The 72,089-nt window shown below is 37.5% G+C and overlaps 1 protein-coding gene across 5 annotated transcripts; it reads left to right on the top strand.

The window, feature by feature from the left end:
- The first annotated feature begins 16,286 nt into the window (after positions 1 to 16,286).
- CGNL1 (cingulin like 1) lies at positions 16,287 to 71,488 on the top strand. 5 transcript variants are annotated; one of them, XM_030955141.1, is made up of 19 exons: positions 16,287 to 16,392; positions 30,728 to 32,327; positions 32,821 to 32,915; positions 33,839 to 33,932; positions 34,832 to 34,933; positions 35,310 to 35,458; positions 35,948 to 36,083; positions 37,861 to 38,073; positions 52,378 to 52,584; positions 52,893 to 52,997; positions 56,192 to 56,344; positions 56,976 to 57,146; positions 58,249 to 58,410; positions 59,221 to 59,310; positions 64,994 to 65,077; positions 66,261 to 66,385; positions 66,932 to 67,040; positions 67,909 to 68,072; positions 68,645 to 71,488. In XM_030955141.1, the coding sequence occupies exons 2-19, from the start codon at positions 30,747 to 30,749 to the stop codon at positions 68,784 to 68,786; spliced, it is 3,882 nt and encodes a 1,293-aa protein (XP_030811001.1). In that variant the 5' UTR covers positions 16,287 to 16,392; positions 30,728 to 30,746; the 3' UTR covers positions 68,787 to 71,488. The 5 variants fall into 5 exon arrangements, with proteins under 5 accessions (XP_030811001.1, XP_030810997.1, XP_030811000.1 ...); XM_030955137.1 differs by having other exon boundaries at positions 68,642 to 71,488; XM_030955140.1 differs by lacking the exon at positions 16,287 to 16,392 and adding an exon at positions 26,901 to 26,923 and having other exon boundaries at positions 68,642 to 71,488.
- Positions 71,489 to 72,089: the final 601 nt, after the last annotated feature.

Raw genomic sequence — 72,089 nt, 5'->3', positions numbered from 1 at the left:
CTTTGAATTTGATTTCAAAAACTTCTAGATTTCAGTTACAAAAACTAGGATTTCCTTTAACAGCAACATGTGTCAAAAATACAGGAGTGTTCCACCTCTGCTATTAATTTTTCTAAGACCAACAGTTCCATAGAAAATATTGAGAGAAGGCTGAAGCCATCTCAAACTGGCGAAGTGTTGCATGTTTCTGGGCTTCAGTGCAGAGGTGAAAGAGGTGAAAACTTCTGACATCTTAGAATTTGGTGGCTCCTGTTGATTTCAGGGAAACAACATCTTACAATGACTAAAGCAGTGAGATTCTTCTGTTGAATAAAACATTTCCAGAGACAAAATAAAATAAATAATAAGAAGGAAAAAAGTTAGGAGATGGCTCTTGGAAAGATTTACAATGCACAAGAGAAAGCTAACTGACAAAAGAGATACTGCTCAAAGGCATTCTCATGGACAAAATATGTGCTTACTTTTCAAAGCCAAGGAAACTTCAAGTACTTAAGGGTGGGGGTGTGTGCATGTGTGGAGATCTTAACCTGTTGCATGTTAGCAAAGTATGGTGAGAAAACAACAGTCAGTGGCTTTAGAACTGGAAAAACTAAGGCCAGTACCTAAGCAGTCTCTAGTCTGTTAAAGTTCATTTGTTAGTTTAAAGATGAAATTGCAAGGACTTTTTCAGAGTTGGAGAAATTTGAAGTCAGAAGAGACTGGGGGGAAGAGGAGGGGAGCATTAGATGGGGAAAAAACAGTCTTTTGAAGTTTTGTATGCAAGGCAAGATCTGGATTTGTGCCTTTAAAGCAAACCTTCCTGATGTTACAAATTCAAAAAAAACTCATTGTGGCCAAAAGCCACATGGCATGCACTTATCTTTGGGAGGAAGGGGGAGGGAGAACAGTTCACAAGCAGGAAATGGCTTCCAGGTGTCTCACTACTCCAGTGCACAACTTGATCACTACAAACCAGTGGTGCCAGGTTTAGTAGTCCCAGCTGTCTTGCTTCTTCTCAGGGATTTGGACTAATCATGCATTATCACAGCCTTTCTGCTGGTGACACAGCATAAGCCTGGCTCTGGAGCTATGCTTGAACAGCTTACAGGCTGTGGGTGATTGAAAAAGTTACAGGTAGTCCTTTCAATCGAGCGTGAGCATGTGGAAATAAGCAGGGTACGCATCCCTCAGTCTGCGTAGGCACTCAGGCCCATGTGTGCAGAAATTCAAACCACATCTGCTCCTGGAACTGGACAACAAAATCAGTTACTCTGCTGCTTGCTGTGTTGTGGGAGGAAGTAACTGAATGTGGCACTCTCTTTCCATCACTGAGCTCTCTACAGCTGGCAAAGGGGGAGGAAAAGATATATTTAATTTCTTCTACCTCCATGTTGGTTTCAGTTTTTTTCCCTCCCTTCTTTCAACAGCAGAAACACTTCTTTGTTGGTATTATTCTTTCATTGTACAAATGTGGTAGGAGGAGCTTCACAAAGCTTCACCCCACCTTGTTAGTTTAGAATATAACAAAAAATTAATTAGCTTATATCTAACAGAAAGAAAAGCTAGTTTTAAGGAGTATTGTTTAACATTCTTTTGGCCTTTTCCTCAGACAGAAGTTTGAAGTTGTAGCATTAAGCTGACAGAAGAGTGCTGCTATCCATTCTACTTTATTATTTACATCACTAGGAGATCATGGTGAGCAGAGCAGTGTCCTTTTATTTGGCAATGCACTGTTTTTCCCAGCTGGGTAATTCTACTGTTTTCTGGTCAACCAAAATAAATTTAATATTCAACAGGGAAAGTGACATCTTGAGGAGGAAAAAGGAATAATAAAGAAAGCTAACAGTAATTTTATTTTGATTGAGTATATTGTGTCACAAAATAGTGATAATTTACTTGGCTATAGAAGCAATGAATGTCTGCATTCTCAGTTCTGGTGAAAGCTTCTCCACTGCTTCCCCAAGAGATACTGTTTTCACTGTGGTATCTGGAGGACCATTTTGAACAAAACTCTTGAAGTTTGCATTCACATATAAATTTTTTGTGACTATTTCCCTTTTAAAGATGAGTGAAAATATAGCAAGCACTTCCTTGGTGTGGAAAAGTCTGTACATAATTTTTCTCAAGTACAAGAGCACTTTCCCCAAGCCAGTGGAAAAATAGATTAGTGAAAAGCTTAATGAATTAAATAATTTTAGCCAAAAGCAGTCTGAAGTGCAGGACTTAGCACCGTATTTTCATGGCAGTGCAAAAGGTGGGATGGATGGCATGACAGCAGCCAGCAGCAGCCACCCTCTGCCTGTAGCAGTGCCCTGGCAGTTGTCACAAGCCTGTATTGTGGCTTATGAACCCCCTGTAACGTGACACGTTGCATTATATGGGGCACATAAGGAGCCAAGCCACCACCTTCTCTCCTCCTTTTTGTTTTCTGGCCGTACCAAACACCCAACATAAATGCTCCTGCATCATGGTGTGCTGGCTCTATCAGCACTCAATATCCAGCTGATGATTTCATGAAGCCCTGAGATATTTCCACAGAGGTGTAGGGTCATGCTGTTGTTTTTCTTGTCCCACTATTTAATATTGTAAGTTTTAAACTCTATTTCTCAGTGTGTGAGAAACCCTAAAAAGCTTTAAGCTGTAATCCACAAATTCTATTGTCAAAACAGGAAAACCCTGTATATCCAAGGTTTTATTACCCATTTTTTGTCTAACTGCCTAGTTTCTTCCCAGATTAGTCTGTTTCAAAATTAAGCAGACTACTCCTGCACCAGATGTCCAGATGCTCCTCGGGAGAGCAGAGTTGTTTTTCAATTGGCTCACTGTCTTTTAATGAGGCAGGGGACTTGTGACCTCAGTGCATTGTGGCTGATAAATGGTAGGATGTACCCACACATACTCACAGAAAACCTGCAAACACAAATGAGTTGTTGGTAATCTCTAGATTTTCCTAGGGAAAGGCAATCTTGTGGGCAAACACTTAAGCAGAAAGCTAATGCTTAATAATATGTGATTTTAAACTGCCAGTGCACAAGCCTGTCAACATTTATTTCCAGGTTCTCTGATCCTTTTTATTAGTTTCCTGTCTTGTTTTCATCTTAACCAAGCCACAGAAAGGAATGATTTTCTTTTGTTAACAAATATTCAATTCTTTTCTTCAAATCTGCTTGCATTTTTCAAGGGTCTGAACAGGTTAAAAATGTTGTTTGTGCTGCTCGAAAGTAATGTGTGCTCTTAAACAAAAAGTTATGTAACTTTTACAAAATAATATCACATGCTAGGCCATTATGCTAAAATCTGATCAGATAAGTAAGCTTTGCCTTCATTAAGGGTTTTAATCTTGACTATACTCAGGGCAGCTTCTAAACAACAGCTTTGGAGTTTTCTCTAAAAGATCTTTCATGCTCTAGTCTGGAATTTTTTAAGTCACTAACACAATGTTTTTAGAAATCAAAAGCAACAGTTTTCCCCCTTTGTTTCTAAAAGTAACAGGGTGATGACAGAAAAACTTCCCTTTGGCTATAAACTGGGTGTTATAAATACCCAAAAGCTAAATCCTAGTCTGGATTGTTTTTTTAAAAGAAAAAATATTTTATTTTAATTTCTTTCTCCAAGACCTCTTTTCTGAGATGCATTTGAGCCTTAGATCTCTGCTTGCATTGCCACAAAACTGATGAAAGTCTGAGATCTCAATCAAAGGCTTAACAAAACAATAATCCTCTATTGCCCTAATTCTTCTCGGAAACATCTCTCTCTGACAAGAACAGTCCCTAAGCTTTTACATCTTTTTTTCTGCTTAAAATTACTTTCCTAATTAGAAGGAATTGTTTCCTTCCCAAGCCTTTGTGCCTGAAGAACACTGTATTTATGGAAAAGATCTCTCAGACTCTTTAGCTCCCTGCCCTCAAATACTATGATAGTGACTGCACTCTACATCCTCCAAAAATTCCAACTTCTTTTATAAATAAGCAGAAGAATTCAGTATCATTCTTCATAATCTACCCAATTTCATTTGAAGCAAAAATCAGAAATAGGAGGAATAAACATGAATCACAGACTTCATGCATAGTGTAAACACTAAGTTTCAAGCACAACTTTACAATTTAAAATTAATTTTCTTTCCTAGATATATTTACTTTTTACACTTCCATGCTAACCCTGAGTTTTATGCATCACACTAAACAGGAATTTGAATCAGAATGTGTGAACTCAATATAGGTAGAATTAGTTAAGTATTGAAAATTTTGAAGGGAATGTAAAACAGATTTCCATACCAGAGGGTTTGGGGTTTGTTTATTTGTTTTTTTTTTCCAGTCAGCAGCTACCCATCCTTACAGACATAAAGGCTCCATTTCAAGAAGGTACTTCTGCAGGAATAGTATCAGCAGTTTAAAGTATCTGGGGAATTCTGTCCACCTAGGTTGGACACATGCTCAGATGTCACCCTGACTAGGTTTGTTGTAATAAATTTACCTGCCAGCAAATTTGAATGTGCTAACTGCTAACATGGACTATGCTCCTGGAAGTTCTTGACAATATGCAACAAGATTTGGAAGGTCATGAACAATCCATTAAAAAGCAGACAAACTTGAGTACAGCTGAAAAGCAAATAATTCATACTAAATGAGATGACTCCAAGTAGTGTGGTTTGGAAGAGCATTGAATGAAATTTGTTGGTGCCTGTTGGAAGTACTCAGTGAAGATGTGATGATGACCATGGCTCCTAAGTCTAAGGGGTTGCTTAAGCACCTATCCAGTAGGCATGGCTGCCCCTCATCTGGCACTTTTTCTTCAGAAGTGAATGGAAGTGGCTGCTCTAACAAGTGACTGTCTCTTTCTCTGCCTGTCAATACCTCTGTTAAACGTGAGCGCAATGTTGAAGCTGGAGTAATGATCCATCTTGCACTTAGCAGGAACCCAGCTTAGAAGGGCCATCACTGATTCATGGCAATGTCTTTAATTAAATCTCCATTGGATATTGAAATCTGGGAAGGGACTGTTTTCCTCATTGGAATTCACATCTCAGTAAGGATATTGCAGTCACAGAAAAAGTCCAGACGTTGAGAATGATTAAAAACAATCTGAAGAGACTTTTGTAGTGCCAGATTTGTGAAAACTCGTGCTACTGAGCTGAGACAGAAAGTAAGGAAGATCACGAGGTTATGTAAAGCAATGAGTATCAGTACCAATGTTCCCATTGCTGTCCTATTGAATAAGAAGACAACGTACAATAAAAAAGATCAGACATTACAATTTGGTTTTACAAATATTGCTTTCCCTCATCTAGGTAGCCAAAAGAACAGGATATTAATCTGATGGGATTAAAAATATTACTAACTAGTTAAATGAATTACAATTTCATCTTATGTTTTAGGTCAAGTAACTTTAGTTTTCAGAGAAAGGCTTTATTATTTGGGAATAGAAAGTGCTGTATTTACACAGTTTGTGGTAATTGGGAGTGGAGCTGCAGCCCATCCCCAATGGGTACAGCTGTGAGCAGCAGGTGAGCAGCGCTGACAGCAATGAGCCATGAGTGCCCAGGGGCACTGACCAACCACCAAAGGGAGCAGAGGGCACACAGGTACAATGCATGAATTGCAATGCACATCATGTCTGATGTGACATGATGTTACTCTGTATGGGCCAATGCTTAAAGCCTGCTCCTGCTAAAATTGCATGGGGATACTCTGTATATCATGGCCATCACGACTGTGATATGTGCTGTGACAAAGTGCTGCATACTTTGGGTATACATAATCTTTTTAATTTAAAAAAAATGTTCTAGAAAATATTTTTTTTTATTCTGAAGGTATTCTCCTTAATTAATCCTAAAATTGCCTCTGAAAATCCATGAACACATGGATTTACACCCTAGAATTTAAAGTCCTGTTTCTATGGCAGATGCTACTTATGATCTTTTCTTGACATCTCGGAGGATGAACATGGCAGAGGTTGCTTTTGTTTGCATTGTTACTGCTCACAGCTCCATGAGGGAGTTATACTTCTGAGTAAAGTCTGAGATGTCCCATTAATGACGAACACACATCTATGCTGTAAGGAGATATTCTAAATGTAGGGTCACCCTACAGCTTGTATAGTTTCACAGGTATGCAGCTGGAATATAAGAGAAAGTAGAGGAAGGACTTGTCTTTCTCATAGTCTGAGTCTGCTCGAAGCCAAAACCTGGCAGACTGCAAAAAGAAACTTGTGCATCTGGACAAGCCATATCAGAAAGAACAGAGAAGGCTGAACTGACTTGAAAATAAGCAAAATCTGTGAAACAGATCTGATCTTTTGAAGAGCCAGTGCAGAGCAGCAGAAATGACAGAGCAGAGGGGCCATGCTGAAAACTGACTGCATCATCAGCACTCATGGCAATGGGAAAACTCTCTGGATTGACAACAAATAAGCCGATCAGGCAAAATACACTCAGCTGCTTCCCAGGTCCACATGCAGACTTGGAGGAAGCTGAAGTGCACAGCAGAGCCAGCTGGCTGTTCCCGAGGGTGGGCCCACTGCCAGGCAGCTGCGACAGGGGGAGCCAGACTCAGTAGCCACCCCCTGATGACCTGGGCTACCCTGGGACTGACTTATACTCTTTATTAGGAAGGGGGAAGTAGACTACACTTTGTGAAAATAGCCATAGATTTTGCTAGCTATTATTTAAAGATATCTATACAGCCCATGTCCTACAGTGTGCTGTTTGCATTACAACAGAATGAAGAGCAGAAGAATATCTCAGTAAGAGTACAAGAAAAGGTTTAATTCATTTTTTCCCCAGAGGGAAGTCAGAAATTAAACTCTAAGCAAGAGCTTTGAGACATGGCTATCTTGCCAAAAAGAGCTGTAGATATTGAAACTGAACCTCTTTGCTACCAATTTAGAAATTTAGGTTTTGAGCGTCTTCTATGATTTTTAAAATATTTTCTAATGTGATTCATTGTTTATTTTCTAAACATTCAATGCCTCTGTTAATTCCCTAGTTTCACATATGGAAAAGTGTATGCCTGGATGTGGCTGGGCAAGGACACATTTCAAAGACAGTGTAACACTGATCACAGTAAGAGGCTGTCAAAGCCACTGCATCAGCACAGGTCAGCACATTTGTAAAATAAAATATTTATCTTTCTTAAAGAATTAGGGGTATCCCTTCAGTGAGATACTAGAAGATGCATAAGTGCAAACACTGCCAGCTGCCCCTGTTAATGCAACAAAATGAAACAAATATTTTCACTGCACCTCAGAAAAGAAACACCACTGACACCCCCTACTACTCTTGTGGTTTGCTATAGAGTATTAAAAAACAGGAAAACACAATATATGTATTAGGATCCCACCCCTTCTTACCTTCATGGATTTCACAGAGGAAATGATGAGTGTTTCCATATATTGTTTTTTCACTCCAGAAAAAAAAAAGAAAATAATTTTCTGTACCCAGTTTCTGCACCTGGGGCCTAAATGAAGGGAAGTAGGTAAATAGTTCCAAGTAATTAATGTAATGACTCAGGGGCCACAGAAGGAAAGAGGAGTTTCTCCAGTTTAAATGTTTGCATTCATGCTTTGCCTAAAGCAAAACAAACTATCTGTCTTCTGGTTTGTATTTTCCCAATGAAAACTTCCATTTGTCTTATTGTCACTCCAGCATGTGCATCATTTACAGCTTTCACTGCTTGAAATATGCAAGTACTGTACATTGCAAGATTTTCTTTCCTGAGCTTTTTAAAGATTTTCTAGAATTGTAGAATATGCTGTAAGAAGTGAACCAGTAAAGGTAGACTCAATGTAGAATGTGTTGAGTAATTTTTGTAAAGTGGCTGCAGCTTAGAGGTGCTGTGATGTTTGCTGTGTAGTGAAGTCTCCAACCCCAAATGAAGTGCATTGGTCTTTTCACACTTCAGGAAAAGAGAATCCACTACAGGAATGACTAAAGTTGATAAGTTACATCCTGACTAGCCATTATAAAAAAAAGATGATGGGTATGGAGTTCCATCTGTTTCTGATATTCTGGTACTTTAATGTGAGCTGCAGAGGTGTGAAAATCTATAAAATACATTCTTGAACTCTCTCCTAGAGTTAGAAATTTAAGTCAACCTGTTCTTACAAAATGGGAGGAAAAGTATAATCTGTTTTATCTAATAGTTCAGCCAGGAAAAGATTAATTATCAGAGGAAGTCTGTGTTCAGGTCTTGACTCTGAGGGTATAAGATTTGCATTTCTAACTTTCCATTTTAAGAGCCTCAGTATAAAGGATGTTTAGGGGAAACATTTGTCATTTCTCCTAGGGAAGTGAGAACACTGCCCACCAGAAATATCATGAATGGAAAGAGAACTAAGTATGACCATTTGTCTTAATAGTTTGTGTGCTTAGGGTTGGACGAGGCCTAGGTTTTGTTTGGCCAAATCTCTACTTAATCCTGAGGAGAAAAGCTCTATGAGACAAAATCCTTGTCTCTGGCCAATCATTGTGTTCATGACTTGGAACAGAAATATTTTCCTCAATCAGACCTCAGGCAGCAACATTTCTTCTGTAGAATAGACTTGCCTGATGAGTGGCAATAGTTAATTTTTGCCAGCTCTCACAAAGAATTTCATTTGACTATGGCAAGCCTGCAGTCACTGTGCTAGGTAACATCAGGTCCCCTTTGTATGATCCAGGGACATGCTCTAACCTGCAAGTTGCTAGTGAGGAATTTGATTTGGAAGCTGGAGACTGGAACAGGACAAGTTCATCTCGTTGGAAGCCAGCAAACAGCTATTAAGCTTGCTCCATGCTGACAAGGTTTCCTGATGTAGTGGTCTTGGCAAAGTCGTTCTAGAATAGATGCTGCTGAATTTGGCCATAAAATGCTCAGAGGGCTTCCCCAGGCAAAACAAGATGCACTGACTTCTGTGCACTAAACTGGGCCTACAGTAGAGCTGCTGTAAGAGTGAAGAGTCACAGTCTTTGTGACACTGAATCCCGAGTGAGTGATCACTGAAGTCCTAGAAAACAGACTGAGTTCATATCTAACAGTACCATCTCATGGTAAGGATATAAATCCAGTGGAAGAAGCAGAGTAGCTGTTGCTAGGAAAAGTTTGAATAGGGAAAACTCTGCTTCTGTAGTACCTGTTTCATGTCCTGCAGTCTCATGACCTCTGAGGGCAAAGGGCAGTCCTGGTGCTGCAGGGCAGCTCCAGCAGAGGGTTTTTGACAGGCCAGACAGGCACGGATCACCTCCCACATCCCTGACTCAGAGCAGAGCTGCCACAAGTCTGTAGCCTCATCTTGGTCTCACTAAAGGTGGTCTCACCTAGGGAATATTAGTCTTCCTTCCACTGATTTAAAATGGGCAGTTCTGATTATTAAAACAAAATTCTTACCTTTTTGAGGTTTATGGACTCCACTCTCACTGGAAAGAAGCAACATTTCTTAAGCATTTAGTTAGAATTAACTAAATTGTTTCTTGGCTGTACTGAGGGGAACATAAAATTTTGTATTTAAAAAAAACTTGTATTGTTGAGGGGAAAGTATAGCAAGATACATTTTGATTTCGCCAATTGCACCTAGGATTTTTTTCACTTGCTAATTAAATTACAAAAGTATAAGGAAACAGCTTGGGAGTATGGTGAAGCAATCAATAAAACTACAGACAAATGAAAGTAAAATAAAGTTAAATCCTTCCCAACAGAATACCAGATAGCACAATGTGAAAGCATCATCTTCATGTAACTAAGGATTTAAAAAAATATTTAAATGGCTTATTTGGAACAATAAGCTCTTATTCAACTCTCAATGGCCTTGCAACTAAAAATATACTCTATTTAGTATTTCTTTCAACTTGTTTTAGAGCACATCAATAGTTTTCTCAGAAGATACTATCACTGTTTGGCAGAAACATACTTGCAAAAATAAACTAAATCCAGAAAAAGTTTCCAGGGATGTTTTTGGATGCAAATGGGGGTAGTGACTCTGCCCACATCAAAAATAAAACACTAGCTCTACAATGTCCTTTGCTAAATATAAACATCCTAACATTGATAAGCTTTACAGAAAAAGAAACTAATTGCCATATCTTATTACCATCTCCAGTATTTTAAGAGCACCCTCTACAGTCACAAAACACTACCCAGGAAGAGTTCTTCCTAAAGAAAATAGTATTAACTGAAAACTGGAGTAGCAGTTTAGTTCATTAGCATAGTGCCAGATCTATATAAACATATGTCTCCTGGTAAAAAGGAGCAGACTTTGCACAAATGCCAAAGATAGAATCTATTGCATCATCAAAGCCTCCATCTTTGAGAATTTAAAATACCTTATATATTCTGTGCTGACTCACAATTAGGCTGTAAGCTTCCTCTCTTAAAACAGTGGATGGCTGTGGGATCTGAAATGGAAACACATAAAATACACTGTTATTTTCAAAGGAGAACAAGGAACAAACTACGGTAAAGGCCAGGATGAACTAGTTCCCCTGAGTTAATTTGTTTGTTCAACTCTTTGATAAGAGTTGTGAAAATTGAGTACTTAGTTCATAAGTGGAACTTAAAAATTTCAAAAAACTGAAATGCTGAAATGAAGTTTCATTAATTTCATTTCCATGAAATGCTTATTATACACACATACATTCTAGCTTTGAAAACTTCAATCCTCTAAAACGTGCCTTTAAGTTGTCTGTGTTTTTCCTAGATTTGCAAAGTTATGTTTATTTTCTTGAGTCTTCAGTGCATCAGTAGCTAAATTACTGCAGGTGAATCAGGAGTGATGTTTTTCTTTCAAGGAGAAGGTGTAGGTAGAATCTCTAAGTTGATTCTTAAAATAATTGGACATCACTAAAATGTTTACATCTCTTCGAAATTATTGCTTCACGAAACTGTTTAAATGGCACTACCTCACCCAATTAAGAAAAGTAGCTGGAAATAAAAACAAACGTAAAAATATTAAAGATAATACTTTTTTTCCTGGTTTTTATTTTCCAGCTACTCGGGAATGTGTCGAAGGACCGAGCTGTTACAATTCCCGAGGCCACCAGGTGGTGCCATTGCCCCGCAGCACAAAAGGCAACGGCCGCGTCCCCCCAAACCCAGCCGGAGAAAGGGCTTGGATCAGGAACTGCTTTAGGCTCCCACAAACATTTCCTTATCTTTGTCCAAAAGTAGGAAAAAGTCCACCCCAAACTGTAATTTCTAAGACATCCATGCACGCCTGTAAGAAAAAAAAGTTAATTTTTACTTGAGATAGTGGTGCTTAGATTTAGACCCAGGTAATTTAACATTTCACCTCTCTATTGAAATAAATAAGAGCTACATGCATAAAGAGCATAGAAACCATTTCATTTACTACATTACTATTTCTGTGATAAATGAACCAATGTTTATATCTGCAATGACTGAAACAATACACCCTTTAACCTTTCTTCAAATAAATACATTGACAATGCCAACAAATCACTCTGTATTTGTGGAAATGAGAGGCTCCAGATTATGCTACTCTTAAAAAATTAGTTTGTTCCTGCAGCCTGGGCTTGGCCAAGGAGGGCTGCACATGTCAAGCAGGTAACGACTACAATGGTTTCTGGAAGTTTAGTGCATTTGGTAGTACTTAGGCTTTTCACAGGCTCCTTCTGGAAAAAAACTTTTTTCATTGCTAGGATTACTGAAATAAGACTACTGGGAGCAAGACCGTGTTGCTAAGGTGTAGGAAGAAACATAGCTTTAGCCAAAAGTTGTCCAAGGAGAAGAACAGGAGATCAGAAACCCTCATTGTGGCTAGATGCTGAACAGTGTCCAAAATCTTCAACTTAAATTCAGATCGGTATTAATTATTTACTTAATTACTTGACTACATATTTTTTCTTAAATTAATATTGAAACTATCATATTACTTATGATCAAACTTCCTGTTGTGTGCATTTTTCTCTCAACAGCTTTTAAAGTCAATGGTATCTTCTCTTCGCCTCTCTCTTGATTTCTATGTACATAAGGTTAATAATTGTACAGTCTTATATTCAACATGAAGAGTATTTGTAAACTTGAGCTAAGATGAAATTAAATTCTACAGAAGATAAGTTACAATTTAAATCTTCATCTCCTAAGTTTTTTCTTACCATGCATTAGCTAATATAAAGTGTTTTCCAGAGTTTAAGTGATCTGAAAATATAAATCTCTCATTTTCCAATTTAACCTGTCATTTAATATATTTTATTAAATGTCTTATTCTCCTGCAATGTAAATATGTTCTTGAATATATGGCTAGGATTATTCAGGCTGTTTTAGAGCCCATGGAATGCTAGGGTTAGAGATAGAGAGAACCCTGTGCTCTGGGTTCTGTCAGCAGGACTCTGTGTTTGACAGTGCTTGTGGGAGAAGAGAGAAGTGGGAGAAATGTAAAAGATGGGCTACCCCCAAACAGGAAAGGGGGAGAGGGGGGGAAGAAGGGAGGAAGAGACAGAGAGGAAGAGAGGAGAGAGAGAAGGTCCCCTGTGAAAGGGAGAGGTGTGGGGAATATAAGAAAGGTAGAAAATGAAAGGCCTCCTTTTTTGTGTAGTTGTATTTGAGGAAAAACCAGAGATCATACATTAAAAAGCATCTGATAAGAGTGTATAATTACATTTCTTCAAATGCCTCATCTTCTCTGAAAGTAAAGACCTGAATTTTTAAGATTGTGTTTATTGAAATAAGAAATGGATAAAAATGTCTATTTAGTAGCTTACTGAATATAGTAGTAAGAAGGATAACTGCTATTTCAGACATCTAATATTTGATAATAAAGAAAATTTCCAACATATATTGTAAAAGATAAATCAGAAGCAGTGCTTCAATGGAATTATATACCAGACCTTCCCCCGCTACTTTCTAGGGTGATTATTGGATTAGATCCTTTCCTGAAAGGCAGTGGGGGACTACAATGAAGTGCCAACACTCAGTGAAGTGTGTAGTGGCACAGCAGAGAGATAGAGGTGCATCTTGCTGGGAGCCAAGCACAGCACTGATACACCAGGCTTTCAACACTGATACTCACTGCACAAATGCAGGAGAGCTGCTCAGCTCCTGAGGCGTGCTGGAATAGCCAGCAGCTGGAATTCATCTACAGCACAGGCTGCTGGGGCATTCCTGTTTGTTTGTGCTTGAGCTGCAAACTCCATTTTGTATTGTGTTTCACAAGTGCCTGATAACACACTGCCTGAACAGAGAGACATCAATCACAGTGTCGAACCAGTTTTGTAAACAAGGACCAAAACCTTTACTTAAAGGCAAGGGAAAGAAAAATAACTGGCTGAGGGGTGGGAAAGGAAATGGCAGCCTGCACAGAGATGATATTCTGTATGTGACCTAAGTCTGTCCTCAGTGCAATTTTAGCTTATTGCTGGGTTTGTATACATTCCTTCAAAAAATTCTTACCTCACTGGATAACCTTGTACTTTTGCAGTATTACAGCTGGACTATGGCTCTTATTGAGCAGTTCATGCTTGCAGCATTACTATAACTAAGTGCTTGTAAAACTCACACTCAGAATATGCCAAAGATCTGTAAGAAACTGTCTGACAAAATGTTTGACTTAATATTTCATTAAAACTGTAGTTTAAAGGCTCAAAGGCTCAAATAAACTCCCCTCAAAAGCTCAAGAAGTGTAGGATAGAGCTTGGAGGAAGTGTAGGATAGAGTTTGTGAAAATCCAGTCAAAACTTTGGTTTGGGATGCTCACAGCTAATACAAGTAATTTAGCAATTGTGCTTGTCCCACCTTTTTCTTTTTTTTTAATCCCCTCATCGCTGATACAGAAAAATAAAGTTTTCCTTCTTTTATTTCTTTCTTTCATTTAAATGCCTTGGCATATTTTTCTGAAACTCAGTGCAGAACAAGAGAAATGTTTTCTGAGCAGTTTAATGTTGAGCATGACAGCAACTAAATTTTCTCCTAAGCTGTTACCTGAGAGGTATATAATGAAAAAAATTAATTATAGACTATATAGCAATGACTAGTAGTCATCATAGAATGGTTCTTTTAGCAAGAAATTATTTTTTTTTCTTTTTTTGGTTTGCATCTAAATTAAATGGAAATGTATTATTGTACAACATCATTGATTAATAGTCTTCATTAACCTTTAACAACAAAGTGAAAATTATAGGTGTATACACCTCTTTAATTAAGCATTTTGTTTTCTATTAAGTGCAATTCCTTCGCATCTTACCAAATGACAGTATGAGGCTGAACAAACTGTCAGCATGTTTCTTAACACTCTAGTTGTAATAAAATACAGCCATTATAAATGTCTGTACAATATCTGAGAGTTCAACTGAAATGTTGCCACACAACTCATGTAACTGAGGAAAAAAAAGTTTAATTGCTTTCTTTTCTGTTCATTGTTTCCCAGTTTTTCAGGTGGGATGAGGGTATAAGCTTCATGTGCTTTCTCAAAAACTATAGGGAAAGGAGCTAAGCCAACTCTATGTATCTTTTACTTAAACAGTTCCAAGATTATGGGGTTATGTGGAAAAAAATGCATATGAAAAGCAAATGTTAAATGGCAAAGCATGTAAAAAATGAGATGGCAGCACAAGTTTGGGCTGTTCTGTTTCATGAACATATTTTTTAATACTAAGGGCAGAAAACTCCATACATCTATGACTTTCTTCTCAATAACCATTTTGACGGAGAATCAACTTAGTGCTTTATGTATACATGCAACAGAAGTCTTCACAGACCCTGTCCCACTGAATACTTCCATCCTCTCAGCAAACACTGTCAGTAGTCTGCAAACACCTCACTAGCTGCCTCCTTAGAGCTCTTTATACTTTGTGCAATTCCTACAGTTTACAGCTCTTCCTACTGATTAACCATCAATATAGTACTTTATCACAAGCAGTTGCTGTCAGACACTACTGTCTCATTGTTTTGCTTTTGACTGTTTCTTCCAGGACCCAACAGTTCCTTATGGAATACTGACTTGTAATACTACCAAAACATATATTTTTAAAAATTCTTAGAATGCATTTAATTTTATGGGGTAGATTTGTGAGAACTTCACCTTTTTTTTTTTCCCCAACAGAGAAGCTAAAGCTGGATACAGTGTCCCAGCAGTGTTAATACTGATGTTGTATTTGGAACACTGCCTTTTCCAGTTGAACCTCTTCTGTTTATGCATTCTAATTAAGACAGGGCCATTCTCTACAGAAAAACCATACAATTATATAAAATTCCATATCTATATACCCAGTGGTCTTTGCTAATTGGGCTTGTTTCCACAGACATGTAACAGGTATCAGAGTAGCTCTGATAGAAACTCGAGCAGTGACCTCCAGCACTCTTGGATTTGAGGAGAAGATGTGTTCCTATCCATGCTCCTCCTGTTGAACAACTTTGACATGCCTTCCATGACTCATATATTAAATTTTTCCTTCTAATGTTCACTGCCCAGCATCTTTTTGTTGTAGGCAAGGATATATCACATTTTGTTGTGTTTTTTTCTCCCTATAGATTCAGTAGAACCTTCCTTCTGATTATGCTCCTTGGTTAATGTTGTTCAAACCTTGAGAACATCTTTATAAGCATGGAAAAGAACTGTCTGGGGCCCATTTCTTGTGACATGGTTCCAGACACTGTTTTTTGGGGTTTTTTTGGACGACACCTGTGAACCCTCACCTACCTTTCCTTTACTGATGGATGAGGGAAAGAGACATACTGCAGTACGGCAGCACTTCAGTTCGCACTCTATGTGTAGAAAATTCTGGAATCACCATGTGATATTTCCAGTCTAGCTGAAGTCAGTGTGGAAATCACCCAAAGTGCCCGAGGCACCAAGGTGTGCCCGAGGTGCTGTGACGCCGCTCTGGGAGCAGCACGGGCACGCTGCCCCGCTGGAGCCCCGCTCCGCGCTTCCCTCACCTCCTCCTCACGGCGCGGCGCGCCCGCCCTGCCCGGCCCCTGTGCTGCCTCAGCCCTTCCCGCCGGGCGGGCGGCTCGCCAGCCGCCTCCACACGGCCAGGGAAAACAAACCCGACTGTCAGCCGGTCTCCAGCCGACAGTACCCGGGCTCGGGGCTGGGTTTCCTCTTCAGAGGGCTGTTGTGGCCACCCCGGTCCGTCCCGGCGCGGTTCACCGCAGCCCTGGCTGAGGAGGAGCAGGGCGGCCTCCCCTCAGCTCACGGCTGTAGGTGTCCGTCGGGGGACCCCGTGCGCGCCGCGCGCTCCCTCAGGAAGAGCAAAGGCCGCGGGCGGGCGGGAAAGCGGCAGGAAGCCCCGGGCTCACCTGCGGGACGCCCCCCGCCTGGCTCCTCCCCGGCCCGGCACGGCCCGGCCGCGGCGCCCCCTCCCCCGCTGGAGGGGGCGGGCAGTGCGCGCTGATCTCCGGCGGCGAGCGCGGCTGGCGGGGCGGCGGGGAGAGCGGCGCGGAGTTGGTGGGGATCCCCCTGCGGGACAGAGGCGGCTCGGGACGGGTAAGGAGAACGGCAGCGGGCGGTCTGGGAGTTGAGGAGGGCGCCGCGTCGCCCTCTTTTCCCTGCCGCGATGGCCGGGGCCGGGTGGGCACAGGACTGTGGCACCGGAGCGTGGCTGGCACGGGAGCCGTCGCCGTGCGGTGCCGCAGGCGCTGCTGCCCGCGGCTGTGGCAGTGGCTCCTGGCGCCGAGGCGCCCTCAGCTCCGTTAAACCTTTCCAAAGGCCGAGGGCGTCGGGCCCTCCCGGGCGTGAGGCGAGAGCACGGCGGCTCTCCCCGCACGGCCGGCGGGTGACGCGCGGGGAGCTGGCGGAGCGCCGGCCGTGCCGGGGCAGCGCTTCCCCCGGGCGCTCCTCGGGGCTGCGCTGGCGAGCGGAGCGGGGCCGCCCCGGGGCGGGCGAGCTCAGCGGTTGAGCGGAGAGGGAGCTGCCGGGAGAACAGACTCCCGGAGTCCTTCATTTGCTCTGCAGTTGTCACGAGCGAGGGTCTTTTCCAGGAGCGGGGCCGGCCGCGGCTGCCCCGGGGCTGCGGTGCCGCAGCTGGAGGTGCTGCTGCCGGCCTTGGCTTCCAGGTGGGCGGGCGGGGCCCGGAGCCCCCGCGGGGCGCCCAGACCGCCTGCTCGCACGCATTCCTCCGGGGATTCCTGGCATTCCTGGGCAGAGGGCACTCTTGACTTCTTTATCTCCCTTTTATTCCGCGAATTAGCGTATTTTTTGCGAAAGGGTGTGTCCGCGTTGTGTGTGTTCTTTTTCATGGGAAAAGTTTAGAATGGCAGTTCTGCCATTTGTTCTTCTTCCAATTAACTTTGCATCTGATGTAATTTATATCCTTCCAATTTGATGACAACTTTATGGGGAGATCAGTGCTGCGATAAAACTTCTGTGGTGAGTTTGCATTAGATTAGCAGTTGACAGAACGATTGTTGGGAATTTTATCTTTCCTTTTTTTTTTAGCATGCAGATATTTTTAAAAAGCTATTGCAGTACAAGCTGAATGATTGTGAGAAAAGAAATAGTGGAAACCTCTTGTTGAAATTTGTTCCATTTTCTGAACATCTACACTGTGTTTATCTTGTGCAGACTCCTAGAAGTGAATCCTGTAGGACTCCTAGAAGTGAATCCTGTAGGTGAATCAGAAATCCCCTAAGTGTATCCTGACTTCTGGTACTCCCATGGGAGCTTGATAGATTCAGTGTCTGACGCCTATGCTGACAAGTGTCAGATGTGTTGTAGTTATAAATCTCTTTATAGAGCTTGTTTTAACAGACCTTTAAAGCTTATATAAAAATATAATTTAAATGGCAAAACTAAGCTGCTGTTTACTTTTTAAAGGTACTTTGTAAGAACTTGTTTGACTAGCAATTGTATTTTCTAGAAATGTCATAGTCATTGAATTGTCTTGGGTTTTTTTCTCATGTTAGACCCAGGAGAAATCTGCTTATGCTCACACTGTGTTCTAAGCCAGGTGTGGTTACTGATGATTAATGTAAAAGTGTAAGAAGTTGCTATAAGTTTTTGTTTGTTTGGTTGGTTTTTTTAATAATTAGTTTGACCTTGAGTCTTTTCTTTTGGAAGACTCAATTTTGGAATTATAAATTGAAATGAAAACTTTCATACAGTATTGAAGGCTGTGATTAACAGTGTAGTAAACATTATGTTTTAGAAGTTTTTCATGTTATGGAAGGCAATTAAACTGCTTTTTATTTTATGTTATTAATTTTGAGACACAGCTACATTTTTAAAACAGAAGGCTCTGTAAAATAGGAAAGCAATGCTTCTAGTTTTTGTTAAAATTCTCTTAGGATATTAAGATAATCTTTCACATAAGAGAAGATGGTTGTTTTTACCAGACAGTTTGTTGTTTAATATTCAGGTTTTTAAAAAAATAATCTAAGATAAACAAAAAAGGCAGTGCTTCAAATGAAGCATCTATAAAGTGAGTGATATTTTTACATGTGTGTTTACAACTTAGAGGTGTTTCTGAAATATGTTAACCATAGGAAAAGTATTCCTACTTGGTTTGCATACACCTTGAATTGCAACTGACATTAACTGTTTCTGAACACCACCTAAATGCAAATACACACTACTAAGGTAACTAATGTTGTGACAGGCCTGAAAAGGCCTTATGTTGCTGACCTCCCATATTACTGAATTTGTGTTGATACTTCCAAGAGCCTGTCTACTCCATGAGTGTATCACACAACTGTTTGGGTTTTTGTGTTTCATTCTTATTATCTGACTTAGTTACATTTCGCTTTTAAATCTAATGAATCTAGACTGCTTAGGCTGCCTGAATTGCCTCCAAGCAAACCAGCTTATTTTAATTTCTTTTAATTGCATTATTAGATCTCACTGTCGTTACTAAAATGTCTGAGAATGCACTTAGGTTCCCCTGGCAGGGTTTTTATGGGAGATGTGAAATTTAATTTTCTGCAGAAATAGTCTACAAGATGTCCTGTATAAGAAATTTTACCTCAGTAAAAGGATGACAAAGTTGCAGAAAAGAATTGGTGACAGTTCCTTCTTCTGGTGTACATTGTGTAATAGGAAGTTGATTATTCTGGGAGTATTGGTGAAACTGGTTTGTCTGGGTTCTGCAGTGTCATCTGAAATGTGCAGGTGGAACGACATGACCTCAAATGTGAATTTTTAAATCTTTTGTCATGGAGTAATACAAGAACATCATATGTGCTATGAGTTTATTCAGCCTGGATCATAGTGGGCAGGTTTTTATTCAAAAATAGCTGCTGAAGTATTTTGACACCAAATAATTCTGCAGATGCAAAAATGTAAACAAAAGTAGACCATCACAGTTTCATTCTACAGTCTGCTGTTTTACCATTTCTGCTTTTTGAAGTCATAGTGATGATGATGTCATTATTATTAGAGCATTTTTACCGTGGGATTAACCTGAAATCTATATATTATTACCAAGCACACAAGCCTGATTATCCAAAACAACATTCAGCCTGTAGCAGCGTCTACCTATGTTGATAGGAAGGAACTGCAAAGAATCTGCTGAAGATCACTGGTACTAATAGATTTCTGAGAAATAGCAATGAACACTGAAATAATGGGGCATTTTTTTCACTTTGCACTCTCTCTGCAACTCTGTATGGATGGCATCAGAAATGTTGCAGCAACCTGTTGCCCATGTGTTCAGATAAAGCAGGCTTAAGAAATTTGCGTTTCTTCTATCTGTCCCACTTATTTTTTTTTGGAGGTAGGAGGAGGTTATCTTCTACCTGATCAGTTCAGTGATACCATTCAGAGGCAGGCTTTGTAAGGAATTACATCCTTACAGTTTTGAGATTAACAAATGTTTTGAATGGCCAGGATGAGATGAAAGTGTTAGAATTTCTCTGATTTTGTTGCTAGGTCTCAACAAACTGCACAGAGGAAGGTGGTACAGACTTGACACATCCTGAACTTAGGTTTGGTAATTCTGTTTTTGATGCATCTTGAGTGATGTGTTGGGAGGATGTGCAAAAATACAATAAATAGGTTGGTTTTTGCTATTTCTCTTCTTAATTGGCTGAAGAATGGAGAATCCACTCACTCCCCAGGTTAATGTATGAGGGAAGGTGTTTCTCGTGTCCATGGAGTGTTTATTCCATGGAGTGTTTATTCTGAAAACATGGGCACATTTCAGAAGCTGCTTTGACCTTGACTCTGAATGGTGTTAAATCAAAATGGTAATACTTTTCAGTGTAGCCAAGTATGAAAATTTAATCTTAAACCCCAAAAATTGACATGTTAAGAATGCATGTGCTTAAGATTTAGTGGAGTGGTAGTCATGGCATCACCAGTGTTTGGGATTAGAGCTCACTGTATTTTTTCTGATCTTTACCATCTCTGCCAACACAGCTGGCAGCCTCCTTGGAGGAGTTTATCCAAATGTAGGCTTATAACCTTTCATTTTGGGTGAAATAAAGTGGATAGCAAGATTCATAACCAGACATTTTAGGTATATAGTTTCATTTTTTGAAGAATGCCTCTAAATTTTTAGCCAAATGAAGTGTTTTCATTTCTATTGGTCCATCTTTTGTATTTATGAATTTCATTAACCAGACTGACAGTATAAGATTTATTGATTAATACTCTGTAATAACTTTTCACATTCTTCTTAATTTTGGTAAAAAAAGAGAGCCAAGATGAATAAATGTGATTGGAGAAATGCCTCAGAAAGCACTTAGACTGCAAAAAACCATCAGGGATCGTGGTAAGACTGGAAGATGCTGCAGTGATTGCCATGGTGGCCCTTTTCTCTGAGGGTCCTCAGGCATGCAAGGAGTCATGACCACTCAGATGACTCTCAGCAGTCTGAGCATCACCATATTTTGACTCCAGGCATTTGCAGCAGTTCATAATACTTCAGTTGCATGTGCATTGCATGCACCATTTAAAGGTAGATAAAATATGGACATGAAAGCTAAATACAGTGTGAAAAGGAGATGTATTGTCTAGGCTGCCCATGCTTACATAGTCATACCCACATGTGTTTATGTGTTTCTATGAGTGTATATATAAACCCTCATACACGCTTGTAGAAGCCTGGTAAGTAATTACCAACCTTTAGGAATGTTTTAACCCTATTCTGAATTCTGTTGAAAGATAATCTCTAAGAACTGTTGGAGGTGTATTTAATGTACATAAAGATTAGGGGGTAGTTATTTGCTTTCTGCTTCAACATAAGCATAATGCAGAAGTAGGGTGAAATTTAAGATTTTCTATAGAGATGGGGGAGTGTTTTCAGTGAGTAAATCAAGCTCAGTATATTTTGTTGGCCTTGCTGAAAATCGTTGGGGTATGCCTTCATGTGTTTATTTGCACACCATTAGCTGTTACATGCAGGGAGCAAGTGTTCAGCAGTAGCAGCCTTTATTTACAAGAACAATTGGCATGTTACATTAGAATTCCACAAACACTTCAAGCTTCATAAAGAAGCAGCCCTAGCTCTCTCATTTCCCTGGTAATTATGCTATTCCAGTGTGAAGGTGAGAAGTGTGGCAGCTTAGGGTAGCTGGTTAAACCTGTGCTTGCAGGGCCCACACCAGGTCACTTTGGCTGCACAGGCTTTGTAACCCTTCTAAGTGATTCAGTGCAGCTCACCATGAAGCTCCTTTCCTCTGTGGAGTTTTTGAACCTCTCTCTTCTATGCTCAGCTCATGTCTCTCAGACAGTGTGATGATATCATCTTGTCTGGTGGGGCCTGGGCTCAGGGCCTGCAGTTCTGACTGCATATTTAAATTCAAGAACGCATGGCTGAGTTAGTTGAAAGAAACTAGATGGGTGTGAAGCCAAGTGTTTAAGGAATACAATGTAATTAAGACAAAGTTTAACAGTAGAAAAATGGAAGGTACAACTAGCTTGAATACACATGAAGCTGTGGCCTTATGTTGGCTATGTAAATATGACTCCTACAGCCTATTTTACATGTAGATTTTGTACTTAAATACTTGCATCTCCATAGAGATTAACCCTGCTCTGTGTGTCTTTATATTGGTGAGCCCTTGGTCTTTGCAAGCAGCTGTACTCATAGTTCATTATTAATTTTGTTCAGGAATAATTTAATATACAATCAAGTTCATGCGAGTTGCGTCTGTTGGGTTGCTGTAAAAGTAGTTCCTGTAGACAAGATTATAGCTTTTGCATAAATAATAATGAGAATAATGAGAAGAATGTCCACTGAAATGTCACATTTAAAGTGAAGGAAAAATGTTTGGAGTATAGGAACCTTTTATTATTTAATTATGTAAGATAATTTTATAAGTAAATGTGTTCCTGAAGCACTTGTAAAACTTCTTAACAAAGGTTGCCCTAGCAGTGTCCATTCCTTTGAGAAGGGCTTTCTAAGAGACTCTTAACAAACATGAGATTTTTTGGTCAAGCCTCTAATAGGATACTCTCTTCTATTTAAACAGTAATGATATCATTGGGATGTACTAAGATCATTTCCTTTGGAACAAAATACAGTTTCTAACACTGACAATTGGAGGAAAATGTAATGAAACAACACAGAATCTCTTGTGGAGTGAGTGTATTCATGTCAGATGTTTGGATGCAAACCAGCTATTGTATTTGAAATCACAAACCACTTTTAGAATCTGTGAGTATCCTTGTGTCTCTCAGCCACCTTTTCTGTCAATACATAAAGATACAAACATCAAGAATTTGATAAAGTAGAAGAGTATATATAATAAGATTTCCTCTTAGTGACTTTATAACTTTTTTTTCTTGTTTTTAACCTTTTTTGGAAGTTTCTAAGAAAAGTGAGGGGAAATTGAGTATTGTATGTCTATAGTCAACTCTGAAATAAGTATTTATAAGGTTTTGTTGTTGCTTGCTTTTTGTATTTGAAGTTTGGAAATATTAATTGTAGTGCAGTACTGTCAGATACAAGATAACCCCAGTAACTGGATCCTGTTAGTGGCAAAACCCAACCTGTTCAGGAGCTTTATCTGAGCCTGTGTGGGAGATGAAAGAGTAGCGTGGCACAAATGCACTCAGGCAGGTGTTTGTACACAGGAACCATGAAAAAACAAGAGCAGCTCCCCATCTCCCTCCAGGGACTTAACCACTGTCACAGTCTGCAGGGCCTGGGACTGCTCACTGCACATCACATGAATTTGTTTCGTGGAACTGTATTTCAGGTACAGGTTGACTTCTGGTTTAGTATACTTTGAATGTGTTTGATTTTGTTTCTGTTTTCCTTTTGCTTGTGATTTGGGAAAATCTGGAAACATTACTTCAGTAAAGAAAAAGAGAGCTCTTAAATAGTGATAGCAAGTTTATAATGCAGTGGTAATAGTTTAGAATATTACATGAGAAATTTGGAGGTTTCTTAGCATTTTCATCATAAACAAAATGAAGACTTTACTTTGCACTCAGTAAGTGAAGTTAGCAGGTCATGTGTTGTTTCCTCTGGGGATAAATCCTGTAAATTATGACTACATGAATTCATACATAGCAGATAAAGAAAATTGGATATATGTATTATGTCCTTGTTTTCAATGAAACTCTGAAATTTTTTGAGACCTGAGAATCTGCCAAAATATGTTGTTGTTGACTTATAGCCATTGAAGCAGATTTTCATTTGGAAAAAAACAACAACCAACCAACAAATAAGCCAACAAAACCTGCTAGTTGTCACACAGCTCAAGCATTTGGCTGATCTGTCACATACTTTCATAGGACTAACAAGATGTTTTACATTTCAAACACTGAGACTTCCTCACACACAGCATTTTTCAGCCAGAGGGAGTATGAACCCAGCTGTAAGGAAGTGAACAGTATCTTTTGCTCTAACTGCTTCTAATTGTTCCTTCTGCTGACAGTCCTTATTAAATACAGCCTCTTCCTCTCCTTGGAAAGGTGACTGCTAATGTTTTGTTTTGTTGGCTATCTGAATAAGGTGAACTGAAACGGAAATTCTCCTTTCTAAGGCAGCAAGCCCAAAGATCATCCACTTTGCTGTACTGCATTTTGGGAGAAATTAATAAAATAATATCTGTACTGCATAGTAACTGAAGCATGGCTGTTGGCTTTCACTAACAGCTATAGAAGAAAAGTATTATTTGGAATTTTCATCCTGCAGGAAGTTTTAACATAGACTATAGACTGCCATCTGAAATGAGAAAAGAGAGAGGTTTTTTCACAGAATAAAAATGAAAGCAATTAATTGAGAAATGTTGAGATACTTCCTATAAAAAGGTGTTTCTCTGAGTCAGTGTTCCTGGCCAGACTACATGCTTCATTATACACCCAAAGCTATATGAATCCCATACTTAATCACAGCTTGCTTAAAGGAGAAAGAACCCAACTCATGACATGTTCATGGAAGGCACAGAGCTACAGGGCTTCTGGTGTGGGGGCTGCAATTCCTGCTCTCCCAGGGAGGCCTGCATGGCCCCCTGGCAGGGTGGCTGGGTGCTCCTCCAGCAGTTGCTTTTCTCCATGGCAGGGTGACAGCTGGGACTGGCAGTGCTGTGAATGTCCCTGCAGCAGCAGTGCAGGGTTGGATACACAGCCCTGGAAGGACAGTGGGATGCAGCAGCTCACAGCTGCACCAGTCACTAATGCACGTGTGTGGTGAGTCTGGAGCTAAGGGGGTGCAGGGCATGTAGTGCCAAGTGCATTAGATGGAGTGCTTTTGGAAGAATATAATTTGCTAGCTTTTTATGAAATATGTAAGGCTAATTCTGCCTATAGTGATAGGTCAGCTCTGTCTTGGATGCTGAAGAGATGCCTTGATCTGGTCTTGTGTCTGTGTGATACCAAGTGTAAGTCCTTGCAGTCTAACACTGGTATATGGAGCTTTGAAAAATACATGCTGTGTGACTTAGGTTCACAGGAACTCCTGGTTGTTTTCAAGTATAGAATTTGTCACCATATCTTTTCTTCCCACAAGCAGGGAGATGGGACATGAAGCTTTTGGGCTGGTTTAAAAGGGAATGAATATTTGAAAACTCAGTGGTTTGTTTCCTATTTAATTTATAGAAATTTTAGGTAGGTCTTTGATGCTGACATCAGAAACACCAACAATAATATCTGAGTAGGTTTATTTTCCTCACTGATGCCTGCAGATATAGAATGACATGATATACTGTAGAAAATCCTTTGTTATAAACCTTTTGAAAGTTTTGAATTTTGACCACTAGATAGGGAGTGGCAGTTTACAGACTGTGCAGGGGAAAGAGAAAAGGTGACAGTTTCATTGTATACTGTAACCATCATAATTTTCTTTCTAATAACTGGGAGGAGTAACTGCCACATGTGCTATAAATATAATTTTATATAGACAAAAAAACCTCAAGTAGGAAAAAATCTTAAATGAGAATAAGGAATCTGTTGGAAAAATGGCAGACTTTTTTCAGATGTCTTTCTCTTGCTGGATATTGTCAGTTTGCTGTTAAGTGAGTTTTACTGTCTTTTTTTACAGCCCATATCTAGATTTTGAAAATTGCACTTTTCTCCCTTCTGCTCTCTGTAAGGAGTAGATCAAATAAATTTATCCTACTCCAGAGCTGTCTTCCACATGGGCTAAAAGGGACAGCAGCCCAGGCCCATTTTTCTTTGGCAGAAGCAAATTGTAGGTAGGATTGACAATGATGAAGTTTCCCCTCATACTTGCAAGGCATGTTTGTGAGAATGTTTTCCATCAAGTGTGAAACCATTACAGTTTTGGTCTTTCCATGAATTATCCTGTCTGCTTCCTTTTCTTTACCCTCACAGTATGTAAGTTTTCCTTCCTCTTCTCTCGTAAAGTTGTTTCCTGTCCTTTTCCCATAACACTGTCATTTATTATTGACCTAACACCCACTTTGTGTGATGTTGCTGATACTTTCTGAATAGTCAGCTGCACAGAGAATCCATTATTTAGCTTGGAGAGCGAGCTCAGTGTTATGTAAGGCTGGAGAACAAATTTTATAGTTCCTTCCTGACATTTTGCTGTGCATGTGAAATATCTGAAGTAAACATTCATAAATTGTTATATCCTGCTTTTTCAAAAAAGACAACTGATTAAATAATGTGGGCCATGAGGATATTTTTTTCTTATGGTAATAAAAATTTGGAAATAATTTACATGGAATCAAATATAATTTGTAATTTAGCCTGAAATAGTTTAAAATTTTCAAAATTCTCAAAATTCTCTCCTCCAAAGAGGAGATAAGGGGATATGCCCACGTCTTCCTTTAATGAAAAATCTTCAGGTAATCCAGCCTTAGGAGACTCAGGATTGTAATATTGGATGTGGGGGAGTTCCTGGCTTTTTGACATTAAGGGAGCCAGGGAGGAATCCTAGTGCCATAAAAAATTCAGATCTCTTTTATTCTCCATATTCCCTCACTGGATGTGTGCAAAAGGAGCATATGTTAATGGGAGGCAATACCTTTGAAGGGTGTGTGGCTCCTTCAGGAGGCCAGGGACCATATCCATTGGTGGGACAGTGTGTCCCCCCACACTGATCACCATCTCTGCCTGGACTGTCTGTCTGTCTGTCCAGAGCAGGTGCTTGGCTCACAGGCTGGAGCACAAGGTGGGATGTGCTTTTTAATGAGGGAGTGTGGGCAGGATACAGGAGAGCAAGCTTCCCATGCAGAGTTTGGCATTTAACAGGATTGGGAAAGCAATTTTTTCTGAATAAATCTGCCTTGTAGATTTGGCTCAAGAACTGAAATGGGTGGTGGAGACAATTCCATGCCTTTGTTGTGCTGTAATGTTAAGAAGGGGAGAGACATGTCTGGCACAGGAGGATGTTTCTCAAAAGAACTCTTTTCTGCCCGTGTTTGCAGGGAGAGCAGCCAGGGTTCCCCATGACAGAGGTTTCCTTTATTGTGAGCAGGTCTCACATAGCTCCTGTTAGCTAGCTATAAAGTAGCTGTGAAAGAAAATGTTTTTAAGGAATTAAAAAAAAGTTTTTGACCTGTTAAACCTTCAGTGTTCGTATCCTGTGGTTCTTTGTAGAGTATCATATCACCACTGAACAACAAAGTGCTAGAGAAGAACATGCAGAGTATTGGATTTTCAGGTATGAAAAACTCTGCTGACAAGTTCTCTTTGTAAACAAAAAATGTCATAGTTTCTGTTTTTGGCAAAAAGAAGTTGTTCAGAAAAATGGAACCATTTCTGAGGAATGATAAAATGTGGGACTTCCACAGCCACTGAAGTAATTTTTAAAATGAGTGTTTAAGCACCTTTATGACACCTTACTTTAGGAAGAAATCTCAAAACTGAAAGGCTTGAGCAGCTTTGAGTGCCAGTTTTGTTTATTTGCTCACAGAAGTTTTTAAAGCTTACTATCCCTGCCAATGAAGTTAAAACACAAATTCAGTTTGAAATTTTCTGCTTACCTCAAGCAGTCCAAGGCCATGCTGCTGACAAAATAGGTGATCCTATCATTGTGTGGTACCTTACTTGCTGACCTGATAGCCAGATGCTGGTGACTGTGTGTCCTTGACTATATTATCTGTCTTAGCAAGTGGAATGTTTTCAAAAGAAAATAATTTATTGAGCTAGTCTTTTCTTATGTCCTGATTAATTTGTATGTGATGTTGTAATGATGCTTCAAGATAGGAGATAGGAGCTGGTTTCATAATAGAGTGGCAGTTGTTCACCTATTTAAAACTTCAGAGTCATTGCTTCTGGTTTCTGAGAGTTGTATTTTTAAACTCTGACATAGCAAATAAAATTACCAGCAAGACAGTATTGTTTGAAATTTAAAGAATTACTTTAGTAGAAAACCTGGAATTAGGATTTATATAATTCTCTATTTAAAAACAAATCTTCTTTATTTTTTTAAGTAACTACAAATATATAACAAAGAGCTGCATAAACAGGGAAATTGCCTTCCCAGCTGCCAGTGAACTATCTAACCTCTTTTCATAAGCTGAAGAGCAAACAGACTGTTTTGTCATAACATTTGAGGGCTTCAGCAGCCTTAGAGGAGATTAAAAGCGGGCAGTTGTAGCTGTCAGGGCCCCCAGCTGTCAGCTCCTGCTCTGGATCAGATGTCAGGATCTCAGTCGGTCACAGCGTGGAGCACAAGCTGATTTCATTTACCCCAGTGTGCCAATCTGCAGTTTTCCAGGGCTGAGGTGTGTACTGAGCCAGCAGAGGTTTCAGATGTTCTCATTTGTGACATGGTGACATCTGTCAGAGGAGTGGGGCAGACAGATGGGAGAGGAGCAGCTTCAGCCCTCTTATCCTCCTCTGTTGCTGTAACCCTGCCAGAGCCTGAGATGTGACTGTACAATGTGTGTGCAGGAGAATGACTGTAACTGTAATTAATCAATTAACATAGTTTCAGGATTTCCTCAGAAAGGCTGTGTGTGATGAAAGCCAGTAGTGCTTTTTCTTTAATTTAAAAATGCTTACAAAATTGCAAAACCATTTTATTGTGTGTTGTAAAACAACTATTTGATATTATGTAGTTTATGTGAGTATTACACAATGCAGCTTGACATCCTATAAAATAGAAATTCTATGTAAAACCTTCAAATATTTGAATAGTAGGGTCATCTGTCTTTTCTTGTTGATGCCATGGGAATTTATAAATGTAATCTTTTTTTCACAGTTCCAGAAAGATAAAATGTGTTATTTAAAAATTTTGTTTGTTTAGCTCTTTTATTTCTACAAGGTTTTATCCTTTTGTACAGTAAAATTGAGAGTTTTGTTAGTACAATGCATGTGAACAAGATAAATACATGTACTTCTTTATGGTTTTAGAGACAAACATATTAATTTAAGGTAGATTATTAACCTAAATATTATTTCCCCTATATAGTAGGGGAGTTGGTGTTCTTTGGTTATTTTTGAGGGGATGTGGGTTGTTTGGGGTTTTTTTCTGGTTATTTAATATTTTTAGCAACTTAGCAAAAAGTTTGAAAGCACTACTTTTGCAGTCACCCCCAAGCAGACATATTGTATTGCTATGTATTGCTTTTGTTCCTTATGCTGATTGATATAAATCCTTTTTATTCTTTGGCTTTTAGGTTTATTTTTATTGACTTCTTTTTATATTTTTTTAATTGTTGCCATTGTTGAAAAATTCAGATAAACTTTACTCTTTTTGTAGATTTGCTAATACAGCTTGAAGATGCAATGTGCAGTTCCATATTACTCCTTAGTTTGTCTTAGTGGCATTTCTAATCTGGCTGGGATTGTTGAGTGGAGAGCTTTTAGTAAAGATGTTCACACACTCCTCCATTACAGATGAGTGCTACCAACTGTGTGTAAATCAGGGGTCTCTCTCAAAGCCTCACATGTGAATGTGCCATGTGAGACTTCAATTTATAACCCTGCTGCTGAGGAGGAGCTGGAGTTGGTTTTTAGAGAGGAAGGGATTTTTGAGGGGAGCTTTCCTGCTAGGAGGAAGAATTAGCTAGAAATTAATGTACTGTGAACATTGAGCCAAACTTTTTCATTTGCTGTCAGGAAAAAATGAGAACTCTGCTCTTGACTGGAGTGTCTGAGGGAGGTGGTTCATGCTGAGGTAGACAGGAGAGTGAAACTGGCTGCAGAGGGTTGTTTGTCCATGAGACATCCTGTTGTTTTGGTTTCCTCTTGCTGATTACCATCGCTCAGTGATCTTGGGTTTGTCAGGCTGCAGTGATGACTCAACTCCCCAGCTCAGTTCAAAAGTTTATTCCCTCCAGGTTTTGTATCAGACTCACAGTCCCGTGTTCCATTCTTTTATAGACACACTTGTACTGTCACTGCACTGCCTCTGCCTTTAGACAGTGGGCTCATAATCTGCAACAGACTAAAGTAAACCTGCCTGCAAACCCAGCTGTTAGAGAAAGAAAGAATGGCATTTAACATTAAAAACACAGGTAGGGGTGAATTTATTGTTGTCTAGATTGAAACAGTTTTGGCACATATAGGCTGGAGTTAGCATTCCTGTTGGATCTGAAAAAGGCACTGTCAGCCTTGGAAATATGAGCAGTATTTTTCCATTTTTGTTGCTCAGCAAGTATCTTGTTTTAAAATAGCAACTGGAGTTTTTTTGAACAAGCTTGCATTTGGGAGATTTGTTAAATTAATCTGTAGGAAAGTTATTCTTAGGGATGACAATGAGATAATAAATGAAAAAGTTTATTTTAAGATGTCATTAGAAACAAATGTTGAAACCCAAGTACGTAAAAACCACAACTCAAAGGAATGAGGATGTTGAGCTTCCTTGCAGTGCTTTAGTTACCTGAAACTCATAAAACCTTAAACTGCCTGGTTGTGTTTTGCTTTCCTGGGCTTATGTTTAAATGTTAAATGGCTGATACTAAATTCTGGCTTTAAAATGATCACTGGTTTGTGAAAGGAACAGTCTTCTTACATCCTGATTAATTTATATGTGATGTTGTAATGACTTCAAGATAGGAGATAGGAACTGGTTTCATAGTAGAATGACAGTCGTTCACCTATTTAAAACTTTACCAGTCATTGCTTCTGTTTTCTGAAAATTGTATTTTTAAACTCTGAGATAGCAAATAATTTCCACTTCTAGGTAGTGGAAATACCCAGAAGTCATGCTTTGACTAAAAAAATTGTACCAGAGTTGTTTATATTTAAAGTAATTCGATTCCAAAGCAATGAGCACAAACTCTGTGAAGGTAACATTCCTAAAATGACATTACATTGATCAGAATGTGTCAGTCTGACATTTGTCTTTGTATCACAGTGTATTATTCGCTTTGGGCTTGATAGAGCTTGGATATTGATTTCCCTGCATTATTGCTGTCAGTCTTCATCATCACATCGAATGGTAGAATAAAGTAATTAATGAAATAATCTAACTTACTTAAAACAATGAGAATTTTTAAATTTTTTTCCTGTTCAGATATAATCCTCTGATAGACATGGAACCATATTTTGCTGGTTTTAAGCACATGCAGCAGGACTATGAAGTCACTCTTGAACTTTCAAGTGAAGAGACTCAGAAAACTAAAAATGCGCTAAATTCTAGGACGGGGTCTTATGGTGTCAGCATTAGAGTCCAAGGAATCGATGGACATCCTTACATAGTACTGAACAACACGGAAGGATGTTTGCCAGAAAATCCTCCTCCTCCTGGAAAAGAACAGCAGGTCATTCCTCAGACTGTACACAAGCCAGCTGTGGACTCCAATACTGCTTTTAAGTTGGAGGACAAAACCAGTGAACATACAAAATTTGTTGGAACACAGCATGTGCAACCCTCTATGCCTAAAAAACTGCAGATAACCAATGTCCATGAAAAGGAAAGTCGAATGCCAGATTTTAAAGATGAAACTATAAAATCCTCAAATTTGTTGAATTTTCAGAGACATCCTGAACTTTTGCAGCCATATGATCCTGAAAAAAATAACTTGAACTTGGATAATTACCAGTCTTCTCTATGCAGTAAATCTAAGTCTTTTGCAGATGAAAAAACTGAAGCAAAGCCTTGGATTTCCTCATCTAAAGTAGTGTCCCTACAGAAAACAAATACATACCTTGCTGAATCAACCAAAGCAAATTCAAAAAAAATACATCACAACAGGTCAGTAGAAGATCCAAATAAGCAGCTGCAGGACTGTCCCAGTAGCACGATCAGCCCCAGTGACGTGTGTGTTTCAGAGACATTTTCACCTGCAGGAGGATCCCCCTGTGTTAGTCCCACTGCTTATCCCGAGACAAGGAAACCCAGACCAGATGTTCTTCCCTTCCGCAGGCAAGATTCCACTGGGCCAGTACTGAATGACTCCCGAAGATCCTCGTCCTCATCAGCCACTCCCACCTCTGCCAATTCCTTGTACAGGTTTTTGCTGGATGACCAAGAGTATGCCATCTACGCGGACAACGTTAACCGCCATGAAAACAGGAGATACATTCCGTTCTTGCCGGGAACTGGTCGTGATATTGACACTGGTTCACTTCCAGGAGTAGATCAGCTAATTGAAAAGTTTGATAAGAAAGTTGATGCTCACAGAAGAGGCAGGTCAGGAAAAAGGAACAGAATTCATCCAGATGACCGTAAAAGATCAAGAAGTGTTGATAGTGCCTTGTCATTAGGACTTGATGTAAATTCAGATTATTTAGGTGAATTCAGTAAAAGCTTGGGTAAGTCAACTGAGCACTTGCTGAGACCATCTAAAGTTTGCCTTCACAAGCAGTTATCCAGAGATCAAAAGTCACCTTCCAAAGAGACGAAGATTTCTGCTCGAAGTATTGGAAAACTGCAAATGCCCAATAAAGACACCCAGAGCAGCAGTTTCAGCTCTTTGCAACACCATAAACAGAATGGAACAGATACAGAGAGCTCGATGGGTAGATCAGCTACACTCCCAGCACAGAGTAAGAGAGAGGAAGTTAAGACAGTAACTTCTACTTTGTTGTTGCCAAACCGAATTGCAATTACGCCTGAATCAGGAGCCAAGAAGATTTCTGTAAAAACATGTTCATCCGTCCCTAATATACAGGTAATTTTGAGTTCATTCTTTAAGCTATCCTTTGCACATGAAAGCTGCCCTGTTGTTAATTGTGTATTTTTCTGGTCTTCATTAGAACAAACTCCCATCATAAAATACTTCCAGATGGGATTGTTCTGGAGAAATGTAAATATAATTTTTTGTTGTTTTTGTAAGTATAGAAAACCTGATTTGTAAAACAACTGATTTTTGTGTGGGTAAAGGAAGATGGTGAGGCCAAAGATATCAAGATTCTTAAGCATACATAAATAGAATGTGAAAAGATGTATGCAAAATCAAGTAGTTTTCTTTTTTCTTTTGGTGTGGAGTATGGTTTCTTATTGCAGTAAGGCAAAACTCCAGTGGATCTTTGAGAACTTCAGGTTCATCCATAGCACATAAAAGTTTTCATTAATAGGGTAGAATGGAGAATTCCAATTATACTGTTTGTATTTACAACTCTCACAGGATTTTTATCTTTTGACATTTTATCTTTATCTTTTAGGCAACTCCTGATCTCCTAAAGGGCCAGCAAGATCTTGCACAGCAAACAAATGAAGAGACTGCTAAGCAGATTCTTTACAATTACCTTAAGGAAGGGTCAGTAAACATATGTAACTTTTGGATAAGAGACTGCATTTTCTCAATACTTGTCTTCTATTACATTTGAAATGTGAAACAATAAAGTGAAAGCTATAATTAAATGAAATATCTCTTTCACAATTCTGTATCTCAGCTGTGTCCTCTAAGGCATTATCTGATCTCAAAATACCCAGGCTACCAGGACTTACATAAGGTATTGTACAGGATATGATTAAATGCACTTGAAACTTGTGAATCAGAATATGGTTTGTCTTTTAAATACATCTGGAATTAAACTTTGTATAATATAGAGGTTATTGGAGAATTCAAATAGTACCTCATGGAACTTTAAGCCTTCGGGTTTTTTAAACCACAACAGTGAAGTGTTATTTCCTAAGGTTTGACAGAAGCCCTCTGTGCTTTTAATACTCTGTGCACCTGTAAGTCTTGGTATTTTCTACTGATAACTAATTGAAATGTAAAGGAAGGTTAAATTAATTAAAAATACACAATGCATTTAAATTTCTTTTAATTCCTGATATAGCAGGTTCTGGGACCTGTTCAAGTGTTATTTTGTGGTGCAGTAGTCAGAACTTCTAAAACCTAGAACTAACTACTTCTTATTTCAATATGTCTGAGTAATAGACATGCTGAATATCTGTCTTTCCACAGTCACAATCTTACAGACGAGATTTGCACTTCAAGAGTTCAGTGCTCTTTTTTGTTTGGTTGGCTTTTTAGAAAACATTTGGAATACAAATTTTTAACTTCTCTCTTTGAAGATTTTAGCAAATCACAGTTAAGATAATTTCTGATTTGTTTGTAGTATTTTGGGGGTTTTTGTGGAGATTTTTATTAGATTGGAGAGTCTGAATTTGGTTTGATGTTAACAAAATGGTAACTTCAATCGTATCATTGCTTATTTGTACTGTCTGCTTTAGAAGTCCTGATAATGACGATGCAACAAAGAGGAAAGTGAACTTGGTTTTTGAGAAAATTCAGACTTTAAAGTCAAGAGCTGCTGGAAAGACACAGGTAAAGAATTGTTAATTTGCATTGGCCTGTTTCAAAGTATTCAGACAGGGCCTTAAGAATCTGAATCCCCTTAGTGACTTTTACTAGGCTGTTCATGTGGTCCCTCAGGAATAGAGCTTAATTTTGGTGGCATGAGAAGGATTAAATGCTTATTGTCTATTATTTTATCCTGGGGTATAATTAGTAAAAATGAAATTTTTTTTTCTTCATATTCTTCTTAATCTAGATATACATGTGCTTTTTCAGAAGATTTTAAATGTAGTTGCTCACAGCACAGTTAACCTTTTTAAGAAATCTCTCAGTATTTGAGAAGGAGTTTGGAGCAATGAAGAAAAATGTTAGGCACACTCACATAAAATTTCTTGGGTAAAGATAAAATTTATTTGCAGAGATAAATGTTAATCTTTTGATTGCTGTGAGACCAACATAGCATGAGAGACTCATGTAGATTTTGTTATTAATGACAGCATTATTTATTTGCAAAATACATCCTAGGAAATTACCTAAAAATGTGTTTGAAAACCTGTCTTAACATATGAGCATGCTTTGCTTTGATGTCCATTTTGCATAATTAGTGATATCTCAGTAAAATTGGCCCAAAGTACACATGATTTGAGTCATATGTTGCCTAATTTGAATTTTTCTTTACATTTGTATATTTTCTGTTTTATTGTCAACATGCCTTGAGCAATTTCCAAGAATTTTTATGAAAACCAAATCATGGTTCCTTTGAAAATCTTAGCTTAGCCTGACCCATGTGAAAAATCCCCGGTGAGCTCAGGCAGCTGATGCCACGCTTTGTTAGTCTTGCTTGTAGCTTTGCTTTAGATTGAAAAAAAGAAACTGTTCTCAAAGAACATCTTGGCTTTGTGGGAATAAATGTCTCTATTTAATTGTAGGTTTCGGATTCTTCGGCTGAAGTAAAAGTATTGGTGGAACAAAAAGCAGAACTTGAAAGGAAAGTGGAAGAGTTAGAGAAAAAACTGGAACTGGAAATTAGGGTACAGCGCTTTATTGTTATAAAGCTTCTGAATATTTTAAATACTCTTTTTAAAATAAGTGACAACTGATCCTCCAGCTGATTCTGTTTTGCTTCATATTCTTCTTAGTCCAGATATACCTGTGCTTTTTCAGAAGACTTTTATTTAAGGGGTGGTTGGTGATAGCATTGTTAACCTTTGTAACAAATCTGTTCTTAGTGTTTGAGAAGGAGTTTGGAGCAGTGAATAAAAGTGTTAAGCACATGCACAATGCACTTCTTAGGTACCTGCTGAGGTAAATGTTAATCTGTTGATTGCAGTGAGACAGAAATAGACTGAGAGACAAACTGTAGCTGCTGTCTGTTATTTTGCCTAACTTTTGGTGTACAAAATTCAGAATCAGCAAAATTCCAAAGAAGAGAGAGATGCTACACGAGCAAGTCTGAAAGATCTTCAGTTGCAGCTTGATCAAAGCCTTTGTGAAAAGGAAGCCTTAAAAAAGCAGCTGGAAGAAAATGAGAAGGAACTGAGGCAAAACCTGGAGGAGTGAGTTAATTCTAGCAAAGTTATCATTGAAATTTTACCTTTTCATAAACCTTTTAGATTATAAGTACCTGTGTCTCCAGAATATGTTGATGGAACCAGACAAGTGACATTTGTTACTGTAGGAAATGTTTCTACCATTTAAAAGAGTCATGTCTTTAGAATATCTGGAAGGAAGAAAAGATTGCTGAATTTATAATCTTCCTCTTAGTGCAAATTGTTTTTAATATTTCACGGTCAAAATACATAGTTCAAGTCCTTGAAGTGTTGGAAACATGACTAAAGTACCAGGTCTGAAATAAAATACAACTCCCCACTTAAATACCTAGTTAGAAGATTTCTCATTTTTACCCCTCTGACATTTAATTTTTCTGCCTTATTTTATCCTATTCTCTTGTGGGCAACATGGGAGTGTGTGTCTTTTTAGTACTTGAATGAGCAAACCAGTATTTCTACAAATTAAAAAACTCCTGTCTGGTTTTGACTGATGAGGCTTTTTCAAGTGAAGATGGAGCAGGAAAAACACCAGACTGAGATCAGAGATCTTCAAGACCAGCTCTCTGAGATGCATGATGAACTGGATAATGCCAAACACACTGATGAAGGGGAGAAAGAGATTCTGATTGAGGTAAGTTAGGAACTGTCAGAAGGGGGATCAGAAAAATTGCATGAGAAGTGGAGACTAAGGTACAGAAATACATGCCTTTGCTTTTCCTCTGCTATTAATCCAAAACAATGTAGCATTATTAGGCATCCTAAGAAAGCATGTTAGGATAGCAACATTAACCCTAAAAGGAATACAGAGTGTAAGTACCATTGTTTTATGGAGCAGGAGAACAGATATCTTAATGGCTGACAGACAGGTGAGTTATCCACTATTACCAGATAATAATCTCAGTTTTAGCAATTAGGAGTTGGGATCAGAGCAGGGAAGATCAGTTTAAAAAAGATGTATATATTATCAAAGCCAGATGAGACTCAGCCCAAAAAATTAAAAGAACTCAACAAAGCAGTCTCTAAATTATTTACTTTGTATTGCTCGGACCAGGGAGAGAAGGGATGAGTCTGGAGAGGAGCAGAAGTATTACAGAGTTTCTGTCACCTTGGGATGAAAGAGAAATTGGCTGTAACCCTGGTTATACTAATATACTGATGATGAAATAGAGAACACAGCTTATTAAATTTGTTGATAAGGATGTGTAAGAGTATCAGTGCAGAAATATTAAAGATGTTTGCATGCAAGATCTGCTGAGTAGAATAACTACCTTGTTTTGTATGGGTGAGATTTGATTACTCTTGAATGACTGCCTTAAATCTCAGGCACTGTAATTGAAAGGTGAACAAAAGTAGGAGAATATCACAAATGATGATGATAGTACTGAAAAACATTATCTTTGAGGAAGGACTTCAATCTGAATGGAGAAGTGAGGGAAGAGTCAGAAACACATCTTACAGAATGTTGCTGTAAAGGTGATAGTGATCAATTTTTGTATGTTGTGTGGAGATAGAGTAAGAAATGAGAGCCTTAGCTCCAGAGATTTAAAGAAAGTGTTAGAAAAAGTTTCAGTTAATACCGATAATTAAACAGAGGAAGATGCTGCCTGGGATGATGGTAGGATCCCTTCCATTGTAGGCTTTTAATGGCAGAGTAGGTGATGTGTGTCAGGAGTGGTTTAGATGTTCTGAACTTACTTCAGTGCAGGGGAAGTCTGCATTATTCTCTTTGGAAGTACAATTACTCACAATTGGAGAAATACCAAATCAGAGAATTCTTGAAGCTGTACATTTCTGATTGTTTCTGTTATTCTGTGTTTTTGTATGCATCTTTAGTCTTCAGATTCACTGACTCTCCAGTTCCTTCCCAGAGATTTGTAGTGGGGAAATGACTTCTGGGTTAGCCTGGTTGGGAGGAGGAAGGGTGTGAAGACATGGACTTGGTTGGGAAGCACTTGTTTTGTCTTCAGCACTTGAAGAAGCAACTTTATTTATTCTTTCTAGCAGAAAAGAAAGCAAAGAACTATCACTGAGTTTGTTTCTCTGGCAGCTGGGGGAAAATGCTTTGTCTTTGTTCTTTGTTCTCACTATCTCATTGCTAGTGAAAGCACAGCATAGGACTGACTCCTGCATTATGTGCAGATGGCATAACATACGCCATTAAAATATTTTGATAGTTTTGCAGCATCAGATATGTTGACCTATTATATAAAATATCAGCTATGTGTTATACTTATAATAATATTAGAGTTGAGCAAATTTTTAGCTTACTGTAAAATCTGTAAGAAATATGTCAGTCATATGGAACAAAGTTGTCCTTGGGGAGCTTAAGTGCTTTCTTTCTGTGAGACATAAACAGAACATCCACAGTGGCTATTTGACACACAGCTGTGTTTAATTTTGGTCTTTAGGAGCTGATGCAAATGAAGCAGGATCTGCAAGAAGTATTGATAGCAAAAGATCAACAAGAAGAGATTTTGAGAAAGAGAGAGAGAGAGCTCACAGCTTTGAAAGGAGCACTTAAGGAAGAGGTATCCAGCCATGACACAGAGATGGACAAACTTAAAGAGCAACATGATAAAGAGTTGCTGGATCTACGCCAGAGCCTGGAGAAAGCAACAGAGGTATGTAAGTGGTAACAGTTACCTCTACAGGGGAAGGTTCTGCCTCTCTTAGGTGTTGTAAACCAGATGCTTTCAGATACTCTTATTTTCTTAGCAAAATAGGCAAAGATTTAGGCCAGTTCTTGGCTGCTGAGATTACGTTTTCTTTCATACGCATCTCATGTTTTAATTGTTTGTCACAGCTGAAGTTGTGGTCCTTTCTTCAAGCACTTATTTACTGCATTTGCTTTATTGCAAACTTTGAGGGAGAATAGATGGGAGTATAGTGCAGAGAACCATTTGCTTGTCCTGGGTTAAAGAGAGTCACCAAAACCTTGAGGATGCCCTTGAAGAGCACCAGTGTGCTTTGCCAGTCATACTGTTGAGAGAATTTCTAGCCATTCTCTGCAGTTCCTACATTCAGCTTCTTGTGTCATATCCTGTTCCCTGGCTGCATTGTTCCACCTTGCCTATTCAAGTTCTCAATATCAGTACAGGGTTTTATTTTGTGTCCTTTTAATTTATTGAACTTATGCTTGTTTACTGAATAGTCAAAGGAGTGTGAGCACAAGAAAACAGCAGGGATTTGGGTGTTTTGAGTCAGACAGGAAGAAAACAGAACTGAAGGAATTGCCTCTTCCAGCATCTGCAGGAAGTCTTTGTGAGAGGGAGAATAGGAACAGTTTCAGAGGTGCGTATTTATTATTGTTTTCCAAAAGATGTCCTTTGTGAAATTTTCTTTATAGAAACAGCAGGTAGGAACATACTGAAAGATTTTTTTGGTATGAGGACAATTCTCTTAAAGTTTTGAGCATTCTTTTTACAGTGACAGCTTTTTGTGTCTTTTCTGTATTCCCTCATTTTATTTCTCAAATGTTTGAGAATATTTCTGCAGGCAAACCAGGCTTCACCAATATGTCAGAACTGTAGGCTCAGTTTTATGCTTAGAGATATCCATGCTAATTTATGTCTGTTACCTGCACTGGTCTTAGGTGGGTTGTAGTTATCCTGCTGGTTGTAACACAGAACTGAGGGAAAATTAAGCTTGAAGCTGGAAAGAAGTTGCCGAAGCTTTATATGCTCTATGAGCAAAGTAGGAGCCCATGTGGAAGATGCTGAATAGGTATTGTATGACTGAATTCTGACAGAATATTTTATCCTTTTAAGGGTTTGTTTTAAATGTGCAATCTTCTTCAGAGGTTAGAAAATTTTATAAGTGCTAGTTTGTTTATGCAGCCTAGGACTTGTACTTGAGGTTGTTCATCTTTGCTTAAATGTGTTGTTTCTCTTTGTTTTACATCATCATGAAGATATTTGACTTGTCTAAGCTGCATGAACTGAATTAGTTTTTTTTCTTTGAGAGAAAAGTAGAACATTTAAATTATCATTTTTTATTACACAGTAATCGTAGTGACAGCTCAACCTCAATGAACCATCCTTTCAAAGTTAGTGCATGGTAATTTACTGTATTTCAATTATGGAGCTGTAATTACGACTGACAAGAAATGAAAGAGTAGTCTGTTTGGCATAACAATAACACAGTCTGGGAAATGGCTCTATGACTGGGTTGCTGTGGCTTAGAGATATTTATAAATAACATTTATTTACTTGCATGACATAGTCTATCTAATGGTAAATTTAATAAGACATACAAAAGTGAAATTTATTTGTTTAATGTTGGTCTAAGTACCTGTTCTCTTCCCATTTGAGCTGAATTTTTTGCTTTTATTAGAAGTAAAACTTTTAACATGTTTAATTGGAAGGAGGTGTTTTCTTTCGTTTTTGGGGTTTTTTTAAATTTTGCTGGTATTTGTACTCAATGATTTCTTGAAGCACAGCATTATCTTTATATTTATCTTTATGCCTGCTGGCTGAGATTTGTTGTTGAGTTTGACATATTATTTATCAGGAGAGTATAACCATTCTCTGCAGGAAGTTTCCTGACTGATCTACTGTGATCTTATATATACTGTTAATTATTTGGTTAATAATTAATCTGAAATACCGAGGAGACATAAACAATTGAAGCTACTTGGCCTGTTAAATTTTTTTTTAATATACAAGCTGGAAAAATTCATACCTGATGGCAGGGCACAAGAAACCTACATCAAAGATTAGTGGGAAGGGCCATTCTGTTGTATTTGATGAGCAGAACAGGAGTGTAAATGCTGTAATAGTGGTTTGTCATACAAAAAATGTGGATATGGATGTTTGATAGATCAGGTTGTATCAGGACCTCTATGTACAAGAGTGTTTGTTCTTACGTTGCTTCTAAATCATCCAGATTGGTGCCATGAATAAAGGTGTTTTGTGATGTAGGCTGTTAAGGAAGTTTCAGCATGGAGAAAGGAAGTAGTTTTTATGCCAATGTTAAATCAACAGAATTTTCATCTGCTGGAGGTGTCAGATAGGTTGGCAAGTAATGTGCAGTGCATTTAGTCTGTGTGAATGCCACATAGATCTGTTTGCAAATAATGTTAGAAACATACTCGAGGTTATCTGATAGAAGAGCAGAGCTGTTTGTCATCATGATTCTGTTCTCATGCTCACTAACATGGTGCTAGTTTGGTTTTTTTTGTTGGGTTTTTATTGTTGCAGTTTTCTAGTTTCTTTTTTTAATAGAGAATTTGAAATAAAGTCACAAACATTTAAGATATTCTTTTTCTTTGCTACAGTTTACCTTTTAAACTTATTTTTGTGTTATGTCTTTTGCTTGTGGTGGTCTTGAAATGGCTGTCACTATTCTTGACTTCATTGCTTGTTTGTTGAGGCAGACCAGACTATTTCCATTTAACAACACGAAAAGTTTTGTTCTTCCATGACATACCTCTGTGGGATAATAATTACCTTTATTTTAATAATAAATTTAAAAAATAATGTCTTTCTGATTAAGAATAGATTTCTCCATAACTGCAAGTGCTAGAACAGAGATTAGTATGAATTCTACTCCAGTTTTAATGTCATAGAAAAATTTCTCTTATTTTATCTGACTCTACAGCACAACAGTCCAGGATTGTACTATTTTAACCTCTGTCACTGCAGATGAAGTGCCACTGTTCCAGTAAAATTCGGAAATAGCTTTGGAATGTAATGCTGCAGGTAAAATGTTTAGCACATTGCAGCTCATACTGTTCTAATTCCACTGAAATGGTATCAGCTCAGGAGGGCAGTTGCGAACTGCACAGCACTTCAAATTTGCATCTGTATTTAGAGAAGCTAGCTGAACAAATGATGTTGTTCAGAAAAAGCTCTAATCATCACATTAGGAAGAGGCTTATCTAAGCCTGACCTTGACTGATTTATTTGGCATGTCATATGTCTGACCTTGTTCTCAGAATGATAATACAGACACTCCAAGTTTAGAGCTGATTAATTTATCAGCGTATTTAAGAATGCAGTGAAGCTGGTGATCATGTTACCATTAACACGTGTGTTACATATGATTATGTTATAATTAAAGAGAAGAAGGAATTTTACCAGAGCAAATGTAGGAACAGCAAAATACAGTGGTTGCCTTCTGCACATGTTATGAACTAAAATGGTCCTCCTTTAAGATAAGAAAAAAGGATAAATCTCTGGTATTATACATGAGAAGAAACTTTGGTTTTGGATTTTTCCCATCTTGTTAATTTAGGTGAATCTAGCACAAACTGTAAAGAACTTTGAAATGAAAAGTAACTACTGAATCTTTTTCTACTTAACCTGATAATATGATGTGTCTTCCTCAAAGCTAATAAAAATCTCCCATGTAGAGCAGAAACTTAAAAACTGGCTTAAGCATTCCAAATGAGATATACTCTGTATGCCTTTTTATAGAAATGGTTTGGAATTAGTTGAAATGTAAAATGAAACATAACTAAATCTAGTATATTCTGAGAACCTGTTTTGGAATAATACTGTACAGTGAACAGTGGTTAGCTGAGTTACTCAGAGAAAAGTGAAGATATAAGTGTGGAGCATTGCAAAACCACTTTGGTACTTTAAATGATTTAATGTATGTAACTGTAAAATTATATATATATATATATCCGAAAAAAACCCAATGCCTTGTTTCAAGCTGAGGTGAAATCTTAGGGCTATAATGAATTGTGATAAAAACCCATGGTCTTAATAGCAGTCAAAGAAACAAATGATACAATAAGAATGACTTGGCATGGAAACATCCTTATGTGCTCTTATCCATACATCCATAACTTACCTGAATCTGCATCCTGAATGCTGTGTCTGAGGCTGGTATGTTCACCTCAAGCAAGATACACAACAATTGAAAAAGATTTAGAGAAGGTAATCTAGGATGTGAAATGTCGCTGCCGGGTATTTTCTTTGCCTGCCTGAGGCAGCTTTTGCCATGTTGAAATAACATTTTTTTGTTTCAGTTCTGGAAGCTGGTTGGTAATGGGTCTAAACTGTGTACAGAGTCAAATGGTGCAATGAGTAGTCCAAGTCAATGTTTCATCTTTCATGGCCTAACCCCTTTCCCTCTTTCATTTTCTGCCTTCTTTTACCATTCTTCTGAAAGCCTGGTAAGATTCTGATTGATTTTCAGTGTGCTACAAACACAGATGAGTTGGGGAAAGAGAAGGGAGGGTATGCAGACAGAAGTGTGATGGTGGAAGGAAAGCTGCAAGACACTCCTTAAACAGGTATTGTTATTGGAAACACCTATTTTAGAACTTTATAGGAAAAGTTTGGAAGACAGATTTGATTTGTTTTCCCCAACAGGTCTGTTCTGTGTGTGGAAAGGAAGTTTGTAATAGCATCATGCATGATTTCAGGACCCATTTAATGAAGTACCAAACAAATTATGGAATATTAGTGTTGTCAACAAGAATATAAAATGTGCCTCTAAAGCACTCTGAATACTTAAATTGGTGACTTTGTCTTTAAGTTCCGCCTCCTCCAGTCCTTCATTTCCTTGCAGTTTACTGCTCCATTTATTTGGTGGATACATGTGTGGGTTTGGGTACAGACAGTACCATGAAACTACAGCTAGTGGGTTTTATACTGCATGTAGAGTCAAGAAAGCCTCTCAGCAAAATTGTCCTGCAAAGTTCTGTTTGAGTTGGATTGGATCACATCTATAGGATAATAAAAAAATAATCCTGTTTATCTGAAATAGTCATTTAACTATTGTGGCCTTTCCTCTGCTAGGACTATTTCAGTAAGTCTGGGTTGGGAAGGGGGGTTGTTTGTGTGATTTTTCATTTTCTTTGTTTCTGAAGCTTTAGAAGAGCTTGTACAGCCAGTTACTTCTTTATGCCATCAGGAGAATCTCTAATCCTTGTTAGCAGAAGGCAGTTTATGTATTCAGGTGATTTTTCTCGTGACAGTATAAGTTTGTTTGTGTATGTATGGGAAGTATTTGACTCCGTCAAACAGAGGGAACAACGTGAACACAGAGTTAGTTAATATTTTACTCCAGTCTGTCCACCAACTTCTGACCTTCAGAAGACTGTTAGTATAAGCCAATCTGAGTATGTCATGATACATAGCCAGGGGGATAACATGACATTGATGCAGGTACTGGTTAAGAGGTTAGTACTTTCCTGGCCCTGGATTTTATAACTTATATAAACGTTAGGTCATGCCTCAATTGGAAAATTTTGTTTAATATGCTCTGTGTAAAAGAGGGCTGCATTCTCAGTCTTCAGATATATATATTTAAATCTTTCATTACATCTCATAAATGAAAACCTAAATAGTTTTGGAAGTAATATTTAAGACATGGTACCATTTCAAGCAGCGAAAATGACCTTTTAAGAAAACAAACCTTTTCTCTAAGCTGTCACCAGTGAATTTTTAAGGAGTTATAGAGTGGCTCTAGCTGGAATGAGAGACCAGTCTGACTTGCTTGTTAATTTGTGCACTTGCTTACTGAATAATTTCTTGAAGTACAGCAGAGAATTTAAGCTGCTTGCAGTGTACCTTGTGAAGAGAGGGGAAAAAGTCACTGACCCTTTTAATAGGTAACTAATAATAGTTAACTTCCAAAGGGATAGCCATGTGTTAAAGTTGGCTAGGCCTCAGTTTGAGATTATGGGAAGAATTATTATAATCCATGTCAGGTAGGAAAAAAGTAAGTACGGCCATGGAGGCTTTTTTTCCAGAAGTTTTGTTGGTTTTGTATTTACCTTTTTTTGGGCAGTAGGGAGAATGGGTTGGGTGGGTTGGTAGCCTAACACTCGATTTGTAACGAATTTTGGTACTCTTTTTGTAGAGATACAAAATTTAATTATCCACGCTATCCTGTGGTTACTCTTATTCATCCTAAGGCTTCCAGCTGCTTTAAGAAATAGTGTCTGGGCTTAGAAAAATTGCCTAAAGGTAAACAGTGGGTAAAAATGCCAGAACTAAAAGCAGAGGTACAAGCAGAAATAAAGACCTGTTATTTGCATTCATGAACTTTGAAAACTAGATTACTGTAGCTGAATAATACTGATTTCAGAAGCTCCCTTTACAGAAGAGCTAATAATGATTACAATTAAAGAGTTGTCCCTATGGGGAGACTCACTGTGTTTGACTTTTTTCCCTTTGTGTCAGTCTTTGGGTACAGAATGGTTTGGGATTTTTTTTCTTTCTTTGGAAATCACCTGCATGTTACCTAAGGAAATCAGTGTCTAGTTTTATTTAAACTATTTTGTTTGTATTAAAAAAGAAGAGGAAAAGACAAATTTGATATCTCCATCACTGCTACCCCCTCTGGATCATCTGAGGGAGCTGGGTAGATATGAATCCCTGAAGCCACATGAAACTTCTTACATGTAGTTCAAGAAGTTAAACTAGTCCAGCATCAACTTAAAAAGATGACCCATGAGTCTTCAGAGCTGGTTTCAACAGCCAGTATCTTTATACCTGAAGTGTTCTACACTAGGAATAGATTGAAGTGAGCAGTAACACCATTTCCCTTTTTCAGAAGATTTTGCAAGATTATCCTGTCATTTACTTAGATTGCACAATTATGAATATGAAAAAAAATATTTGAAAATCTGTTACTTCCCTTAAAAAGCTCCAGTTTGTGGCCCAGCTCATTTTGAATGGAAATTTATTCTTCAAGTATGGCTGTTAAAGAACAAACAGTTAATTGGTTGAAACACTTTTCACAGAATAACAGAATCAATTAGGTTGGAAAAGGCCTCTGAGATTGAATCCACCCTATGGCTGAACACCACGATGTCAGCTGGACCATGGCACCAAGTGCCATGTCCAGTCTTTCCTTAAACACCTTCAGGGACAGTGACTCCACCACCTCCCTGGGCAACCTGTTCCAGTGTCTGATCACGGTGGCTGAGAAGAAATTCTTTCTAAAGTCAAACCTAAACCTGCTCCAGCCCCTCAGTGTCCTTCCTGGATTGGGGAGCCCAGATCTGGCCATGCAATTCCTGATATTCAGTTGAACTGGATTCTGAAAAGTAATGTAAAGGTTTTTAGAAGAATTTGCTGACTTTTGCCTGATCAACATTGGATTTAGCCAAAATGTAATGATTCTAATACATGGCAAATGAGATACTTAACAACCACACACTTTAAGTCTTCCTTTATTTTGTAAAAGGACTCTAAGGATCCCATAGTGTGTAGTCACTGCCAAAGGGGAGTTTCACCAGCTAAAACACTGAAGTCAGCCAAAACTATTTTTTAATGATCAGTTACACAACCTCTCTCATGTCTTTGCCAGTGTTGAGGGTGTGGTAAAAAAAAAGGTGTGGAGCCACAGAATATTTTCTGCATTCCTATCCAAAAGTATTTTTTTCTGTATTCAGGTTGAAACTGAACATTTCATTTGCATCTCAAGGACCTTGATGGGTGTTCTGTCCAGTTTCTTTGGGTTTACACAATAATGAGTGGTGGAAAAAATTTTGATGCCTTTTATACTATCTGTTCACTGCTTGCAACAAAGTTCAGAGTGGAATACTGTATAAATATATTTGCTTTACTGAGGTTTCTGCAACAAAGGAGTTGGAACAATATTGTTTTATTTGAACTTGAAAGTTGAAATGACTAAATTTAACATGTTTAAAAATATTTCTGGACGTATATATAACTATATACAAGGACACAAACCCAAGCTTTATTAGATTAATTTCTTGTTAGGCAAAATGCCTGAAAGGAGCAGGATGAAGGGTGAGGGAAATGTATTTTACTGGTGATTTTCCCTTATGTTCCATAGGCCTAGAGCTGAAAACCAAATGCCACATGCATATAAACTCCAGCAGCTGTGACTGTGTGGCTCAGATAAGCAGACCTGTGCTAGGTAAAGACTGTATAGATCAGGTGTACATGCCAAATCAAACAACACACACACATATATATGTATGTAAATATGTGTGTGCTCACTTCCTTCTCATCTGCTAGGAGTTAAATGGAGCTTGTACATACTATGAAAAACATCATCTGGAGAAAGAATTACAGACATTTTTTTCACAGACTTTTCGTTCCTTTTCTCAACATTCCTTTTCCCTGCCATGTTCTAAGTAATGTTATTCCCTGTATTAAATATAGGAAAGTAAGAGGTAGAGAGATTGGTGTTGAGAGGATTCTTTAGTTATGCATGTCCTAACTAAAGTACCTAGGGTAACATTGTTAGTCATTATAAAGTCCCTGATATATTCCGTGTACAATTTTTGCTCACTTCAGTTGCAACTGTGCACTCAAATCTATGGAAACCAAGCCCCAATGTCTCAAACACAGGGAAGTTAAGGAGCATGTGGTTATTGATCCTCTGGAAAGATTTGGCTGAGTGAGGTCTTTGCCTCAGGAGGTCTGGCAGACACAACAGACTCCAGATTCTCCAGGGTTGGTTTTGGGTACCTTAGCTGTGAAACTGTCCTGTCTTTTTATTGCTTCACTCACTTCTGCTGTAAACTCTGAACTTCTTAAGCTAATTGACTAATCCTTTAAGCTTTAGTATTAAAATGTATGAGAACTATTAAAAAGTCGGTGGTTATTGAACACCATGGATTATATTCTGCCATGTTTGATCTATTTTTGTGGTCAGAAACAGATTTTTTCCAGTGAATCTTTCTTTTAGGATTTGATAACTTGTTTTGTTTGGTTTGTGTCTACTGCTGGACTAAGAAGTAAAGTTACTACATGTGTACTGTGGCAGAATGACAACATCAGAATGCAGAAGTTTATCTTCAGTCAGTCACAGAGGACTTTGTATTGTGAGAACTTCTGTACAACTGTGTTTTCATTCTTCTAGATGAGCTTCTTTTTCTTTATTCTCAGCTTTTTCCAGACATTCACAACCCATTTCCAGCTCCTTTTCCCTAATCTCTGTACCTTAATGTTGCTGATAAGGTTTACATATTCTTAATCAGGAGTTTAAACATGATGAAATTTGAGAAAGTATAATAAAATATTCAGTGGATTCAAAGGTAATGAATAAGAAGGTGATATGAGTGTGGTTAAGAAGTCTTCAAATGGTGTGGTTATGAAGAGAAGGGTATTGTTCCTTCAGAGATTGAGGAGATGAATATCTGAATGTAAAACAGTACAAATGTAGGGACTAGAAGACACTGAATGCCCTGGAAGACAGAGCAAGGACAGGCAGATTGAAAGGAAAGACAAAACAAATGCAAGTAAATAAGCATAATAAGCAAAATGCTATAGGGTATTTACTTATATAAATATAATTCTGTAATACAATGCAGTAAATAGTAACAGTAAGAAGTTGGTTTACTAAAACATGCTGCCACAACTAGTAAGTGGGACTAAAAGGAAATAAACATTTTCTGTATCATAGGGAAGAAACTGCAAAATTGGGATTCACATATGTTAATTTTAAGATCCAAAAGAGCCCACTTCAATTTTTGATAAAATTGCCCCCCTCTCCTCCTGTAGTTTGAGGGGCTTGAGGTTTTGCAGAGGTGTTTTGGTTTTTGGTTTTTTTCCTTTGTATGGCAAATATGTCTGAATATAGAGTATTTCATTCCAGGTTTTGTTGACAAGAATCTTGTTTAACCAGTTTTGTCTGTTTTGTGCTCTGTATGTTTATGTGCATAATCTCCTTTAAACTTTCTGAAGAGACTGATCCACAATTCTTTGAACTAAAGTTCTTACATTAACAATGTCTGTTAATGTTTTATATTCAACTTAAATCATTACTTTGTGACCTTCACCTAGTTCTGTTACCATGGGTTAAATTATATAAACTTAGTTAAAATAATTGCCAAAACTTTTCCAACATCCCCAAATAATTAAATGTAAAGGATTTATGAGTGGGCACCAACAGGAGTCATTAATTGATGTTATATCATTAAGCCTTGAGGACCATGAGTTAACTCAAGTGTTTATGTGCAGCACCATTACAAACAAGTCACATATGGACTGAGGGAAATGGATCCACAGCACAACCTCTCCCTGTCTGGCTCTTTCCTCACTTGTACTTGCTACCCCTTCAGTGTTCAGTTTTCCTTCTACTTTCATTCTCATCACTCTAACCCATTGATTGAATGCTTTTGCAAATAGCTGTCAACTCATTTTTTTGAATGTGTAAGCCAGTCCCTGAATTTTTAGTGAAAATATGCATCCCTGCTCATGTAGGCAGAACCCCAGAGATTACCCCCGGCTGTTGGCAAATACTGTAGGACAGTTTAAAATTTAAAGTGTCCTTGTTGTTGCCACTTTCAGTTTTAACCTATGAAGCACAGCAGTTACCATTCAGACTTTATCAACATACATAGTAATTTCACTGCAGTGGTTTTCATATCTTTCACTTCCATGTTTTGGTAGGGAAATGCTTTGCAGAGTGTAGTGAGCCATCCTAATGACAATGTTGAATTGTACCTGTGGTCTGTACGTGGTATTTTGCCTGCCAGCTGGGTGGGACTGCAGGAGCACCCTGCCTGTGTGCAGGGGTTCCATGGCAAAGGACACAGCCATCCCTCTGTGCATCAGCAGTGCCCTGTATGGCCTGATAGCTGCTGGCCTGAACCTTATGTAAGTGTTCAATATATGGACAGGGATCTCTCTCTACCAGGTTCTCCCCTAATGGTGTTGCTACAAGGTCTGTCAGAGCTGCATTTCAGTGCTTGTATGCTCTGTGTGTGCTCTCCAGTGATCCCTAGGCTTTTTGCTGTCTTGTTCATGTGTTTTGCCAAGAGCAGGCCTGGAGGGGAGGTAGAAGGTAATGTGGGGTGCTAGAGAGGACTAACAATGGAGAATACAAGGCAAAAGCTGTGGAGACTTTCAATACTTCAACTTTCTGTGGTAATATGCTATAGGACATGGCATATGTTGCCAAAAGCTCTTATAATCCAGAAACTTCATTTGTGCCAGTGAAGAAGCTCTGCATGAAATTCTAAGTGCTCTAGGGAAAAATGAATATAAGCTTTTTACTGTCTAAACCCAGCTGTGTAATTTGACTCTTGGAGAAATGATACTATGTGTGCTTTTTCTTATACAAGATACATCTAAACTGTATTTGTATGGCTTGACTTTGTTTAAACTTCACTATCAAATTGAGGATACTTTTGGATTGTTTTGTCTAGTATCCTCAGGGTGATCTTCCATGCCTTATGTGTGTAGTACAGTTGTGTAGGGTAAACTGATAAGATAGATACTCCTGTGTTTCTTTTCAGTCTTGTCTGAAACAACTTGAAAAGATGTTGAAACAATGTGTACAGTGAAACCAGTTGTGAAGAAAATTTCTTGTACTCTCCCCAGATTATAATTAAGAAAAGCGTTCACTCTCCAACTCCAATACAGTGCAGCTCTCCATATATACCAAGAGAGTTTTTTACCATCTCGTAAAAGTATGTGTGTGTGAAAGAAAGGAATTTTGTCCTTAACTTGTTAGAGAATTTGCTTTGGCAGGTGTAACCTTTGTAATGACACCAAGGTCATTAGAGACCTGTGAAGATCTGCTGGTTAAGTGCTGGTCACTCAATCAGCTGGAATTTTAGCAAGGTTTTATTTATATATCCAATTTATTTCCAAGATTTTAAATTAGGTTAATAAAGACAATACTTGCAACTGGCTCTTTACACTTCTCTACATTTTACATGTATTCACCTAACTTCTTGCTAACTTTCTGAAATATATAGTGAAAAAGGAGAGCAAATAATAGTTTAGTTTCGTGTCAGTGTCTGTATCGTGAGATACACACTACAAAAAGCCAGCTGGAGCATATCTCTAGATATGATGGCATCAGTGTAATCTGAACTTAATTTTGAACTTCTTAGGTTAAATAATATATATGGAGAGATATTACTTCTTGTTTATTTATGTGTTGGGATCTCTGGGGGGGTTGTTTGCTTTTGTGCATGTGTGCATCCACTTTTAGGTAAATACTGCTTCCTGTGTTGGGAAAGTAGAGCAAACCATGGTTGTAGTGGAATCTCCAGGTCTGATGTGGGTGGGTCCACTGCAGTCCTCTCTTACTGTGCAGCCCCATGTAGGCAGTTGGATGAAAAAGAACAGACAAATCAACATTCCTTTCCCTGAACTCCCCAGCATGCCTCAGCTGCTTTCACTCAGCTCCAGAAAGGAGAAATGAGACTAAAAGGAGCCACTGGTGGAGTGATTGCTAATTAGTAAAACTTTGCTGCTTGCAGAAAGCAAAAATTAAAGGAATATATAAATGCTATTGAAATTCCAGTACATGAAAACTTAAAGCATCGACAGATTTATTTCAGAGCTTTTAACCAGTCATGTATTTAGAAGAACAAGTTTTTTCAGGATTTTCAAAAGACCACAACCTGTCAGCCTGCTTACGCTGCCAGTTTTTGTATAATAAGTTCATTGACCCTGTAGACAGTCTGAGTGTTTTCTGAGTTACTGCTTTATCTAATTTGCATGATTTTAAAGCTGCTGCTTGCTAGAAAACAGTCTAGTGAGGGCATTCTTTGTAAACACTCTTTTATATAACTTTGATTATTCCTTTTGGGTAAGGAGAGGGGAAGATCAGGAGCGACAATCAAAAATAGTATAAATAAAAAGTGATTTTCATGCTTTCATGAAGTATTTCGCAAAATATTTTCTGAGTAGTTTGATAGGATTTCTTTTGTTCTCACCCAGATAAACACAATTTCACATGCAAAAAATGTTGTGCTTCAGTAATGAATGTGTAATTACTTATTGTTACCAGATAATGTAGAGGCCAACGGTATAAAAGGATTTGAGAAGGATTAGAGAAATTAATGGATGATACATTCATGGAAGGAAACTAGTGAGAGCTGGGAGTGTATAATGATCAATGGCTTGCCTCATAGTTGTTCTTCCTCTTGTTGCCTGTAAGCATCAGCCGTGGCCGTGAGAGAGAATCCTGGTCTGGATTGATTCCTATGTTTGCTCTGATGTTCTTGCTGTTGTTTGAGGTCTTGGTGTAGAAGACAGTGGGGCTGCACTTGGGAACCAGATCTGTGTACAGAGTATTGTTTTGTACCAGCCCCTGAATGCCCAGAAACAAGAACCACCCAGTATATCCTGGGTTCTTTTATGTTCTTTGGAGGGGATTCTGAATGAAAAGTTAGTGAAAAGGTGAAATCCTTCCTGCTCTTTACAGAATTAAATGTTGGAGTGCATACTTGGTCTGTGTTAGAAGAATATAGATAGTATAACAATATAGACAGATACTTCCACTCATGGTTTCCACAGTAAATTGTAGGGTGTTTTAGAGGGTAAGTGGTAAGGTGATTATTAGCTTTGAAAAGTAACATGCTGCAGCCAGCTGCCCTGCAAACAAAAGTCAAAAATCCAGTGCCTCAAGTTGTGATGCATTGTTCATTATTAAAATTTGTGTTTGTGCTATGTATTGATTGGAGTTTCTGAAAAAAAAAAAAGTGTATATTTTTGAATACAAGTTGAACTCAGTGGTGGTTCCACTTGTATTGAATACTCTTTATTTAGTGTAAAGGTCTCTTTATATTATCTGTCATTTACTCTGCAGTCCCACCAGTAGCTGCATGGATGTAGTGTGTTGCATGTTAGTGCTTGGAATATTCAGTGGGGTGATCCTGCCTAAATTTTGTGTTGTTGTGGAAGACATTCTTCATAAATATGTTCTTCCTTAAAGGTCCATATGGCTTTTTCTATCTGTAAATTTTTTAGTTTACTTGGAATTACCTAACAATGGGATTTGGTAATGAAATATTTTAGGGCAAAAAAAGGTGAAAATATGAGATGACAAGTGTGAGACTGTTCAGGTGTCATATATTACTTTGTCTGTTCATATGCCCAAGGAGAAAAAATACTAAATATTAAAGTCTCTGTTGATATTTTAATGCTATATCCTAGCTGTGTTTGCTGTGATGCCTTATGGAACTCCTGTTGGAAAACAGCATCAATTCTTTTTTTTTTAAACATGACATAATTTGTTTTCACTAGAGTGCTGCTGTCCTTGCAAGTGAAAAAAATGCTGCACAAGAGGAGCGAAATAGTGTAGAAAATCAAGTCAAAGAGCTGATTGAGGAAAATAAACAATTGAAGAGAACACTTACTGAGCTAGAGAGGAAAATTGAGGAGCTGCACAGACAAATTGATAATATGAAAGGAGAAGAAAATTCAGTGAAGGAAAAATTAAAGACATATGAGGTAAGTTAAGCAAACAAACCCCTTAAGTAGTCTTCCTCTTTGCAATGTGTTCATTGTAGAATAAAAACTGACCAAGGGGAGGATGGACAATAGGAAAGGGTAAGGAAAACCAGGTTGTCAAGAAGCAGGATGCAGTTTGCTGACATGTGTAGGAAGGATTTTCCCATCAAAAACCAGAGTGAAACTAAGTCACACCTTTGGACTGGGGAAATCAGTAACAGGCCAGAGTGAAAGGACTTTACAGCCTTTACTTGTCAGATTAAAGGCCTGGCCACTGTTTCTGAATGTATCAAATTGCATCATTGCAGGCAGAAAAGCAAGAATTAGAAGAAGCTTTGAAACGTGCTGAAAAGGAAGGAAAAGAATTGTTAGTGTTAAAAGCAGCTTTGGAAAGCCAGCTAGAAGATATGCGGGTAAGAACAAGAAGAATTTGGATGATTTAAATTTTAAATTTTTTGTTTACCTGAGTCACTATTGCTCTCTGTAGAGTTACATCTCATTCTTTTCGAAGTAGACTTGTTGTAAATTTTAGACCTCACTTCAGTGTTCAAATCTGGAATGAAACCATAGCGTTCATCAAATTAAAATGGTTTCCTTGATGAAGTTTTTTTTTCTATTTCCATGGATCTAGCAAAGTTTTGGGGAAATCAATTGCCAAATAAACTGCCTCAGGTTTCACAAATCTATTATTTTCAATGATCATGCAACTCATGAAGGTATTTACATGTAAAAGAATAAAAAACAGTACTTTAGTATAAATGGACAAATATCAGGACGTTTGCTTCTCTATTTTTATGAGCTTGTCTTATTTGCAAATGTTGTATGGAACTGGAATATTTAATCACAAAACCAGAGATGTTTTACATGTATCACTAGGATTTGCAGCCTCTTAAATTCTGAATGAAATCCTCTTTCCACCTTGCTCCTTAGTCCACCCAGTGTCCAGGAAAGGTTAAGCTTTCTCTCAGATTAGCCCAGAAATTAAACATGTGAGGAATGCATCTGCTTCAAAGTAAGAGAGAGATGTTGGCAGTGCTGTGTATGAGTCAAGACTGGGTGATTCAGATCACATGAAAATTCAGATCTATTTATTAATGAGGGGAATGTGTATAAATCTTGAAACTATTCTTATTTACCTCATACTTTGTGTCTGCAAAAGCTACAAACCTAATTTTTCTTCTCGGTGATTCACCTTTTACATGAACCAAAGGATTGATTTCAACAGTATCAGTTTAGAATTCTCTTAGTTTTGCTTCTAGAAGCTAAAGTTTCAAGGGATTCTATCAAACAAGTCAGACTCAAAAGTGAGGTCCATGTAAATTGCTAGTACCACTTTTTTAATTGAATGGATGTTTTCCCCTGTTGTCTTCAACATAAATTTTACATTTCTGTTTTGAAAACCTGAAAATGTAACTTGACTCTAAGTAGATTAAAAGCCTAGGAAAGACTGTGTTAACCAGAATATTCTTATGATTCAGTTAATTATGGTAAAAAGAAAAAATAACAACAGCAAGAAAATACTTCTATGTCTTTAGTGTGCTTCAAGAATATAAGGTTTGAACAATATGGGTGAGTTTTGTTTTCACAAAATGATGTTTTTAAGCTGATGTGTCTTGCAACTTCATGAATAAGTGTTTCCTCTGAGGCATTTGTTTAGGCTTGGTTTTTGGTTGTCTTAATTTTTATATATTTTTTCATTTTAAATCTGTTTACCTGCTCTCCCTCACTGTTTCTCCTCATTTGCTTGTCTGTATCACTGATAATCTGCACAATCACTGTAGGGGTGCATTGCTCATCACTGGCTTGCATTTAGCACCCTCCCCTAAGAACTCCCTTCTGTCACAGTCTGACTTGACCTTGCTGTGTAACATGGATCAATGCACCATACACATCTCCTGCATCTTGATTAGCTTTGGGGCAAGATGCTTGAAAAGTGTGGGGTTTTTTTTCTGTTAATGCATCCTTCAGGGCATTGTGCCAAATAAGCTGCCTCCAAGCAGGGTCTCCAAATGAAAGAATTCTAGGGAAGGTGGCAGGAGAGTCTGTGCTGACGTTTTATTCACAACTTATGTCTAAATTCTGGCACCCTAAATTTAATCCTTTTTCTGATTCTGCACTCTTGTCCACCGGATATGAGCACTAACAGACCTCAGGATGTAATCAGTGGGCCTTTTGTTTAGAACAATTCAGCCTTTCTGTCTTTAGAGTTGTTCTAATGAATAATGTTGTGCAGTAGGTTGATTTGGCCTTGTGTTACTATTGACAATTGAGACGACAAACTGGCACTGTAATAATGTGTATCCCGGTGGAAATGCAATTCCTGACTGGCCCATCTTGCTTTTTTACATAACACAAATTACTTGTAATGGTGGTCTAGTATAAGAAAGACAATGACAATACCAATAGAACTGTAACAGTTACTGGAAACAGCCAAGTCTATTCCTCCTCCATTCTGGATTTCTAATCAGAACAGTTAAAGCTGGTATACACTTAATTGTAACAGACAGTTTCCATTAGTGCTTTCATCTAAAATCATCCTCTATATTGAAATTTTGTTTATGGATTCACAAGTGAGGAGTATTTCTGTAACCTCTGTTTTAGGGTAGCCCCCTCTGTGTAGGGCTGTGTTTCAGGAAATGAAATACATCTCGTAATTTTTGTACCATTGAGAAAGGAAATGACCTAATTCTTGTGCCCTATAACCATAGCATATATGGTACTGTGATATCTTAAAAACTAATAATTACACCAACATTATGGATGGCAGCATCAACTAATCTGTGCTTTTAAAATGAAACAATCAGAACATGGGATCCTTTCAATGGGTTGAAAAACAGGAAGTTTATCTTTTCATTGTGGTAGATAATGGTAGGCATCTAGAATTAGCATTGCAGAGCATTGTAAGTTGAAATACATTCTTAATTTTCAGTTATCAGCTGAGATGAATTACTGATTTTCTAAAGAGAACATTCAACTAGTATTGTTTGGAAAAAAATAGAGAAATATCAGAATAATCTTTTAGGTTAGTGTGAAAACAAATTACTCCTTTTCATTTCCCCCTTTTGTTCTTTTTTCATATAATAATACTTTAGCTTCTTCACAAAGTAATTAATTGCCACTAAAGATTGGCTTTAAATTGGCAACTGACAGGCTGTTTGCCTGACTTGCAGTTGCACTGTGACAGGCCAGCCAATTCCACTGAAAAGTGCTCAAGGATTTTTGTACATGAAGGACACTTATATTAGAGATTTTACTTAAACTGACCATTGAAGCTGTCCTATAGGGCATCCAGATTTCAAACACAGAAATTCAGTATAGTGTACTGAACCAGGCAGACACTGAGGAAACTGCAGCATTTGGGTAGTTGGTAGCAACATTCCCACTGCATCATGGTTTTAATACTTGAGTTAAGAGGTATAAATGGACACTCAGTTGTTTCTAGCATGACATATCAGTGTTTGTCCTATACTACCTAGCAAAGTGTAAAACCTGAAATTTGTCTTAATTTTACAGCAGCTGCTGGTATTACTGTGATAATTAAGATACCTTTAAGGCATTAGAAAAGATGGTCTACATTTTATTATATGTATTTTTTCATCTACTGCAGGAGAACATCCGTTGCATTTCGCAGGAACGACAGCGATTAAGTCAGCAATTAAAAGATGAAACTCAGCAGAAGGAGCAGTTAAAGCAGATAAAGAATGAAATGGAGAATGAAAGATTGCAACTGAACAAGACTGTTGAGAAGTTACAGGAGGAGGTATGAGTTCATGCCCAGGAGGCTGCAGGGATCTGAATGTTTAACAGATAGAGCTAAATGAACTGACAAATTATAAAGAATTATATATTTTTAAACGTGTAAAAGAAAATAAAATGAAAACTTTAGTATTAGCATCTTTAACCTAGAGGCTCTTATTTAAAGCTTTCAGGGCTGTAACAATGATTGGAACGCCACTATTACAAAATGGCATTGTAAACCAGTTCTGCATAAATCAGATCCCAGATCTGAGTTCAGTTCTCATGTACAGTACAGCAATATTTCCGAGTTTTACAGCTGATTCTCAAAATTTCTGCATCAGATTTATTGGGCCATCTGTGTGTAAACTGTACAGCTCATACTGACACACTGAAGTGTGACTATGCAGTTCATTGTGTCACTCAGCTGGAAGAACTGCTGACAGACAAAAAGAGAATAGTCTTGCCACACATGCTATTGGAAATTAACTTTACTGTTTTGTGTTTTCCCACTTCTGCATAGAAATTAATTTATTCGGGAACGTTTGATAAATTTTCTGTTTGAAAATACTGAGCTGAATACTGAAGCTGGAGGAAACAAACCATTTGTTTTATTAAGCACAACAGAACCTTTTGTATATGTACTTTTTGCCCAGATGTCTGAAATGGTGGAGATCTCAAGAACATCAACTCTGGAGCTTCAGAGCCAGCTTGATGAATACAAGGAGAAAAATCGCAGGGAATTTGTAGATCTGCAGAGGCAATTAAAGGAGAAGAACATTGAGGTAGAAAAATCACGCCTGATGAACATAAGAATGCAAGATGAGGTAAAGACTCATAAGTTCAGTGAGAAATTCTCAACTTTGACCTAGAATTCAGTGCAGGTAGTTTTCAAGATAATGAATGTTTGCTATCCTGCTTTTGTATACTCTCGTGTACATCATGAGAGGCTGATCTCAGCATGCTTTTGAGTTTGATTTTCCATGGTGGTGATCAGCATGTCATTTCTGCTGGGGAAATGGGAGTTCCTGTTTAGGACAGATAAATGCAGTCTTTGTCAAATGAATGCACCTTGAGTGAAATGACAAGGATTCCATTGATGATCTGCTGCTCTTTGATGCCTGCTACTGAAGGCATTGAGACTTTACAAATATTTTCTATTAGGGAAAAAACCCACCAATTATTTAGGAAAAACATACAAACATACATTCTCCTCTTCTTTCATATGAGCCAAGGTGGAGCTTTAAATCACAAAGGTTTCTGTGCGACCAAGAATTAACCAATCTTGAGTGTCTTCCTCATAGTATGTAAATTTTGTCATAAAGACAATCCAGTCTTTTAAAAATCTGCATATACCTGCTCTCCAGTTGGAAAAGTTATGAGAATACATTGGTCACAGATGTTTTCTCTGTATGGAATATTTTCGTAGTTGGATTTTTCCATTTTAGAACTCTGATATTGCCTTTGTTTAAATTTAAAAGAACAACAATAGAAGAAAGAGTAGTTCCTGTATATTGTTGTGTCTTCCTTCTATATTTATTCCATTCAGGGATGGAGAGCTTTAGTAAAGAGATGAAGACTCATGATGAAAAATGAAAGATAAAACAGTGATTTTGAGAACATAGCTCTTGAGCTGAATGAAGTTGTATATGGATATCTACACTAATACACACATCAAATATGTATATATATTTTGACATAGTGTTAGCACACTGTGTTTGCTGTTATCTCATGATAGGTCATAATCCAAGTTTATTTTCTTGGTGCCATCTGGTGGATAAAACAAAAATTACTGTGAAAAGCCAGTAACTCAATGGAATTCCTGTCATGCTTCCAGAACTGTTGTGTTTGCAGCGAGTTGCCTTTGCTGCCATCCCTTGTTTATAGCAAGTTCAGTCTTAGTGAATTCCCCTGATCTTATTGCTTCAGATGCGCCTGATGGAAGAGAACCTGAGGGACCACCAGAGAGCCCAGGATGAGGCAATAACAAAAACTCAGTTACTGGAACAGACTGTGAAAAGCTTGGAGTATGAACTGGAAGCCAAAAACCACTTAAAAGATGATCGGGCAAGACAAATCAAACTAATGGAGGTAAAAGACATTTCTTAAGGCTTTGTTTCTTTTTTGAAGAGATGAAAATAATTTTGTTTCACTTGGATTTTGCTTGGAAGGAATCGAAATAGTTTCATGTTTTTGAAAATCCTTGTAGTATTACTGCAGGAATTAGAATTAATGTGGTATATTTTAAAGGTAATTTGTTAGCATATCTATTGTAACATTATATGTTCTAAATTAGAATTTTCTCTCATACTTTTAATTAACTTCTTTTTAGTTAATTTTATCTAGCGCTTATCATACACATTTCCATTATTTTCATTTCTAGGCCCATCATTCAGAACTTCAAAACTATTTAGAAGTGTAAGTTTTGTTTAGTCTTTGATATGAGTTCATTTCAGGAGTCTGAATAACATTGTGTCTCTACCTTGTTACAGGGCTGCATAACTGTTCAGTTCAACTAGGCTGTCATCTGACTTTCATAAACAAACATCTCTATGTCATTGTACTCAGATAAAAAGAAATTTGTCTTCCAAATGTATAATGTAATGCAGACACTCAAAAAAAGTCTCTAGAAACATTACAGGATTTATCTTATATTCTTGAAATTGTTGAGAATGATTTTAAAAAAGGAAACAAAACATTTCTTTTACTTCTGTAAAACAAATTCACTCTAAAGCCTTATCTACCTGCCATCTCTTTTGCTGTGTGTTTTAAGAGGCATTTCAGTTTCCACGCTTAGTCTTTCAGACACTTTGGGTCCTTGAAGTTTAAAGAATGCCCTGATAGCAATCTGAAGAGGATGGAAAGTAGTATGCTGAGGTTGCTTTTCTTTGTTCCACTTAGGACAAGTTGTCTCACCTGGAACTTGAGCTTGATGAAGAAAAGAATAATTCGGATTTGTTGTCTGAGAGGATCAGCAGGTGCAGAGAACAGGTACTTGAACAAGTTTTGCAGCTTTTGCTTAATGATTCTATGAAAAAGGGTTATTAGGATCACAATCAATATTGATAAACTAAATAATAATTACCAATATGATTTATATGCTATACTTGAGCAGAGTATGTAAATCCAAAAAACCCAATGTTCACAAGCATGATGAAATATGCTCCCTCCACACCATCACAAACCATTTTTCCCTGTTATTCTAAGTGGAAAACAGACACAGGATATATATAAAAACTGAAGACTAGTAAGCCTGTTGTGAAGATCTCTTATATTGAAAGATCACTATTTTAATCCTACTGAAAAGTAATTCAGCATAATAGACTCTTAATTTCAAAGAAGGAAGAGAAGGAGCTTTAGGAGATTGTGGAATTATTTAGTGAAATCAGCTGAACCAAGAATCCTAGCCAGTTTCAACAGAAAGGAAGCTTTATTTTCATTACAAGTGTAAAAGCTAATTAACATATATCAAAGGCAAGACAACTGGAAAGTATTTTCCACATAAAAACATCAGTCTTTTGTTCCAGAAATGTAATATAAGTTGATAGCCCAGAAAGATGGGAAGAAGGATTTATTAATGAGGTTGTGTCTCATGGGGCAGAAAATGTAAAGATAAAGTAATACTTGCCAGGCTAAGTGAGAACTATCCTAGTAACTCAAACAAGTAACAAAAAGGGTTTTGTTTGTATAAGTAGAGAGAAGAAGTTGTAGAGACTGTATGATATACAGTCATATATCAGGCCTCAGTCAAGATAAAATATAATCCAGGTATGCCCTGTCAAATAAAGGAACATTTTACCTCTGTCTTCAGTAAAGCCCATGAGAGTGCAGGTGGGGGGAATTGGAGTGAGTGCATTGGAAATGAGACCATCGAGTTGGAAATTACCAAGTCTTAGGAGAATTAGGAGTTCATTGGTTTGAAGACAGAGGCCTTAATAATGTTATTCAAGATTTCTGAAAAAACTGAAATAAGAAATCATAGGTCCTATAACAAAGATTTATAATAAGCTAGTAAAGTAGAATATAAGGCCTAATTACTGCAAAAGTAGCCAGACATCCATGGCTGAGTAGTCAGAATCATGCAAATGTTGTGATAGTTCATGGAAAAAATACAGTGATGTGGCTGTCTTGGAGTATCATGGTCCAGATAATGTTCTTTGCCTTATTTTTGCTTTCTGAAAGATGTGAAACCGATGCATAACTCCTTACAGCACATCTGCTGCTGTAACTCCACATGGAGTACTACAGCTCACAGTAATTTCCTGGAAGCTCAGGGGACAATTAGCATTGAGGTACCCACAATAATCTGTTCTGTTCTCATTTCTCTTTCTCCAGAAAAAAAACAAACCAAACAACTACTGACATTCTTTTGAATAGCTGTAGCTTCAGAGGGAGAACAGAAAGTAAAATCTTAGTTTCTGTCTTTTCAGTGAAATTGTGTGTTCCACTGAGACAGCTGGAGAGTTTAAAGTGAGGTAGAGCTCAGCTTTCTCTCACACATCCTTGAAGCACCAAGGCACCATTACTTCTTTGTTTGAACTCGGGCTACTGAGACTCTATTTGATTGTAATAAAAACTTTCTGCTATTGTTCTGTTGATATTGTTCAGACTCAGAGTCAGTGGGTGAAATAGAATATAAAGGACCTGTAATAATGTGGGGTCATGCTGTTGTTAAATCAGGAAGCCTTTAATACTGGAGTCTGTGCCTGTGTTGTAAACCTGGGATAAAAGTACTTTAGTCATAGCTGCCATGGAAGTTAATTTGCTAACTGAATGGAAACCTAAAATACAGTTTGGTGACTAAAATGTTACACAATGGGTAAAAGACATGTTTATTTTGAGGTCTGGAATTTCTCATTTCACACATGAGTTATAAAGGTTGCTTTGTTTTGATTTTATGCCAGAATGGCTAAGTAGTCAAATTACTAAAGAGTATTTCAGGGTCTGCTAAGCATTTATAATGACATGAGAAATTATAGTGGATTTATTTTGGTAATATCTGTATTCCTCTACATTTTAAAAACTATTATTATCAATATATTGTTTTAACATACTGATAATGAACTATAATACTGAAATTTCCAGTAAAAACAAATTTAAACAACTGGTTCTATTTTACAAAAAGCTGAATGTTTGAATAAACTTTGGCAAGAATAATAGTTCACATTTCAGTTCACATTTCACTTGCCATGAAATGTTATTCTTTTTTCATTTAAACACCCTTTTGAATCTGAATGGCTGCATGACACACTGTTCTCATCTCCTTTTGCCTTGTTCTAAGTACCACAGCAGAGTGGAAACAGAAAAAAATGTTAGGAAAAAGTGGGTCAAATCTCATTAGTTTTTAAATGATAATGTATTAGTAAATCTAGAAAGGCCAAAATGCTCAAACCACACTAACACAGACACAAATGGAAAGCTAGAGCACTCAGCTGCTGTTTGAGTCTAAAGAGGCCCCTGGGCAGGGGCAGGCATGAGGAACAGGGATAACCAAAATTATATTTTAATAAGTGATTTTTTTTCTATGAACAAGTGAAATGAAGTATCTCTTGCCATATTGACTTCGCAAACATAATTGAAAAATCCTCATGATACCCTCAATAATTCTTGTGTTCTGTGAAAATGCAAGCAAGAGTCTATTGACCTTAGAGTTGTTTCCAGTAAGTGTGAAAAATGGACTTATTAGTTTTCATGACAATTTTAGAATAAATAGATAGGGATAAAATTACACTGACCCATATAATCTGCTTCCTTTTGGTAAAGTGTTCCCTGTGGAGAGCTGCTCTTTAGTTGGCACTGGCTGTGGGTAGCAAAGAAATGAAAATCTGGATATGAAGGTTGTTTTTCAATTTTGAAGCATCAAAGGGATTTTTTTAGCTTTAACTTTCTTCTTGATTAATCACTGGGTTTTTTGGTCACATAGTTGGAAATTGTCTAAGGTATATATTATATACATATATATGCATACACACACACTACTTGGGAATTAACAGGAAACAGTGGCTGTAAACCTGTGAGATGATGAACAATACTGATGGCATCTAAATTATTATTAGAAATCAAATTGCTTTCACTCTAATGAACTCAACAGCTGCTTTTAATCCTAAAGCTGGGACAAAATGATAAAGCTTTCTAAAATCTGATACATTTGCTTTTCTAAATTCTTTGTTGTTAGCATTCTTCAAATCCAGCTGTGATAAGTGTTGCCTTAAGCTGCAGAAATAATTTAGTCTTTTAACACAGTTATGAGATATTAGACATAGGAAGGGTAGAACATGGAACATGGAGTCCCATGTGGTGCATACACAGGGTATGGCCATGAAACTGGTACATCTTACTGCTGTGAAATAAGTGGAACTTCAAGCACATTTTGGCACACAACTGGTTTTCTCCTTTGTGCATGTTAATTATGTGTTTTAAAACTGTTGAACTGTTGAAAAACACAAGAAGATAAAACAGTTTATATCTCCTCCAGCAAAAATTCTATCTGCTGCCCTTTTCTTTTAACAAGCTCTTGTAGATATTTGCATGTATCTTACTGATCCTAATCAGATCTAGATCTTTTTCTCTCCCCCACTACCTTTCTGTGAGGTTGCTTTTACCAAGAGTCGTCCAACAACAGTAGCAGTCATCTTGGAAATATAATAATTGTCCTCTAAATAATTCCTTCGTTTGAATCTTGGGAAGGCTGCACAAATTTGTTACAGCCTCTGAGCACAGTAAGAGCACAGTGGAACCCTCAGAGTGGTCCATTAAGCAAGTTCCTACATAAAACAAAACCCCTTTCTTCAGTTAACAGCTACATTTTTAATTAGTCCTTCATTTTACCACAAATTTAGCTGTATTTTTTCCTGTGTCTGTCTTGCTAAAGCAATTACAGCAGAATAAATTCTATGTAATCCCTCACGTTATAACTTTTTTCATATATTTTATTAATAAATACAGCTATTGTACACATGTGATTCTAATTTGTGTCTGTAAGGTAATACTTTACTATATAATATTTTACTATATAACATATAAAACATTTTTGTTATTATTAGGCTTCCATGTGACAATGAGAGCTTTTAAGAAATCACCCAGCTGTTGAGAACACAGCCACGTGCTGCCATTGGTATTCTAGGAGCTGTTATGACCTTAGTTTTCAGGAATGCCTTCTCCTCTTCTGTCCCCATCCTGTGACATAACATATGCAATTGCATGCGTTGCTGCCATTATTTGTATTCATATATTAATTTACAAACTCCAGAAAAACTGCAAATTACTTCCTTTAACCATGATTAACTAAAAATGTGTCTTTAATATTATGATGTGGTTAAAAAAATAAGGCCTAGGGCAAATTTTCATCTGCTGTACTTGTGTAACCTTCACATTCTTAACATTGCTTTTGGATTTTTTTATGCAAGAATTCCCAATGACTTTTGAAAGTCCTTTACTGAGATAAATCTGTAACTGAGAGTTGCTTAACTGGGATGGTGTGTTCATGCAAGTTCATATGTAACTGATGCAAAGCAGGGAAGAGTGCTGTGGCCACTGAAATCTTTATCAGTCTTTTTTGTGCAGGGACAGTAATTGATACAGATATTCACTGTGTTCCCCAGATGATGTCTATCATAAAAAGCTCTGTACAGTGTAAACCACAAATGCTGTGGTAACATTTGCTGTGTCTGTAAAAGTATTTTTAGAGATTTGCAGGGAGTCTCAGAAAGATTGGAAGCAAAATAAGAATTTCCATAGCCCTACAAACATTGCTCTTCAGCACCAAAGTTTCAGTAGCAGCTGTCAGGTAGTTTGGAGTTTTTCTCTGAGCTCATTTTTTTTTCCAATCAAGTTCATTAGTGAGGTAAAACAAACTAATTTTGCATTCTTATCTTGAGTCTATATTGATTAGGTAGCTTTTTAACATCTCTACACATGGGGAATATATCTTTCTTGTGGTTGTTGAATATGGAGCGGTAATATTAACAGAAACTGTAGAAAAAGTTGGCTTTCAACAAAAAAAGCAAAACCCAACCCCTCTCTAAATCTAGAAGTTGGTGTCCCTCCAGTACAACAGACATGAAATTGACTGAAGGAGGGGAGAAATGTTTGTATCCATCATGCAGCAGAGTCTGTTGAAAAAGGAGCTTTTACTACTCCCATACATACAAAAAACTGCAGTTCCCTGTGGAGTGTTTCACTGAGTTCTGGCAGTTGTCTTCAGGTACCAGGTTGTGTTAAATAAAGAGAAACTTTACTTAGACAAGTCAGCAGCTTAAAAGTAAGGTACTGTTTCAGAGGTTCAGACTTAAGTATGAAGAAAACAACTGGAAAAGATGTTTGAAGATGGATGTGATGTTCCAGAACTCAGTGTTCTGCCATGTGATGTCTTTTATAGAACAGCTTAGAGTTGAGTTCCTTGCTACAGAATGTATATGGTAAACATCAACAATATCCAATGTAGGTGTGAAATGCCTAGAATGGGAATAACATGGACTGCTTGAAGCAGAAAGTTCTGTCCAAGATTGTAGCTGTAAAGCTGATCTGAAATCCTGTATATGTCTTGAGTTATGAGATAGAACACACTGCTTATTGCATAGGTATAGGTAGTTTATATATATACATACACACAGTATAATATAGATAAACATAATTTAAGTCTCTTGTTAAAATATCTGTCTTCTTTCTCTAATAGATTGAACAAATGAGGACAGAGCTACTTCAGGAAAGAGCTATAAAGCAAGACTTGGAGTGTGACAAAATTTCCTTGGAAAGACAGGTAATTATGTCTGGTTGTAAATGACCACTTTCAGAGGAGCTGTTCTGGCAAGGCTGAACAGTCCTGCTGAAGGTATCATTTAAAGTGATTGTGATTTTAGTTGGGTGTTTTCTTCTGTAGTAGTAAACAATTCTTCTGCACTTCAGTGGTCTTTGAAAGCAAGGTTAGTTATCATAGCCCTTAGGTGAGATCCAGAGGAAAGATAGCTCAACAAGTCATAGTATTATTTAAAAACTCAAGAACATAAAACAGATTGTAATGGGAATTTAGAGAACATGTTAGTACAACACACCTAATTAGGTGCCTTCAATTGTGTGACATTGATGTCATCTTAATTGTTTGAGAAAAAAGAATGCCACCTATTGGTATATACTATGTACATTCTTATACTTTAGTTCTGATCTTCCTGTCATAGTCCTTTTTTCTGTGTTTGAGATCTCAGATCATGCTTTGAATTTTTGTAACAAAGAGCTTTATTTTTCTGTTCATCATATAACTCTTTATTTGTTGGGGTATTTTTTTCTGTCAATTCTTTGACTAGGTCCCCATTGAAAACCTATATTACCTAGCCTCAGAAAAATTTAAGTGTAAATCTTAGCAAAAAATCTCCTTTTACAAATCTTTTTTGAGCTATTTTTGTAGTAGGAATAGCATTGAAGAGTTAAGAAAGTCAGGGGAAGAAAAATATTCCAGGTGTCCTGGGTTTCCACAGAAAGTAGGGGGACACCCCAGTAATAGCTTTGATAAAGTAAAGCGGTATTGGTTGTAAATAATTTCCTTGTCTACTTGTTCCAGCCATAAAGTCACACCAGTGATTTATAGGGCAAGAATACAGAATTCTACAAAAGAATTGGGTGTAGCATTAAAAAAAAAAGGATTTTAAAAAAAATTGGCACATTAAAAAGTACTGCTGGAAGGGGCTTGCAACTACCTGAGGTTTAAGTGTCCATTTAATCCTAAAACTTGAACTGAAGCTGAACAGTAAATTCTTTTCAACAAGCCAAAGTAGTAGAAAATTTGTTTGTAGTAAACTGTAAAATCTCAATGACTTTCCAAGTTCACTAAATACCATACTGATCACTGTACATACTGATACGTGTTTTCCTGGAGACATGAATTTGATGTTAGGTGATATTTGTCAATCTGAGTAAGTGTGTATTAACCAAGTGTGTTCCAACCACAGAACAAGGACTTGAAGAGCCGAATCCTTCACCTGGAGGGTTCTTACCGATCCAGCAAGGAGGGACTCGTTGCTCAGATGGAGGCAAGGATCACCGAGCTGGAAGAACGACTTGCAAATGAAGAGAGGTAAAACCAGTAATGTTAAGATCAAAACATGCTTATTTATACTTGTTATTATGGCCTCTTGCTAATATTAAATCTCTCTTAAAATTAACCTGTTTTTTTTTCACCAAATTAAAATGGTTACTGTTTCATAAAAGTATTGCAAATTTTCTTTTTTACTACAGGCACAGTAGAAGTTTTTCTTAAAATTTAAAACTGGGCACATGGTTCCATAGTTCCTTATTTTATAAAAGTCTTACTATCAGGAACAGGCTTAGAAATATTAACTGTACTGTAACATCCATTTTCATGTTTGCTTTTTGTTTAATCTTGGAGGAGTATACTTTTGTTGCTAAATGTTGCTATGGTGTCAGAAGAAATTCTCCTTAGTCATTTCTGCTTATGAACAAATTTCTCAATATGTTGCATGGAATCAGTAAATCCAAGCAGGGACCCTAAGTATTTATTCAATTCTTATAAGATTGTTAAAGAATTAAATTATCATGATTGGGAGCATTTCACTTCCTTTTTTTACAAACCTGTCTTTTCTTGGTTTTGGTTTTTTACTAGGGATAGAGTCAATTTCCAGCTAAGTAACCGCAGACTTGAGAGAAAAGTGAAGGAGTTAATGTTGCAAGTAGATGATGAACATCTGTCATTGACTGATCAGAAGGACCAGGTAGGGGAAAGACTAATATGCAAATATCTGATACTAATCCTACTAGCCTAAACCATCATGTATAAAAGATACAAGACAAATAGGGGTAGATTCTGATTACTCTGTTGTTTATGAACTCCCATTTAGTGATATTTCCAGCTGCCATTGCATCATGTGCTTTTGTCTAGTACTAAATTGTTCTTAATTTTGAAAATTATGAAAAGAAAGTTACAGAAGCAATGCTAATTTAAGAAATAAAGCAAATAACAGATAGTTATTGATCCTATAAATATACCAACAAGTAATCTGTTTTGCCACCATAAAATTTTGTTTAAAGAAAAAACTGTTTACTGTTAAATATAGGCTGTAAGTCTAAGCACACACTGATGTTCCAATAGCATTGTGCTCTACCATTACTCTGGTCTTTGTGGATTAAAACATGGTTTGTTTCAACACCTGAGCCAACAGTTAAAATTCTGCCTGGAGAATATGCAGTGTGTTTCAAATTGCAGCCATCCATTACAAGAATGATCTTAAACAATCCTCTGGGTTTTTGAAATGTATTTTATAGAATCTATCTGTTAAAGTTGCTTAACTTAGACACACTTATAGCTCTGTTGTAATTGATAACCAGCTCTTGCTATCACATAATACTGTCTCACTCTACCAAAGCTCTTTTTGCTTGCTGCTGGTTTTTCTCTGTAAAAAAAAAGTATCACATTATTTTTCTTAAAGTCTAATGCTGACTTTCAAATATTTCTGAAGCAGAGGATTACAGTGTCACTACACTGGCAAAGTTTTGTCTTTATTCTCCCTCTCATAGATGCTGGAAGAATAAAATTCCTTTGTTAAAATAGTCCTCTAATCAGATGACATGTAAATATTGCAGCTGAGTTTGCGTTTGAAAGCAATGAAACGTCAAGTTGAAGAAGCTGAAGAAGAAATAGACAGACTGGAAAATGCTAAAAAGAAACTTCAGAGAGAACTTGAAGAGCAGCTAGACATAAATGAACAATTGCAAGGACAGCTTAACGCTGCAAAAAAAGAATTAAGGTAGGATGAGTTGTCAGACCTTCCAGTTCTGTATCACACCACTTCTCACACATTTGACCACTTGCTCCTGTAGTCCATAAACTGAGGGCTTCCTCTACAAGTTTGTCATCAGCACACACAGTTTGACACAGACCTGTGAAACTCTCCACATGTCCCAGCCTTCTTTCCAAGATCTCCCTACTGAATAAAGTCATTTAGGCAGGGAATATAAAATGGAAGAAAGTGGTGGCACTTGACACTCTTACCATTTGTAGCAGTAGAAATTTCCCTAATGGCTGAGAGGTACAGTCATCCTGTGTTAGTTTTCCTTGGCCATCTGTGAACACCCCAGTGTGCAAAGTTTACAGTTTCCTTTCTCTGACACTTTACTTAGAGGCGCTTGAAAATGCGATTGCTCGATCTTGTGCACGTTTCCTTCATGTAGGATGTAGTCTATGATAACCCCTGCTGCAGCACTTTGACATCCTTCAAAAATGTAAATCCTCCCTGTCAATGTTTAAAGCTTTCTCTTAAGTGTTCTGTGTGTAGATGTGCTGTTTTAATAGCAAATATGTGTATTTTTGTTTTAGTAGACTGAAGAAGTCACCAAGTAAAGTGTTGGCTGATTCTGATGATGATGATGACGATGATGATGATTTCAGCACGGATGGTGACAGTCTCTGTGAAGTACCTCCAGGAAATAATTTCTCAAAAGATAATGACACAAAAATCTAAATAAGTATGGATGCCATTCCTTGAAAGTACTGGAAGAATAACACAAGAAACTGGAAGCCAAATGACATAAAGGGATTTAAGAGTTTGGGAATATAATGTTTCCATCCATATTGTGCCATTTTCTTATTTAGATCTCCACTGTTGATTATAGAAAACAGGATTGCATTATAAAACACCTATAAAACTATATATATCTATAAACTGCTACTGAAAACGTGGGAATAATATTTCACATTGGAAATGGGATTTTGCTAAAATTCTGTTCAAGTAAAAAGCCATCTGATATTAATTCAAAATTAGTTTTTAGTTATTAGAAGCTTTTCCCTAAAATTAAGGAAACCATGGAAGATTATTTAATAATTGTAAGTAAGAGGAGATTATGTATAAAATGTAAATATTTTAAATTTAATCTTTTTATTGACTACTTTAGTACTATTTTGTAAAGTTTCAAATATTATATAAATCAGTTTGATATGTAAAATCTTTAACTTTATATTGAATGCTATGTTTGGGTTTTCACTAAGACGAAAACAAATGAAAATGAATACATTTCATGCATTACAGAGCAGATTCGTAGTTCCTGGGCCAGGAAGTACATTTAAATACCAGTGTAAGTTTTATTGTATGTGTTCTGTATATTAGAGGTCAGATGTTAATCCTGCCTGTTGACTTTAAAAGGACCATCACATCTGCACGATGAGAGAGGCTTGGCTTTGACTTCCATGTCAACTTCATTTGGGAAGCTTTCTGTTCTTAGTAGGGAAGGGTAAGAATGATGTCACTCATTACTTGGTATCTTTCATTTCCTGAAAGGAATTCAGTTCTGCCAGAGGCAGAATGTTATAGGCCTGCTGATTTGAGGACATTGGGACAATCTTATCTTGCAAGTTTCTAAAGATCCCACTTGTTCCAGTAAAATTACTTGTGGTCTTTGGCTTAAGTACATGCTTAAATCTGTTAATTGATATGAAAATTTTATGCTGCTGGCAAGAAGTTGCACCAAGGAAACAGAAAGCATGTAATCTGATTTTTCCTTCTAAATTCTTCTTGACCATCTATTAGTGATATATTGCAGTGCATGGTCATATCTGCAGATATATATTGGTATTTCAATTTACAGAAGTATCTGTATTCTGGGTTATCCATCTATTCAACAAACTTTGTGGAAAATTTAAAAGAAAGAGCATTGAAGATTTTATTTTAAAAACATTTTATGTTTTGTTGCTAAAAATATTTTTTGCCATTTGTATTACACCAGACTGGTTTTGCTCCTTTGCAAATCTAGAATTCTAAGGAAAGGGCATTACTACAAAATTTTATTAATAAACCATAGTTAGGTCCTGTCTATTTATCAGTATTTGTCCTCAGTTACAGGTTAGCGAGCGCTTGTTCATTGATCAAATAATCATGGAATTGTAAAAAATACTTTGAACTGAAGTTGCTGGGAGCTTCCATTATTCCCACAAAGGAATCTGCTGCAGAGAACAAATTGAACAGCTCTGCCAGTGAGGCTGGCAGATGTGGTTAAGGCAAAAGTCCTGACAATGGCAGTGTCCATTTTCATAGAGTTACATGAAATGAAGCTCCTGCCTGCGAGGTCAGAAATATATTCCTGCATAGATCACACACTCTTTGCCATGTAATTCCCTTCAACTTGCTTTTGATCATTTGAGTTATACAGGAAATAACAGGAATGGCAAAGTTGTTTCTGAATCTTGTATCTTTTCCAGTGGCATGCACATGGAATATTTTGCAGTATTGGCATTACTATTTTGACATCACAGGAACAGCCTTTCATCCAAAAAGATCTGTGCTACACTGTACTGACAATCATCATAGAAACTGCTGTGATTTATTTGTTGTTTCATTTGCATGTTTATGCAGACTTAACTTCAAGCAACTGATTCCAATCCCCAGTACTTCATCCTATAGTGTTCATAGATGACTTATTTCAAACCACTGGAAAAAAATCAATTAATATTGCATCTACCTCCAGTTATACTAAACTGTAAAAGAAAAATTCACTTAAAATAAACAGTCAGTGCTCTCAATTCTACTTTCTGAATATACCTCAATATGATAATTGCATTTCATATAGAAGACATGTTTAAAACATAACAAGAAAGTAATTATTTGGGAAATACTGATGCTGTAAACAAATTTCTGCATTTTCTTCTCTTTGGATAGCTACTTTCTTTGTAACTTGTACAGCAGGTGGCAGGTGTAACATCTAGAAGACTCCTCCTTTGATCTTAGAAGGAGGAAGACAATATTGTTGCAGGCTCCTACTGGCAGCAATTCTTAGTAAACCTCCTCTTTTTCAGAAAAAGAACTTGTCTTTAGTTTGTTCACTTGGACTAGCCATTGGCTTTTCCTCTTTAGAGTTCTCAAATAATATGAGTAAAAGTCTTAAGACACTGAAAAGGATATTTCAATTTATTCACCAAGCAGCTGGTAGCTCTGTTTCTTGATACTTGTTAACTATGGTGATGGTAAAATCATCTTCATTGCCACAAACAGAATGTGTAGTAGTTTACAATCATCTTATTTGTTCACTGCACCTCCTGTTTGCTCTCATCAAAGCCCATGTTCAGTCAAAGTTTAGTTTAGAAAAATTTTCCTGGTTTTTCATGTAATCTATTTTTAAATGAATTTCAGAAGAACCTCTTGACCCTTAAAAGGAAGCAAAGGGGGGTATATGTAAAGAAATATGGTTAAAAGACAGTGCCTAGAAGTTTGTATAGACATCAGAGCTGCTGGTGTATTACAGAGACATGGCTTGAATTCTGAGCTGTAGAGACCTTCAGTTTTCTTCTATAGTACTGCAATATCTCTTTAACAAACAGACCTGAGCTAAATCATGTTTTCTATAAGCCTAAACTGATGACTTTTATAGTGGATGTTTGTCTCTCAGTGTAAGTAATCTATAGTGAACAGTGAACTTTTTGTCCTTTCTGGGATTAATGGTCTTGGTTCTCTGGGTCTGTTATGGTAGATAGGAGAAGACAAATTACTTCTACAAGAGGGTTTTTTCTGTTTTAAATCACCAGCATTTGGCAAGTGCTCCAAAGTCTTTACATGGCAGCTTCTCTACAGTGCAAAATATGTAAATGTTAAACAAGTGAAGAAAATCCTTCTGTCCTCCATAGACTCCTCGTTCACTAAGTAATGAAATTAAAGATACTCATCACAATAATGCATTTTAATGCCCTTGAGTTTGGAAGGCATCCCTTTGCATAAAAGCATTAAGATTTTCAGACATCATATTACTTGTTAGTCCCTGAAGGAATAAAAAGGAAAAGT

Source organism: Camarhynchus parvulus, chromosome 10 (genome assembly GCF_901933205.1).
Source record: "Camarhynchus parvulus chromosome 10, STF_HiC, whole genome shotgun sequence".
Taxonomy (NCBI): Eukaryota; Metazoa; Chordata; class Aves; order Passeriformes; family Thraupidae; genus Camarhynchus; species Camarhynchus parvulus.
Note: the sequence above shows the minus strand (reverse complement) of the source record. Positions and strands in the feature narration are given on the sequence as shown.

Coding starts and splice junctions, on each gene's coding strand:
- CGNL1 (XM_030955137.1), top strand. CDS start 30,747: ATGGAACCATATTTTGCTGGTTTTAAGCACATGCAGCAGGACTATGAA. Junction 58,411..59,220: donor GACAAATCAAACTAATGGAG/GTAAAAGACATT, acceptor TGTTCCACTTAG/GACAAGTTGTCTCACCTGGA. Junction 65,078..66,260: donor AAATTTCCTTGGAAAGACAG/GTAATTATGTCT, acceptor TTCCAACCACAG/AACAAGGACTTGAAGAGCCG.